The sequence below is a fragment of the Coregonus clupeaformis genome, chromosome 16 (genome assembly GCF_020615455.1).
Source record: "Coregonus clupeaformis isolate EN_2021a chromosome 16, ASM2061545v1, whole genome shotgun sequence".
NCBI classification, from domain to species: domain Eukaryota; kingdom Metazoa; phylum Chordata; class Actinopteri; order Salmoniformes; family Salmonidae; genus Coregonus; species Coregonus clupeaformis.
In genome coordinates this window covers 9291123-9347246 of record NC_059207.1, presented here as the reverse complement: position 1 = coordinate 9347246, position 56124 = coordinate 9291123, and the positions used below count along the sequence as shown (strand labels likewise).

Below are 56124 nucleotides of genomic sequence, written 5' to 3'. Positions count from 1 at the left end.
AGAATGGTGAATGGAGAATTGGAAGAAAGACTGTCGGTTCTTATTTATATTTTTTTTTACAGAGAACATCTTCCTACACATTTAAAGTTAGGATATATAAGGTATGCAGACCATTCATACCCAAAATACTACAACGTAAAAACTGTGAAGGATTTGGCCATGTTGCAAATGTGTGCAGAGGAAAGATGTATACTGAATATGAACAAGATCAGTCCTCAATTGTGGTGGAGATCATGATCCAGAGTTCTTGGAGTGCCCTGTAAGGGTGAAGGAAGTCGAAGGTGGCGAAAGCCAGGATGGTTTATTGGATCTCGTATGTCGAGGCAACCAAACGAGTTGAGAAAGCAAGTGACAATGTTGAAGATATGACTGCGGATGCACCACAGTGAATGTGTGTCAAGCAAGACAAAAGGATGCTCTGTGTGTTAAAAAGGTGGATTTTTTTTGCATTCATTGCAACTGTTATTAACTCTACAGCACAAGTATCAAATACATCTAAAGAAGTTGGACATCATCGTGGCTGCAGTTGAAAAGTATCTGGGACTTCTGGAGTTCACAGTGGAATATCTGTAAGGGATTTTGGCAATGGGAGATGTGCCGCCCATAGTCTTTGGATATGTTTCCCCCCCACCCCCACTATGTTCTCTTTTTTGGGATCTTCATGTTTTCATCCCGCACAGTAGGTGGCGGCAATACACCTTTTTGGGTGTAGTCTGCTAATAAACCAAGAAGAAGAAGAAGAAGAAGAAGAAGCAGCAGCGTGTAAATCGGTGGAAATTATGCTTGTTTCTATGTCCGTAGATGATATTAAAGAAAATGTTAAGGGAACCCTAATTGATTAAGGCCAAAAGGTTGATCAGTAGGAATGAGTGTCAAAGAAATGAAAGCTTCTCAGTGCTACTGAGGTTTGAGAAGGTTTTTCCTGAAAAATTACAGATGGGATTCCTTAGTTTCAATGTCAGAGAATGTGTACCATCCCCATTGCAGTGTTTTAATTGCCAAAGAATGGGACACTGCTCAATTTAAAGGAAAAGAAACGATGCGCCAAGTGTGGAAGGGAACATGATTACGGTGAATGTGGGAACAATGAGAAAGCTGAATGTTGTAATTGTGGGGGGAACACAGCGCAGCATTTGGTGGATGCCAGGTGCAGAGAGGCTAGAGAGTCCCAGAGATATAGATTCACTTAAATTAAATCACATTTTATTTGTCACATTCACCAAATACAAAGGTGTAGACCGTGAAATGCTTACTTACAAGCCCTCATGATGTCTCTTATGTAGATGTAACAGGGTTGGCTATGTTTCCACTTGACACTGCAGAAATGTGTATTCAATGTTTATGTATTCCTATTGGTTGGTTGAATTTACATATCAATAAGGTGTTATGCCATTGGTCATGCTTGCAGACAAGGGGGAGATCGCCAACATAAATTATTCCCAGTCTGATATTGATATAGGTCACGTTCTGAAATACTGTATTCTATTGTCATATTTACAATGTGTATGAGTTCACTGTGTCCTGATCTATACACAATACCCCATAATGTCAAAGTGGAATTATATTTTTAGAAAATGTTCGAAATTGGTAAAACATTTAAAGCTAAAATGTCTTGAGTCAATAAATATTCAACACCTTTGTTATGGAAAGCCTAAATAAGTTCAGGAGTAAATATGTGCTTAACAAGTCACATAATAAGTTGCATGGACTCAGTCTGTGTGCAATAATAGTCTTTAACTAGATTTTTGAATGACTACCTCATCTCTGTACCTCAAACATGCAATTATCTGGATAAGGTCACTCAATCGAGTAGTGAATTTCAAGCACAGATTCAACCACAAAGAACAGGGAGGTTTGTCATGCCTCGCAAAGAAGTCCATCGATTGGTAGATGTGTCAAAAATTATGTATATATATTTGTACGGTACCTGTTAGATATTGGGGGCATCCTGGGATGTGATTTGTATGTTATTGCTGTAAGAGCGAGTTAGCTAGCATGCTCTAATTGTAATGGTCAAATTAACACCCTGCTAATTCACAGTTATTTCCATGCTAACAGACAAATCACGAATCTACAGCCATCAACATACTATTGTCCTGTACATTTCATGTGCATCTTTGTGTCTATCGTAGGAATAAACTACAGATCAACTGGGATCGCTGGCTGGGCAGTCCTTTCTTTAAGAACACATCTGTTACACTGGTGCCGAGACCAGTCTTCTTGTCTTCGCTGGACAGCTGTTACACAGAGGCTGTAAAACAGATTGGTGAAACTACTAGCCGGACGGATGGACTACCATGGCTGCTCCCTTAGTAAGTGGACATACCGTCAGAACTGGTGGTTCTACTAGGGGGTTGGAAGGGTTTGGGGGATGGTGATGGTTTGTTAGAAGTTAGTAGGGATTTATTCGTTTATTTATTTATTGTTCTTATTAGTATAGAATTATGCAAACCGTTATTGAACACTCCAGCACAGTAGGTGGCGGCATGCAGCTTAAACGCTTATTTGTAGACCGCCATTATACCATAGAAGAAGAATGTTGCTCGTGACGTCATGGTGAACGTCACGACCTCACGGAAGTGCAGTGATGGCCACTCTAGACGAGTAGGACGATAATGTTTGTGTAGCGAAGGAATCAAATAACTAGACACCAACGTTCATAATTAACTTAACAACATCACTGATTGATTTTTAAAACGTTTGCTTACAACATATTCTCTCTGTAAGGCCTGGAAAAAGCTCGCTAGCTACACCGGGGACGCAGGACAAAATGTCCCTCTTCCAGTCGGCACTTGATTTCCTGGCAGGGCCCGGTGGCACTGGAGGCGCAAATCGAGACCAAAATGATTTTGTTGGGCAAATTGTGGAGCTTGGTGACATGAAACTGAGAATCAAAAGGGTTATAGCTGAAGGTGAGTTGTTATGTGTCAAGGTTGATAATCCGCATACGTCATATTTACATGACACTAGGCTAGCTAATGTTAGCTAACGTTAACTAGCTAGCAAGCTAGCCATACCTGTTGGCTAGATAACTGGTTTATTGTTAGCATCCTTTATCAGCAGAATACGATTTTAACAACACATCCTAGCTATTATAGCATTGGATTTTATTTTTTTTGCGGCCGACTGTTCAGACAGCTTTGTTGACATGATAGGCAGGTGTCGACAAATTACGTGATGTACTGTAGTAAGGGTAGGACTAGTAACACGTTAATATACAAACTGGTACTTTAGCTGTGCTGTCCATGTAGCTAATAATTAGTAGGTAGCTATTTGTTTAGAAATGTGTCATGGATAATATCTACATAGACTGTATACACACACACACACACACACAATCGAACTACCTAGTACCTACTTACATTTTAGATTTTAGTCATTTAGCAGACGCTATTATCCAGAGCGACTTACCGTTAGTGAGTGCATACATTTTTCATACTTACCCTTTTCTGTCCTCAGTACACATAAAAGAGAAAGTGCTTAGGTTTCAGTGGTAGTATCACCTCTTCTGAGAATCTTCACCTTAAAGTCTGATGTAGTGCAGTATTGTTCATGTGGAAGTTTAGAGAGACCGAGTCCTGTAGTGGTTCATGCCATCAAAATGGAGAACCAATTTCCCTTTTCTCACACACTTTCTCATCTCACTCTCAAGAGATCTTATATATTTCCTTATTAAGGAAAATATTTGTTCAATGTAATGTTGACAGTTTTAAAAGGAGTGTACGGACATCCCAAAAATGTAAATGCAGGCAGGGTACAAAAACGGTCATATGAAAGGAATAGAAATGCCCGCACAAAGGCCTGATGACGAAGACCTTCAGAACTTACAATGAACCAGACATTTACATTTTAGTCATTTAGCAGACGCTCTTATCCAGAGCGACTTACAGGAGCAATTAGGGTTAAGTGCCTTGCTCAAGGGCACATCGACAGATTTTTCACCTAGTCTACACAGGAGCATGCAACTGTGTTCTCATCCGAGGCACTTCATTTCATTGATAAAACAATAAAGATAGTTGACAATAAAGGATTGTTTTAAGACTGACTTTGAAATGATTGCAGGAACGCCACACCTCCCTGATTTGGTCCCGCTTTAATTTGGACCTTTGCATTGCCAGAGGCTACATTGCCCACTCCATAGCTGTCATCAATGTCCTTCGGACAAGTAGGACAGATTTTTTTACTTGTCCAAAAGCTCAAGCCAATTGTAACATCATTTTTACATCATTGTATGATGCAAGGAACCACAACAAAAATGCATTACTATCTTGTTTATTGTAGAGAATCAGACAAAAATGTAGTCTACACTTCTTTGCATATTCAAGCCTCTCAAAATACAGCACTGCCCCTTTAAGGCTCGCCTGGAGGATGGTTGGCCTCCCTTAGTAGCCTATAACATTTTGCAATAATACAACCAAATACTTATGTCTTTATAAAATAATTATGTTCAAAACAGACTCTGGGACGACAGATTCATACAACCAAAATTCATACAACCACTGCACATAAAAATAAAATCGGAAATGTGTTTAATTTCTTCATATTATAAGCTCAACAATGCGCACATGGCCATTGGGTCCGCATGAATGTTGCAAAATGCAATTAGCGGAAAATACTTATCAAAAGCGCACACATGCACAAGGGGTTTCATGTGACAGAGATGAAAATATCAGTTAGAAATTAAAGGACAAATCCACCCAAAACCACTTGATTCTTTAATTTGCAGTGTTAAATAACACATATGTGAGAACAACATTTTTTGTGAACAAATGTTTCATTTTGCTGTTATAATAAGGTTGGTAGCAACATGGAAAATCGTTTCGTAAATCTGTTGCAGCTCATGTCGACTACAAACTCCTCAATGCTCTTTATATGGGCTAGGATGCTAGCTAGCAAGCAAACATAGCTACACACAATAATACCTGAGACAATCTCAGCATGTAAAGTAGCTAGTTAGCTGTAAAATCGCCTAAAAAAACTGCGCTATCAATTTAGGAGTCTACAATCTCACCATGTTCAATCTGCAGATCGATGTGCCTCACAGAGTTGAGTCTGACATTCGCAATGACAGATACAGTGCATTCAGAAAGTATTCAGACCCCTTTACTTTTTCCACATTTTGTTACGTTACATTCTTGTTCTAAAATGGATTAAATTGTTTTTTTCCCTCCTCAATCGACACACAATACCCCACAATGACAAAGCAAAAACAGGTTTCTATAATTTTTAGAAAAATGATTAACAATAGAAAACTGAAAATATCACATTTACATACACTACCAGTCAAAAGTTTGGACACTCCTACTCATTCAAGGGTTTATCATTGTTACTATTTTTTACATTGTAGACATCAAAACTATGAAATAACACATATGGGATTATGTAGTAACCGAAAAAGTATTAAACAAATATATTTTATATTTGAGATTCTTCAAATAGCCACCCTTTGCCTTGATGACGTCTTTGCACACTGGTAAAAGACCAAGTCCATATTATGGCAAGAACAGCTCAAATAAGCAAAGAGAAACAACAGACATGAAGGTCAGTCAATACGGAAAATATCAAGGACTTTGAAAGTTTCTTCAAGTGCAGTCGAAAAAAACATCAAGCGCTATGATGAAACTGGCTCTCTCATGAGGACCGCCACAGGAATGGAAGACCCAGAGTTACCTCTGCTGCAGAGGATAAGTTCATTATAGTTACCAGCCTCAGAAATTGCAGCCCAAATAAATGCTTCACAGAGTTCAAGTCACAGACACATCTTAACATCAACTGTTCAGAGGGGACTGTGTGAATCAGGCCTTCATGGTCGAATTGCTGTAAAGAAACCAGTACTAAAGGACACCAATAAGAAGAACAGACTTGCTTGGGCCAAGAAACACGAGCAATGGACATTAGACCGGTGGAAATGTGTCCTTTGGTCTGGAGTCCAAATTGGATATTTTTGGTTCCAACCACCGTGGCTTTGTGAGATGCGTTGTTGGTGAACGGATGATCTCCGCATGTGTATTTCCCACCGTAAAACATGGGAGATGGAGGTGTTATGGTGTGGGGGTGCTTTGCTGGTGATACTGTCTGTGATTTATTTAGAATTCAAGGCACACTTAACCAGCATGGCTACCACAGCATTCTGCAGCGATACGCCATCCCATCTGGTTTGGGCTTAGTGGGACTATCATTTGTTTTTCAACAGGACAATGACCCAACACACCTCCAGGCTGTGTAAGGGCTATTTTACCAAGAAGGAGAGTGATGTAGTGCTGCATCAGATGACCTTGCCTCCACAATCCCCCGACCTCAACCCAATTGAGATGGTTTGGGATGAGTCGGACGGCAGAGTGAAGGAAAAGCAGCCAAAAAGTGCTCTGCATATGTGGGAACTCCTTCAAGACTGTTGAAAAAGCATTCCAGGTGAAGCTGGTTGAGAGAATGCCAAGAGTGTGCAAAGCTGTCATCAAGACAAAGGGTGGCTTTGAAGAATCTCTAATATAAAATATATTTTGATTTGTTGAACACTTTTTTGGTTACAACATTATTCCATAGTTTTGATGTCTTAACTATTATTCTACAATGTAGAAAATAGTACAAATAAAGAAAAACCCTTGAATGAGTAGGTGTGTCCAAACTTTTGACTGGTACTGTATGTGATAGACGTTTTTGCGATCTAAAAGTCGTATTCCTATGAACTTCCAGTGTAGTGAGAGCAGCTTTATAACAGTGCTACATCATACCGTCCGGATTTCTGCCTGCTTGGATGCAAATAACTCAGATACACATGAAAACATAAATTGACCCAGGGAACCGATAGTACATCACTCAGAGATGCTCGAAAACAATATAACATTCAAAATGGGTGAACCTTTCCTTTAAGAGGGGCGATCTAAAGATGCATCTAGCATGGGTTACTAATATGAAAACCAATACATCGTTAGAAAAATGCTGGTTTCAATGGCATATTAAATGTTTATAAAACAATTACCTCAACTTTTCTATGGTTGTATTTTGGGTAGGCAAGGCTACTTTGAAACAAGGTAAGACAAGCTTCATAATATGACATAAAACATCCAGGTTTTAAACAATTTAGGTTTATGGTTAAATAGTTTCAAAATGCTGACGGCCTCCGCTCAGATTCAAGGTGGGTGATGTGCGACAGGCACTGGCCTTCACTCACCGGTCTTGAGACCATTTGATTTGAATGAACCGTGCCTCGAGTATATCGACAGAATCAAGCCGTCAATGTTAATTATCCATCATTATATTTGTCAAACATTGGCGTTTGGCTTATTTTTGTAATTAAAAGTCTCATTAAAGTTTGGCTACATTTTCTGGCGCCTCTCATGTCAGCATCGGTTTGGACATGAGGCTGTAGCCTTATCACCTACAGATTTGAAAAATAGATTTGAATATTATTCCAATGTTGGCCTCTCTGATCCAATTCTGATCCAAGTAATTGTTTAATATTGACATTTTTGTGTCATATTTTTTTTACTTGTCCATTTCGGACAACTTAAATCTATATTCTTCTTGTCTGACAATAAAAAAAAATGTGTCCCGGACAAGAGGACAAGCATTAATGTCGAACCCTGTAACTTCTTTAGGAAAACAGCCTTTATGTTGGAAACAAACATCATTATGTTGTCATCCAGAGTCACATTTATTTATTTATTTTCCAAGCTATTGCACCCAATATTTTACATACAGCAGGTTTTTAAAGGACCAAAGAGTTTGGACTGATTTGTGTTTTCATTTTTACCATGGAAAAAATATTGCGATGCTGGTATCGTCCCGGCCCTAGTAAACATACTGGTATCGTCCAGTAAAGATGCTGGTATCGTCCCAGCCCAAGTAAAGATACTGGTATCGTCTCGGCCCTAGTAAATATGCTGGTATAGTCCCGGCCCTAGCAAAGATGCTGGTATCGTCCCGGCCCTAGTAAAGATACTGGTATCCTCCCGGCCCTACTAAAGATGCTGGTATCGTCCAGTAAAGATGCTGGTATCGTCCAGTAAAGATGCTGGTATCACCCAGCCTTAGTAAAGATGCTGGTATCGTCCCTGTCCTAGTAAACATACTGGTATCGTCCAGTAAAGATGCTGGTATTGTCCCAGCCCAAGTAAAGATACTGGTATCGTCTCGGCCCTAGTAAATATGCTGGTATAGTCCCGGCCGTAGTAAAGATGCTGTTATCGTCCAGCAAAGATTCTGGTATCGTCCCGGCCCTAATAAAAATATGCTGGTTCGTCCCGGCCCTAGTAAAAATACTGGTATCGTCCCGGCCCTAGTAAATATACTGGTATCATCCCGACTCTAGTAAAGATGCTGGTATCGTCCAGTAAAGATGCTGCTGGTATCGTCCAGTAAAGATACTGGTATCGTCCCGACCCTAGTAAAGATGCTGGTATCATCCAGTAAAGAGACTGGTATCATCCCTGCCCTAGTAAAGATACTGGTATCGTCCCTGACCTAGTAAAGATAATGGTATCGTCCCGGCCCTAGTAAATATGCTGGGATCATCCAGTAAAGAGACTGGTATCATCCCTGCCCTAGTAAAGAGACTGGTATCGTCCCTGCCCTAGTAAAGATGTTGGTATCGTCCCGGCCCTAGTAAAGATGCTGGTATCGTCCCTGCCCTAGTAAAGAGACTGGTATCGTCCCGGCCCTAGTAAAGATGTTGGTATCGTCCCTGCCCTAGTAAAGAGACTGGTATCGTCCCTGCCCTAGTAAAGAGACTGGTATCATCCAGTAAAGAGACTGGTATCGTCCCTGCCCTTGTAAAGATAATGGTATCGTCCCGGCCCTAGTAAAGATGCTGGTATCATCCAGTAAAGAGACTGGTATCGTCCCTGCCCTAGTAAAGATACTGGTATCGTCCCGGCCCTAGTAAAGATGTTGGTATCGTCCCTGCCCTAGTAAAGAGACTGGTATCGTCCCGGCCCTAGTAAAGATGTTGGTATCGTCCCTGCCCTAGTAAAGATACTGGTATCGTCCCTGCCCTAGTAAAGATGTTGGTATCGTCCCTGCCCTAGTAAAGATACTGGTATCGTCCCTGCCCTAGTAAAGATACTGGTATCGTCCCTGCCCTAGTAAAGATACTGGTATCGTCCCTGCCCTAGTAAAGATGTTGGTATCGTCCCGGCCCTAGCAAAGAGACTGGTATCGTCCCTGCCCTAGTAAAGAGACTGGTATCGTCCCTGCCCTAGTAAAGAGACTGGTATCGTCCCTGCCCTAGTAAAGAGACTGGTATCGTCCCTGCCCTAGTAAAGATACTGGTATCATCCCGGCCCTAGTAAAGATGGCTGGTATCGTCCCGGCCCTAGTAAAGATGTTGGTATCGTCCCTGCCCTAGTAAAGATACTGGTATCGTCCCTGCCCTAGTAAAGAGACTGGTATCGTCCCTGCCCTAGTAAAGATGGCTGGTATCATCCCGGCCCTAGTAAAGATGGCTGGTATCGTCCCGGCCCTAGTAAAGATGGCTGGTATCGTCCCTGCCCTAGTAAAGATACTGGTATCGTCCCGGCCCTAGTAAAGATGTTGGTATCGTCCCGGCCCTAGTAAAGATGGCTGGTATCGTCCTGGTTCTAGTAAAGATACTGGTATCGTCCCAACCCTAGTAAAGATGCTGGTATCGTCCCGGCCCTAGTAAAGATGGCTGGTATCGTCCCGGTCCTAGTAAAGATACTGGTATCGTCCCGACCCTAGTAAAGATGCTGGTATCGTCCCGGCCCTAGTAAAGATGGCTGGTATCGTCCCGGTCCTAGTAAAGATACTGGTATCGTCCCGGCCCTAGTAAAGATGCTGGTATCGTCCCGGCCCTAGTAAAGATGGCTGGTATCGTCCCGGTCCTAGTAAAGATACTGGTATCGTCCCGACCCTAGTAAAGATGGCTGGTATCGTCCTGGTACTAGTAAAGATGGCTGGTATCGTCCCGGTCCTAGTAAAGATACTGGTATCGTCCCGACCCTAGTAAAGATGGCTGGTATCGTCCCGGTCCTAGTTAAGATGGCTGGTATCGTCCCGGTCCTAGTAAAGATGGCTGGTATCGTCCCGGTCCTAGTAAAGATACTGGTATCGTCCCGGCCCTAGTAAAGATGGCTGGTATCGTCCCGGCCCTAGTAAAGATGCTGGTATCGTCCCGGCCCTAGTAAAGATGCTGGTATCGTCCCGGCCCTAGTAAAGATGGCTGGTATCGTCCCGGCCCTAGTAAAGATGGCTGGTATCGTCCCGGTCCTAGTAAAGATACTGGTATCGTCCCGACCCTAGTAAAGATGGCTGGTATCGTCCCGGTCCCAGTAAAGATGGCTGGTATCGACCCGGTCCTAGTAAAGATGGCTGGTATCGTCCCGGTCCTAGTAAAGATACTGGTATCGTCCCGGCCCTAGTAAAGATGGCTGGTATCGTCCCGGTCCTAGTAAAGATACTGGTATCGTCCCGGTCCTAGTAAAGATACTGGTATCATCCCGACCCTAGTAAAGATGGCTGATATCGTCCCGGTCCTAGTAAAGATGCTGGTATCGTCCCGACCCTAGTAATCATGCTGCCCATGTGTGAACTAATCTGTAACTAGACAGTCACAGTTTCTTAGGGATACCATGCCTGCCAGTAAGACTCCATAGTTGTTTAGTCAGTAACCCATTGATCTGGCTACCCTTTCTTTCACCTTCTTAGTGCTTTCACAACATGTTTTTATAGGCCTAAGTATCGTAGATTTTTTAGTTTTTTACCATGTGCAATTTTCTATGGTTTTCGGTCCCTTTGAGCTGATGAAACACAGGATCTGAAGAGCCTTTTTATTCAGGTAGCAAGGAAGGCGTGGTAGTTGATTTACTGGTCACTATGACTACCCCCTGACTACACCCGACTACACCATGACAACCCTGGCTGACTGCTCTGCTCCACACAACATTGAGCTCATTCATTGAACGCTCTTGCTGTCTCTCTCCTTTTCTCTCTCTCTCTCTCTCTCTCTCTCTCTCTCTCTCTCTTCTCTTCTCTTCTCTTCTCTCTCTCTCTCTCTCTCCTTCTCTTCTCTCTCTCTCCTCTTCTCTCTCTCTCTCTCTTTCTCTTCTCTTCTCTTCTCTTCTCTTCTCTTCTCTTCTCTTCTCTTCTCTTCTCTTCTCTTCTCTTCTCTTCTCTTCTCTTCTCTTCTCTTCTCTTCTCTTCTCTTCTCTTCTCTTCTCTTCTCTTCTCTTCTCTTCTCTTCTCTCTCTCTCCTTCTCTTCTCTCTCCCTCTCTCTCTCCTTACCCTTTCCTTTGACACCTGAGTTGGGGGTGTCTCCAGTCTACAGCCCTCCTCCAACCTTTGTCCCTTGCTCTGTCCTGGCTAACAGGTTTCCTGCAGCAGATAGGGCCTCCTCACTGGCTTGTGGAAGCAGCAGAGTGTTGGCGTTTGAGCAGGGCTTTATTTTTATTACTGAGATACCAGGGCCGTAACATACCTCAGGCATGGAATGTTTATGGCGTTGTGCCAGAAACAGGGCACCTTTACATTCCTGTCCAATAAAGAGTGAGGAGGCCCTGCCTGCAGTGTTTCATGTTTCACAGAGAACAGACTAGTCTCTAATTTCAGTGGCCACTGTTTGGCATTAAGGAATTGGAGCAAATCCCCATTGACTTGAAGGGCGTATGCAAAATGAATAGTGAATTCTAATACTCCCCAAATGCAGGCAAAATGTTTTGCTCCAATAAATATTTGAGCTGTGTGAGCAGACTCTGCCGAGAGCACACCTTTCATTTGAAGGTTAACTGAGAACAGAAATGCTACAAATGAGTCATTCTAAAAACTACAGCAAACTGATGCTGCAATAACGCTGTCCGTGAAAAGGAAAACGACTCTAGGCTGCTCTGTTGACATGTGACAGAACGTCTTGCAATGTGAAGGATTTAGCAACACAGTAGTGACTAAAAGCTCACTGGAATATGGGTGTAGTCTCCAGATTAGTGTTCCGGAGTCCACCTCTGTTTCATTGAGATAATTCTGAAGCATTTTGTCAGTTGTGACAATGCAGTGAAGTGCAATACGCGAAGGAAACCTTATGTTGACGTTTGACAACAATCGCTATCAGATAACGTCTTAAATGAAAGTGAAAACAGTCAAGGTATTAGCATTAACAACACCAGGGCCCATATTCATAAAGCATCTCAAAGTAGGAGTGCTGACCTAGAGTCAGATTTGTGTTTTAGACCATAATTAGTAACATTACATGGACAGCGCGAGCCTGATCCTAGATCACCACTCCTAGTCCAAGACACTGTATGAATACAGGCCCTGATTGTCACTACGCAGGGTGAATAGCACTGAAGCGAGCTCTTGTTGTGTTGGCTCTCTCATCCGGGCCATTGATCCCTCATTGTGTTTGCCTCTGCAGGTGGTTTTGCATTTGTGTATGAAGCCCAGGACACAAGCAGCAGTAAAGAATATGCTCTCAAGGTAAGCATTGATTTCCTTCACACGCGTTTCTGCCCACACCTTGCTAACGTAGGCTGGTTTAGACAATGGCAGCGTCCCAAATGCCACCCTATTCCTTACATTTGACCAGCGCACATAGGGTGCAATTCGGGACACATTCATTGTTCTCCGTGTTTTGTTAAATGGTGAAATATCTGCCGTGTGTGTGTGTGTGTGTGTGTGTGTGTGTGTGTGCAGAGGCTCCTGTCCCAGGAGGAAGAGAAGAACAAAGAAGTCATCCAGGAGGTCTGCTTCATGGTATCCTTTTGAGTGGTCTATGTTCATGGAAACGTCGGAACACTGAACGTTCCTCCTAGAGAACATCCTTTAGTCAAGAAACGCCTAATCTGTCTGTCTGACTTAATAATCATTTTTGATAAAACAGACCAATCTGAATAAAGTAGACAATATTCTTTAAAAGTTCCGGTGTTGGTGTCAAATGGCAATAGGCATTTGGCTCCTCATACATCCACATTCATGCCCCTAACCTCTGTCCCTAACCTTTTTAAAACAGCCCCATTCACTAACGCTTTATTTCCATTGGCATTTGGGGTCGAATGTGGCCCTAATTTTAAAGCGCCAATGGAAACGGGGCTTAAGTGACAACCCAGTTTGATATACCAACCGTCAGTTCCTTTTCTTTGACCTGAGTGCTCTACAGAAAAAGCTCTCTGGTCACCCCAACGTGGTGCAGTTCAGCTCCGCAGCGTCCATCGCCAAGGAGGAGTCGGACACGGGCCAGGCTGAGTTCCTCATTCTCACAGAGCTCTGTAAAGGTACTACAGACTCTTCTGTGTGGTGCCGACCCCTCTGTGTGGTGCCGACCCCTCTGTGTGGTGCCGACCCCTCTGTGTGGTGCCGACCCCTCTGTGGTGCCGATCCCTCTGTGTGGTGCCGACCCCTCTGTGGTGCCGACCCCTCTGTGTGGTGCCGACCCCTCTGTGTGGTGCCGACCCCTCTGTGTGGTGCCGACCCCTCTGTGTGGTGCCGACCCCCTCTGTGTGGTGCCGACCCCTCTGTGTGGTGCCGACCCCTCTGTGTGGTGCCGACCCCTCTGTGGTGCCGACCCCTCTGTGTGGTGCCGACCCCTCTGTGGTGCCGACCCCTCTGTGTGGTGCCGACCCTCTGTGTGGTGCCGACCCTCTCTGTGGTGCCGACCCCTCTGTGTGGTGCCGACCCCTCTGTGTGGTGCCGACCCCTCTGTGTGGTGCCGATCCCTCTGTGTGGTGCCGATCCCTCTGTGTGGTGCCGATCCCTCTGTGTGGTGCCGACGCCTCTGTGTGTTTGCCGACCCCTCTGTGTGTTGCCGACGCCTCTGTGTGGTGCCGATCACTCTGTGTGGTGCCGATCACTCTGTGTGGTGCCGACCCCTCTGTGTGGTGCCGACCCCTCTGTGTGTTTGCCGACCCCTCTGTGTGGTGCCGACCCCTCTGTGTGGTGCCGACTCCTCTGTGTGGTGCCGACCCCTCTGTGTGGTGCCGACCCCTCTGTGTGTTTGCCGACCCCTCTGTGTGGTGCCGACTCCTCTGTGTGGTGCCGACTCCTCTGTGTGGTGCCGTCCCCTCTGTGTGGTGCCGATCCCTCTGTGTGGTGCCGATCACTCTGTGTGGTGCCGATCACTCTGTGTGGTGCCGATCACTCTGTGTGGTGCCGACCCCTCTGTGTGGTGCCGACCCCTCTGTGTGGTGCCGACCCCTCTGTGTGGTGCCGATGCCTCTGTGTGGTGCCGATGCCTCACAGTGAAGTCACAAAGCTGTTAGAGTACTTCTAGTGGAATAAAAATCCTGCCTAAGCTACATCCACACTATGTTTTCTGTTTCGCTGTGCGCAGCGCTAAGAGTAGGGCTGAAAACCAAGCCTAACTCTTTCTCTTTGTTCTTGAGCGTAATGTGGATGTAGCAATATCTTCCAGAGGCCTATTTTGGAGTGTGTATTGAAAAGCCTGTATTACAGTTTATACTTCTCTGAATATGCCTGATGTTATCAAGCAAATGTATGCGCTATAGTCTTCTACTAATAAGCAATACCTTTAAGGCCGGTTTCCCATGCACAGATTGAGCCTAGTTCGGAACTAAAAAGCATTCTCAATAGAGATTTAAGATTCTCCATTGAAAGTGATTTTTTTGTCCAGGACTAGGCTTAATCTGTATCAGGGAAACTGCCCCATAATGGTTAGCCAGTGATTAGCAATTACTTTGACTGGTACTCTCCATGTTGCTGATCAGGCTCTTCCTGTCTGCCTCCCCCAGGTCAACTGGTGGACTTCATCAAGCGGGTGGAGCAGAAGGGACCCATGTCATGTGACACGGTGCTGAAGATCTTCTACCAGTCGTGTCGTGCAGTGCAGCACATGCACAAACAGAAGCCTCCCATCATCCACCGGGATCTTAAGGTGAGCAGTTCAAAGCCCAACTCTCCCTCTAATTTCCCCTAGGTACAGATCTAGGATCAGCGTCCCTTTCCCAATCCTGACCTTAACCATTAGTGGGGGGAAATGAAAAACTGACCCAAGATCAGCATCTTGCGGCAACATCACCCTACTTCCCCTCTCAACTCCTGCCATGGCCAGTACCTCTTCCCTCTTTACTATACCTGGTACTTCTCAGCACTACCTTCCTGTACACGTCCTGTGGTCTCGTCCCACTCCCTTGAATAGTGTCCCCCTCTCCCCATTCTCCTGGGTTTTGACTAGACGGAGTACAGCTTTTGTCAAACTTGACCTTTTCGCAGCAGGTTAGGAGAACGAACGCAGCAGGTTAGGAGAACGAACGCAGCAGGTTAGGAGAACGAACGCAGCAGGTTAGGAGAACGAACGCAGCAGGTTGGAGAACGTCCGCAGCAGGTTAGGAGAACGAACGCAGCAGGTTAGGAGAACGAACGCAGCAGGTTAGGAGAACGAACGCAGCAGGTTAGGAGAACGAACGCAGCAGGTTAGGAGAACGTACGCAGCAGGTTGGGAGAACGTACGCAGTAGGTTAGGAGAACGAACGCAGCAGGTTAGGAGAACGTACGCAGCAGGTTAGGAGAACGAACGCAGCAGGTTAGGAGAACGAACGCAGCAGGTTAGGAGAACGAACGCAGCAGGTTAGGAGAACGAACGCAGCAGGTTAGGAGAACGAACGCAGCAGGTTAGGAGAACAAACGCAGCAGGTTAGGAGAACGTACGCAGCAGGTTAGGAGAACAAACGCAGCAGGTTAGGAGAACGAACGCAGCAGGTTAGGAGAACGAACGCAGCAGGTTAGGAGAACGAACGCAGCAGGTTAGGAGAACGAACGCAGCAGGTTAGGAGAATTGGTTAATGTTAGGAAAAGGGTTAGGGTTAGCAAAAATGCAAAAAAATCAACTTTTGACGTCAATTTGACATAAGCTGTATGCTATCTAGACATGACCATTCTCCTGTGGCCCGCTGTATGCTATCTAGACATGACCATTCTCCTGTGGCCCGCTGTATGCTATCTAGACATGACCATTCTCCTGTGGTCCGCTGTATGCTATCTAGACATGACCATTCTCCTGTGGCCAGCTGTATGCTATCTAGACATGACCATTCTCCTGTGGTCCGCTGTATGCTATCTAGACATGACCATTCTCCTGTGGTCCGCTGTATGCTATCTAGACATGACCATTCTCCTGTGGCCCGCTGTATGCTATCTAGACATGACCATTCTCCTGTGGCCCGCTGTATGCTATCTAGACATGACCATTCTCCTGTGGCCAGCTGTATGCTATCTAGACATGACCATTCTCCTCCTCTTCCAGTAAGACTTCCCTCCCTCCCTGCTCTACCACTGCCACACTTAACTTTCAGACACTTGTTTGTCAGACTTTTTTAAAGTTTTTTTCGTTAATCAGTGATGAAACACCATTGTTATGTGTGTGCTGTGACTGCAGAGTGCTGATGTAGGCCTCCGTGTTCTCTGGAACCCCTCTACCCCTCCCGCGGCCCTCACACTCACTCTGTTTCCTGACTTTCTAGCGGACTCAGGCATTGTTTAAGTGTTTTGGAATGGGAACTGAGAACCAGGTCAAACCAGAGGCTATACATTTTGTGAATTGTTCGAGAAATGCTAGAGGAGCGGAGTTGACTCGATGCAATATTTTGATGTGCCCTGCTGTTTGACGGTACTCAAGTCTTTGATTTGAGGCTGAGAAGCATCGTGAAAATAAAGCACAGTGGAAATAAACACCCTGCTTCTAAAGCACTGTGGAAATAAACACCCTGCTTCTAAAGCACTGTGGAAATAAACACCCTGCTTCTAAAGCACTGTGGAAATAAACACCCTGCTTCTAAAGCACTGTGGAAATAAACACCCTGCTTCTAAAGCACTGTGGAAATAAACACCCTGCTTCTAAAGCACTGTGGAAATAAACACCCTGCTTCTAAAGCACTGTGGAAATAATCACCCTGCTTCTAAAGCACTGTGGAAATAAACACCCTGCTTCTAAAGCACTGTGGAAATAAACACCCTGCTTCTAAAGCACTGTGAAATAAACACCCTGCTTCTAAAGCACTGTGGAAATAAACACCCTGCTTCTAAAGCACTGTGAAATAAACACCCTGCTTCTAAAGCACTGTGGAAATAAACACCCTGCTTCTAAAGCACTGTGGAAATAAACACCCTGCTTCTAAAGCACTGTGGAAATAATCACCCTGCTTCTAAAGCACTGTGAAATAAACACCCTGCTTCTAAAGCACTGTGGAAATAAACACCCTGCTTCTAAAGCACTGTGGAAATAAACACCCTGCTTCTAAAGCACTGTGGAAATAAACACCCTGCTTCTAAAGCACTGTGGAAATAAACACCCTGCTTCTAAAGCACTGTGGAAATAAACACCCTGCTTCTAAAGCACTGTGGAAATAAACACCCTGCTTCTAAAGCACTGTGGAAATAAACACCCTGCTTCTAAAGCACTGTGGAAATAAACACCCTGCTTCTAAAGCACTGTGGAAATAAACACCCTGCTTCTAAAGCACTGTGGAAATAAACACCCTGCTTCTAAAGCACTGTGGAAATAAACACCCTGCTTCTAAAGCACTGTGGAAATAAACACCCTGCTTCTAAAGCACTGTGGAAATAAACACCCTGCTTCTAAAGCACTGTGGAAATAAACACCCTGCTTCTAAAGCACTGTGGAAATAATCACCCTGCTTCTAAAGCACTGTGGAAATAAACACCCCTGCTTCTAAAGCACTGTGGAAATAAACACCCTGCTTCTAAAGCACTGTGGAAATAAACACCCTGCTTCTAAAGCACTGTGGAAATAAACACCCTGCTTCTAAAGCACTGTGGAAATAAACACCCTGCTTCTAAAGCACTGTGGAAATAAACACCCTGCTTCTAAAGCACTGTGGAAATAAACACCCTGCTTCTAAAGCACTGTGGAAATAAAGGTATTGCTGCCTCTTGTCCTTGCTTTATTGATGTTTATCAGAATCACCTTTTTTCGCCAAATAGATTTACATCTTCCATGAATTTGAATTGGTGAAATGGTGCTGACATCGCCTTACAACAAACAAAATACCCAGACCGAATATAGAAAAACAAATGTACACATCATCTACAATCTCATAATGAGCCACTGTCCTTCTGTCCGTCTCCTCCAGATTGAGAACTTGTTGATCAGTCACCAGGGCACCGTCAAGCTGTGTGACTTTGGGAGTTCCACCACGATAGCACACTATCCTGACTACAGCTGGTCTGCCCAGAAGAGGTCCATGGTGGAGGACGAGGTGATTTTGGAAACCCCTGTCTGTGACCTTGTTGTAGTACTCATTTACATTTAAGTCATTTAGCAGACGCTCTTATCCAGAGCGACTTACGAATTGGTGCATTCAACTTAGGATAGCCAGTGGGACAACTACATATTGATCACAGTAAGTACACTTCTTCAAACAAGCAGCTGTGAGCAAAGTCAGTTAAATCAGGGACAACTACATCTCGATCACAATAAGTACATTTCTTTAAACAAGTCAGTGCTAGCAGGTGAAATAAGTCAGGTGTTAGTTTAGACAAAAGACAGTGGTAGTAAAGGGGGGGTAGAAGGATTACTATAATAATATTCCAGGTATTCCTTAAAGCGGTAGGGTTTCAAGTGTCTCCGGAAGGTGGTCAGTGACTCCACTGTCCTGGTGTCGTGGGGGAGCTTGTTCCACCATTGGGGTGTCAGAGCAGCGAATAGCTTTTACTGGGCTGAGCGGGAACTGTGCTTCCGTAGAGGTAGGGGGGCTAGCAGGCCAGAGGTGGATGAACGTAGTGCCCTCGTTTGGGTGTAGGGTCTGATCAGAGCCTGAAGGTAAGGAGGTGCCGTTCCCCTCACAGCTCCGTAGGCAAGCACCATGGTTTTGTAGTAGATGCGAGCTTCAACTGGAAGCCAGTGGAGTGTGCGGAGGAGCGGGGTGACGTGAGAGAACTTGGGAAGGTTGAACACCAGACGGGCTGCGGCATTCTGGATAAGTTGCAGGGGTTTAATGGCACAGGCAGGGAGCCCAGCCAACAGCAAGTTGCAGTAATCCAGATGGGAGATGACAAGTGCCTGGATTAGGACCTGTGCCGCTTTCTGTTTAAGGTAGGGTCGTACTCTGCAAATGTTTTAGAGCATGAACCTGCAGGATCGGGTCACCGCTTTGATGTTAGCAGAGAACGACAGGGTGTTGTCCAGGGTCACGCCAAGGCTCTTTGCACTCTGGGAGGAGGACACAATGGAGTTGTCAACCGTGATGGCAAGATCATGGAGCGGGCAGTCCTTCCCCGGGAGGAAGAGCAGCTCTGTCTTGCCGAGGTTCAGCTTGAGGTGGTGATCCGACATCCACACTGATATGTCTGCCAGACTTGCAGATATACGATTCGCCACCTGGTTATCAGAAGGGGGAAAGGAGAAAATTAATTGTGTGTCGTCTGCGTAGCAATGATAGGAGAGACCATGTGAGGATATGACAGAGCCAAGTGACTTGGTGTAAAGAGAGAATAGGAGAGGGCCTAGAACTGAGCCCTGGGGGACACCAGTGGTGAGAGCACGTGGTGCGGAGACAGATTCTCGCCACGCCACCTGGTAGGAGCGACCTGTCAGGTAGGACGCAATCCAAGAGTGAGCAGCGCCGGAGATGCCCAACTCGGAGAGGGTGGAGAGGAGGATCTGATGGTTTACAGTATCAAAGGCAGCAGATAGGTCTAGAAGGTTAAGAGCAGAGGAGAGAGAGTTAGCTTTGGCAGTGCGGAGAGCCTCCGTGACACAGAGAAGAGCAGTCTCAGTTGAATGACCAGTCTTGAAACCTGACTGGTTAGGATCAAGAAGGGAATTCTGAGAGAGATAGCAGGAGAGTTGGCTAGGGACGGCACGCTCAAGAGTTTTGGAGAGAAAAGAAAGAAGGGATACTGGTCTGTAGTTGTTGACATCGGAGGGATCGAGTGTAGGTTTTTTGAGAAGGGGTGCAACTCTCGCCCTCTTGAAGATGGAAGGGACATAGCCAGCAGTCAAGGATGAGTTGATGAGCGAGGTGAGGTAAGGGAGAAGGTCTCCGGAAATGGTCTGGGGAAGAGAGGAGGGGATAGGGTCAAGCGGGCAGGTTGTTGGGCGGCCGGCCGTCACAAGTCGCAAGATTTCATCTGGGGAGACTAAACCTAGTCCTGGACTAAACTTTAGGTGGATAATTTCCTTAAATGCTTTTTAGTCCAGGATTAGTCTTAATAAGTGTCTGGGAAACCGGCCCCAATTGATATAATTACACAAAATTATTATTTGTTCCTGCGCCAACGTTGGTTAATCGAATCAGAACACACTGGCTTGCCTCAAACCCTGTGACGCCAGTCTATTTTCCTCCAGTTTAATGATACTCTACAGGAAACTAGCATGAATACAGAAAGCTAATTATTGGCTAGAGGAATCACTCATGCTGAAGATTTTTTTCTGTATTTGAATGTGCTGGAGATAGCTAAACCTTATAAACAGAATGACTAGGACTTGGAACCTTTTAACAATTTGACTGGTAACTCATGGGTGCACAAAAAAATGGCTTCCAGATGACCCATTATGGCATCATCGACTTAATGGGGAGGCTTGTTCTACTCATTCTGTGAGCTACCGGTAAACTAAAGTGACCCTCTCCGGTCACCTTCCACTGTCCCCAGATCACCAGAAACACCACTCCTGCCTACAGGACACCTGAGATGATTGACCTGTATTCCAACTTCCCCATTAACGAGAAGCAAGACATCTGGGTAAGACTTGCCACAGCAACTTCACATAGCATCATTTATCTAGTCTGTCTGTCGTTTGTTTAGTTTGCTGCTGTATTGGTAGCTGTGTCACCTGCTAAGGTGAGCCCTATTGGGGCCCTGATCAAAAGTAGTGCACTATAAAGGGAATAGGGTGTTTATTTAAGACACATCTCTATTACCTGTTGATCATTTTCCTTTGTGTGTGTGTGTGTGTGTGTCTCGCTCTCTCTCTCCAGGCATTGGGTTGTATCCTCTACCTGTTGTGCTTCAAGCAGCACCCCTTCGAGGAGGGCGCCAAGCTGCAGATAGTCAATGGGAAGTACGCCATCCCCCAGAATGATGTCAAGTACACTGTCTACCACGAGCTCATCAGTAAGAACCTCTGTACATTCATCAGATCAGGCCTCTCATATTAGTGCTCGTCTTAGTAAATGCGGCCGGTGGTTTAAAAATGAATAAATAGTTAAAAAGAGAAAGAGAGACCATGTACACAGCAGTGCATCTTGGTTTATTTGCTGGTTTTGAACCCTGTACACAGCAGTGCATCTTGGTTTATTTGCTGGTTTTGAACCCTGTACACAGCTGTGCATCTAGGTCTAGTTGCTGGTTTTGAACCCTGTACACAGCAGTTCAGCTAGGTCTAGTTGCTGGTTTTGAACCCTGTACACAGCAGTTCAGCTAGGTCTAGTTGCTGGTTTTGGCAGGAACGACTAGTATAAAAAAAAATACTACGCACACTGAAAAAAGAGGCGAACGACTTTGAGGTTATGATGTGAGATCTGCCAGAGGAGGACTGGCCACTCCTCTGAGCCTGGTTCCTCTCTAGGTTTCTTCCTGGGTTCCTGCCTCTGGCCACCCCTCGGAGCCTGGTTCCTCTCTAGGTTTCTTCCTGGGTTACTGCCTCTGGCCACCCCTCGGAGCCTGGTTCCTCTCTAGGTTTCTTCCTGGGTTACTGCCTCTGGCCACCCCTCTGAGCCTGGTTCCTCTCTAGGTTTCTTCCTAGGTTCCTGCCTCTGGCCACCCCTCGGAGCCTGGTTCCTCTCTAGGTTTCTTCCTGGGTTACTGCTTCTGGCCACCCCTCGGAGCCTGGTTCCTCTCTAGGTTTCTTCCTGGGTTACTGCCTCTGGCCACCCCTCTGAGCCTGGTTCCTCTCTAGGTTTCTTCCTAGGTTCCTGCCTCTGGCCACCCCTCGGAGCCTGGTTCCTCTCTAGGTTTCTTCCTAGGTTCCTGCCTCTGGCCACCCCTCGGAGCCTGGTTCCTCTCTAGGTTTCTTCCTGGGTTACTGCCTCTGGCCACCCCTCGGAGCCTGGTTCCTCTCTAGGTTTCTTCCTGGGTTACTGCCTCTGGCCACCCCTCGGAGCCTGGTTCCTCTCTAGGTTTCTTCCTGGGTTACTGCCTCTGGCCACCCCTCGGAGCCTGGTTCCTCTCTAGGTTTCTTCCTGGGTTACTGCCTCTGGCCACCCCTCGGAGCCTGGTTCCTCTCTAGGTTTCTTCCTGGGTTACTGCCTCTGGCCACCCCTCGGAGCCTGGTTCCTCTCTAGGTTTCTTCCTGGGTTACTGCCTCTGGCCACCCCTCGGAGCCTGGTTCCTCTCTAGGTTTCTTCCTGGGTTACTGCCTCTGGCCACCCCTCGGAGCCTGGTTCCTCTCTAGGTTTCTTCCTGGGTTACAGCCTTCTAGGGAGTGTTTTCTAGCCACTGTGCTTCTGCCTCTGCATTGTTTGGTCTTAGAGTTTTAGGCTGGGTTTCCATTAAGCCCCAAGTGACAACTGCTAGTGTAAAAATTTCTTTATAAAATGTCTTTATAAAATGTCTTTATAAAATGTCTTTGATTGAGGTGTTTGCGTGTGGCCTCAGTGCTAAGAGGTTCTGTTTGTGCCATTCCTCGACCCTTCTCAGGATCCATGCTGAAGATCAACCCAGAGGAGAGGCTGTCCATCACAGAGCTGGTCAACCAACTGCAGGAGATTGCTGCGGCGCGCAACGTCAACCCCAAGTCTCCCATCACAGAGGTAACCGACTGACCTTCAACGCCCTGACCATTGACATCTGAACCCATTGACATCTGAACCCCTTCTGCTTGTCTGACCTTACTAGCATGGCAACCCAACTCCCTCACGTCTCCTTTCTAGAGCCTTTTGCGTGAGGGGCCTTGACATTGACAACTGCATTTGGATACTGGTTCTACCAAATACCATCACAGGATGTGAAATGACTTCAGCCAAACACAGCACGTTGCCTGGTTTTTGATCAGTACAGTTGCTCACATAATGACTTGTAGTTGTCCCACTTACTTCTCCGTTGGTGGCATTGTCCTAGCATTAGCCATATCAGAGTGTCTATTGAGAGTGGTGTGGGGTGTGAGAGAGGAGGATATGTCCTTGGTTGGACTAGCATTAGCCGTATCAGAGTGTCTATTGAGAGTGGTGTGGGGTGTGAGAGAGGAGGATATGTCCTTGGTTGTCCTAGCATTAGCCGTATCAGAGTGTCTATTGAGAGTGGTGTGGGGTGTGAGAGAGGAGGATATGTCCTTGGTTGTCCTAGCATTAGCCGTATCAGAGTGTCTATTGAGAGTGGTGTGGGGTGTGAGAGAGGAGGATATGTCCTTGGTTGTCCTAGCATTAGCCGTATCAGAGTGTCTATTGAGAGTGGTGTGGGGTGTGAGAGAGGAGGATATGTCCTTGGTTGGATACTCAGGGTAATGCCCCCTGCTTAAGGTCACACGATAGGTCAGGTCACCTTTCCCCCCTTGGGTGACCATGAGGTGACCATGAGGTGACCATGAGGTGACCATGAGGTGACCATGAGGTGACCATGAGGGGACCATGAGGGGACCATGAGGTGACCATGAGGTGACCATGAGGGGACCATGAGGTGACCATGAGGGGACCATGAGGTTTAGGGACTCCCTATCCCTCCCCCTTGCTCTTGGACCTAACCCCTCCAGTATATTGTTAAAGTTTCCACTATATTGCTTCCACCTTTAATATCTGCAAACGTTGATGAGTTAGGGCCGAGGGCAGTGGTAGGAATTGAATTGGGACTGTGTAGCCCAGTTACCCCCCCCACACTCCTTTACGGCAAACAAGTTGGGTCTTGGCGTACAAAGGGAATCAGGTCTCCAGTAGTGCCACCAACTCTCTGAAGAGCTATTCACCAACTCTCTGCTTCCCTCCCTCCTTCCTCCTCAACCCCCTCCACCATCAGCCACAAAGAAGTGTCTCAACCCAGCCACAGTCACACACAACAGCCGTTTCAGTCTTAACGGAAAGTGATGTCACATGATGGGGAAAGAAAGAGAGAAATGAGAGGGAGGGAGAGATGGAGGGAAAGAGAGAGAGAGAGAAAGAAAAGACTTCGAGAAGCAAAAGGAGAGAAGGATGGAAGGGAGAAAAGAGAGTAGTCAGCCGTATACTTGGTCTACTGTGGGACTTGGCATGTTGTTGGAAGGGTGTGAAATTGTACTTTTTGCCGTGATAGGGGGTGATGTAAGGGTAGGTTCAGAGTGACGTTTTTACTTGGAACGGTTGGTGTCGAAGGGATGGACTTCTATTGGCTATCTCTTTTGTTTTGAAGTGTGTGTGTGGGGGGGGTGTTATTCGTTTACTAGTGGTCAAACCATCACGGTCATAAGGCTCATCTTTTGCTGTTGGTGTGCAGCGACTACTTCAGGAGTAGTAGTAGTAGTAACAGTAGTAGTAGTAGTAGTAGTAGTAGTAGTAGTAGTAGTAGTAGTAGTAACAATAGTAGTAGTAGTAGTAGTAGTAGTAGTAGTAGTAGTAGTAGTAGTAGTAGTAGTAGCAGCAGTATAATAATAATAATAATAATAATAATAATAATAATAATAATAATAATAATAATATGCCATTTAGCAGACGCTTTTATCCAGAGCGACTTACAGTCATGTGTGCATACATTTTTACGTATGGGTGGTCCCGGGGATTGAACCCACTACCCTGGCGTTACAAGCGCAATGCTCTACCAATTGAGCTACAGAGGACCAGTAGTAGTGGTAGTAGTAGTAACAGTAGTAGCAGTAGTAGTAAAAGTACTAGTAGTGGTAGTAGTAACAGTTTTAGTAGTAGTAATAGTAGTAGTAGTAGTAAAAGTACTAGTAGTAGTAGTAGTAGTAGTAGTGGTAACAGTAGTAGTAGTAGTATTAGTAGTAACAGTAGTAGTAGTAGTAGTAAAAGTACTAGTAGTGGTAGTAGTAACAGTAGTAGTAGTGATTGTGGTAGTAGTAGTAGTAACAGTAGTATTAGTAGTAACAGTAGTAGTAGTAGTAGTAGTAGCCGTAACAGTAGTAGTAGTAGTAGTAGTGGTAGTGGTAGTGGTAGTGGTAGTAGTAGTGGTAGTGGTAGTAGTGGTAGTGGTAGTGGTAGTGGTAGTAGTAGTAGTAGTAGTGGTAGTAGTAGTAGTGGTAGTAATAATGTCGGTAAGGGGTAGACATAACTGCTCCCCTGTGTCTGAGGGCAGATTTAGGCTGGGATGATCTGGGTTAAGCGGGGGTTTCTCTGTGGGTTAAGGAGCTTACCCCCTCCGGAGAGGAAGCACGGCCAAGACTGGAAGGACTCGTAAATGTTTGGCCCTCACCGACACACCCAGAGATACCTACACTCTGGTCCAGGGGAAATATAATTATGTTCTGACTGATTCCACTGACTTTGGCTGCCTTCTCTTGGGACTTGTTTTTTGTCCTTCTCTTGTCAACTGTTTGTTTTTGGTGCTTGGTCGCCCCATGAGTCTGTTGAGGCCAGACTACTGTTTGAGGCCTACTTATGATGGCTATGAATCTCTGCAGCTGCTGGAGCAGAACGGAGGCTTTGGCAACAACGGCGCACAGCCCCCAGCCCAGATCCACAACATCCACAATGCAGGTGAGTTCAACAGCTCTGTGTGTGTGTCCTGTGTGTCTCCTGTGTGTGTGTGTGTGTGTCACTTGTCACTGTTTTGTTTCAACCAGGAATATCTTTATAATGATTGGAATTGGGGCCAACATTGTACTTCAATCAGACAAATCTCATTTGAACCATGAAAGGAGGGACGATGTAACATCTAGTAACTAAATTGATATCTAGTTTGGTGAAAAATAAAAGGTGATGGCATCTCCTAACAAGTCTAATCGCAAATGTACTCTTTTATTTGTTAAAAAAAGTGGTCACGATTTTTTGATCTCAGACTGTCGTGTCTTGTCAAAGCTTGTCTAGTTTTTCCTTTTTCTGATAGTCTGAAAGGTTGTCTCTCTCTCTCTCTACTCTCTCCCTGCCTCTCTCTCTCGCTGTCTCTCTCTCTCCCTGCCTCTCTCTCTCTCTCTCTCTCTACTCTCTCCCTGCCTCTCTCTCTCGCTGCCTCTCTCTCTCCCTGCCTCTCTCTCTCGCTGTCTCTCTCTCTCTCTCTCTCTCTCTCTCTCTCTCTCTCTCTCTCTCTCTCTCTCTCTCTCTCTCGCGCTGTCTCTCTCTCTCTCTCTCTCTCTCTCTCTCTCTCGCTGTCTCTCTCTCTCTCTCTCTCTCTCTCTCTCTCTCTCTCTCTCGCTGTCTCTCTCTCTCGTAGTTAGATAGTCTAGATGCAGTGAGTGTGAAAGGTTGTCTGTCTCTCTCTCTCTCGTGGTTAGTTACTCAATAAGATGCATTTCAGCCACAATTGAGCCGGTCTAATGGAACCTGCTCCGCCATGTTCTCTTCATAACGGGAAGCCAGCATCTCTAGCCATAGCTCACTCTATCCTCCTAGGGGCTCATCAATCAGTGGACTATGTCGCCACTACTCCTGCCTGGGGACACTAACTGGGAGGCTAACTGGCGAGGAGCTCACCATGTCACTCATGCCTGTAATCTGGTTATGCTGTCCCCTCTTGGCTCCTTCCCTCCTTCCCTCCGTCCCTCGTGACCTCAGGCTAGGAAGGAACAAGCATGGCCACATAGTGAGTTGGTTTGGACCTGAGTTGGTGAAGGCAGTCTGGGCCCATAGTCACCAAGCGTCTCAGAGTAGGAGTGTTGATTTTAGGATCAGTTTTGCCTTTTTATATTATAATGAATAAGATTCTATGGACCTGATCCTAGATCAGCAGTCCTAGTCTGAGATGCTTGAAACACTCTCTCACAGCCTGCAGTGTTTGGCAGGTAGCTTAGTGGTTAAGAGCGTTGTGCCAGTAACCGAAAGGTCGCTGGTTCTAATCCCCGAGCCGACTAGGTGAAAAATCTGTCGTTGTGCCCTTGAGCAAGGCACTTAACCCTAATTGCTCCTGTAAGTCGCTCTGGATAAGAGCGTCTGCTAAATGACTAAAATGTAAATGTCTCCTTAGACTCATGGTGCGGTCCGCTTGTCGCCTAATGTTTGCACTGGGTGTGTTTTTTTTTTTATAACCTACGGATACATCGATTTTAAATGCTGGAACACGGCTTACAACTCACTCACTTAGGAAGGGACTGACTAGTCATTATGGGTCACAAAATGTAATTAAAACTTAAATCTAGGTCAGAATGGATGATATTTCAAATATCATACTTGTGAAAAATATATCCACAGGGTTAATTAAGCACATGCAGGATATCAAAGTTATATGCTTAGTATTTTCCAGTTTGTACTGGCTCTAAACAAATGAAAATACTAAGCATATAACTTTGATATCCTTCATGTGCTTTTCCCTGTGGATATATTTTTACACTGACTCTTTTCAGAATTAGCACTGCAAACATCTACTAGGAACACTTTATATATAATCTTGTCTGAAAAATACTTTTGTTTGAATCTATCATACTTGGAAATGTAACTTTTAAGGAAGAGTGCTCATGGAGTGGAGACGCACACAAACACACCAACTACTACTCGTGATCTGGTGCTATGTGTTCGGCTGTTAAGACGATTGCTCTTTTGACAGTCAGCCATCTGGTGAACAGACTGGGGCCTCCCTGTGGTGAGATGCCTCCTGTACTCATTCACACCTGGCGTCAGTGCTTAATATGAGCCAGATCCTGCCGGAACAGTATCCGGCACCTCTGTTTTCTACTCTTTGGTTCCGGAACCCATTTTCCAGCATCAGGTAGCCTGACCTCTTGTGGCATGAAACATTATTTTCACGGTTTGCAATGTAAAAATCATAATAAAAGCAATCGGAGTAATTCCATTTTGACTCCTCTGTAATTCTCCTGCCCCCTAAAAAAAACATAATGTGAAAACGTGCCTGATATTCTAAGAATTGATTCATGTTGGCCCGGGTTTATGGTTTGCACAACATTGTGGCCTATATAGACCAACGGGGGCCATTGCTGTGGTGCGAGAGAGAGAAGCACACCTATATCTCTCACAGAACTAAAATGAGAATCACTTTCTATGATCTCTCTCCATCTCTGTGCTGTTATAGACATGAGCCTGCATCTCTCATCTCTCCAGCGTTGCACTTCATCATTTATCTCCTAATAGAATAATAGCTACGGGAAGTATGCAGCTGCACTCTGTTCAGAAATAAATGAAATAATTCCCAATGCTACACCAGGAGTAAGCCTATAATTTAGCCCCGAAGGATCCATAGCTAATGTTAAAATATTGCCTAGCTGTGGATTGCGTGTAGCCAGATCACCAGGCATAGCCTACAGTTGGGAACGTGTGGCAAAGCTGTCAGTGAACAGCATGCAGCCAAAACAGGTCTTTCATAATATTTCGCTGGAAAACACTGGTTGGAAAGAAAATGGATCCTGCTGAAAAGAAAATACTTATCTGTCTGTCTGTATGTTACCAAGTTATCAACTTCCAAATAGGCCTATTGAGCGAACAGCATTGTTTTACAGTCAAGAGAGAGATAAGCTTTTGGCCGGTGAGTGAGCAGCGCATCATTGGGTGAGTAAGGGAAACTGGAAAGCTTTTATAGGACTATAATTTCCTCATATTGTGCAATATGTGTGTCTCCCCGTACGCCTAGGCCTAGGCTATTGATGGATTCAAGACAAGGTTGTTTTTATTGATCTCAGATTCTCAGTTTGTCAGTGTCAAAGTAGCCTGTCATTTCGATCGTTTGTGAGGTATTAAAAAAGATTCTGCGAAAGTCTCCAGTCATCTAAAATGATGTAGAATTGCATGAAATTCGTTGATAAAAGCCCATATTTTTCCCAGACTCTAGGCTACAAAAAATGCGTACCAGTACCTCAGAGACGCCCAGGTCCACCCCCCCTCTCGGGCACATTTTTTGTTCCGGCACCTCCTATATTACAAATTAAGCACTGCCTGGTGTATATTCAATAGTACACACCGTAGCAAAATGTTTGTTAACAGAGACCGTTTTGCAAACAGAAATGAGTTTTTAATTGAACAAATATACTGTAGCTTCCGTTTGGTTCCTAGTGAAATACACCCATGTTGTAAGGCTACGTCATCCCTCTGAACTGGCTCATCACCTACGGTTGTAAGGTTACGTCATCCCTCTGAACTGGCTCATCACCTACGGTTGTAAGGTTACGTCATCCCTCTGAACTGGCTCATCACCTACGGTTGTAAGGTTACGTCATCCCTCTGAACTGGCTCATCACCTACGGTTGTAAGGTTACGTCATCCCTCTGAACTGGCTCATCACCTACGGTTGTAAGGTTACGTCATCCCTCTGAACTGGCTCATCACCTACGGTTGTAAGGTTACGTCATCCCTCTGAACTGGCTCATCACCCTACGGTTGTAAGGTTACGTCATCCCTCTGAACTGGCTCATCACCTACGGTTGTAAGGTTACGTCATCCCTCTGAACTGGCTCATCACCTACGGTTGTAAGGTTACGTCATCCCTCTGAACTGGCTCATCACCTACGGTTGTAAGGTTACGTCATCCCTCTGAACTGGCTCATCACCTACGGTTGTAAGGTTACGTCATCCCTCTGAACTGGCTCATCACCTACGGTTTGTAAGGTTACGTCATCCCTCTGAACTGGCTCATCACCTACGGTTGTAAGGTTACGTCATCCCTCTGAACTGGCTCATCACCTACGGTTGTAAGGTTACGTCATCCCTCTGAACTGGCTCATCACCTACGGTTGTAGGGCGTCATCCCTCTGAACTGGCTCATCACCTACGGTTGTAAGGTTACGTCATCCCTCTGAACTGGCTCATCACCTACGGTTGTTAGGGTTACGTCATCCCTCTGAACTGGCTCATCACCTACGGTTGTAAGGTTACGTCATCCCTCTGAACTGGCTCATCACCTACGGTTGTAAGGGTTACGTCATCCCTCTGAACTGGCTCATCACCTACGGTTGTAAGGTTACGTCATCCCTCTGAACTGGCTCATCACCTACGGTTGTAAGGTTACGTCATCCCTCTGAACTGGCTCATCACCTACGGTTGTAAGGTTACGTCATCCCTCTGAACTGGCTCATCACCTACGGTTGTAAGGTTACGTCATCCCTCTGAACTGGCTCATCACCTACGGTTGTAAGGTTACGTCATCCCTCTGAACTGGCTCATCACCTACGGTTGTAAGGTTACGTCATCCCTCTGAACTGGCTCATCACCTACGGTTGTAAGGTTACGTCATCCCTCTGAACTGGCTCATCACCTACGGTTGTAAGGTTACGTCATCCCTCTGAACTGGCTCATCACCTACGGTTGTAAGGTTACGTCATCCCTCTGAACTGGCTCATCACCTACGGTTGTAAGGTTACGTCATCCCTCTGAACTGGCTCATCACCTACGGTTGTAAGGTTACGTCATCCCTCTGAACTGGCTCATCACCTACGGTTGTAAGGTTACGTCATCCCTCTAAACTGGCTCATCACCTACGGTTGTAGGGGTACGTCATCCCTCTGAACTGGCTCATCACCTACGGTTGTAAGGTTACGTCATCCCTCTGAAAACAACGGAGAGAAAAGACAAAGGACCCAATTCAATAAAGTTTGTAGACTCAGGTCAAGCCCTATTGTCTAGTGAAGCCCTGTTGTCTAGTGAAGCCCTATTGTCTAGTCAAGCCCTGTTGTCAAGCCCTATTGAGCGGATGGTCGGGGGGCCGGAACATAATTACAAATAATTTGTAGACGGCAAATTGACCGCAAGAATCCCAAACAGATAGGTTTGATTAAAACATAATCATTTCAAACCTTATTTACATTTGTATATGATCTTGTGTCTCTCTATTATGCGTGGAAATGCTTTGGAACAGATTTCTTAAATTAAAATCACTTGGAGCTGATTTCCTGATATATTTTTTGTCCAACAAAAAATAAATACAAAAAAGTACTAAAGTAATTTTAATTTTTTTATTAAAACATTCTCAAGGAACTTGGGGGGGCCAAATGAAACCCCATCTGGTGGCCCGCGGGTCGAATTTGGCCTGTGGGCTGCCAGTTGGGGAACCCTGGTCTAGTCAAAACCTTTTGTCTAGTCATACCCTTGTAGTGGAATTTTACTGTGTCTCTTTCTGCTTTTTCAGTGTCTCACACTTATCATATTTGTTTGACCTGTTGCATACTTAGAAATGCCCCTGTTGTAGACAGACAGGGTGTCTAAGGTTTGTCTCACAAGGTCGGCTCAGCGGAGTAGAAATATTGGCTGAACGCCCAGACTAGGGTTGCCAGGTGTTCTCATCCTCTGCAGTCGGTCTCTGGGAGCAAACGCTTTGCTGAGAAAGGATGCACTTGGCTATCTTTGTGTAACCCGTAGTATAAATATGCTGAGGGAGAAATACCTCGTCAGAGCTTCTGACTAAACTCCACATTTAAGTGCTGTTTGTCTGTAATCTCTCTGCTGGCTTGAATAAACATACATTAATTTAAGCTCGACTTTGGGGTCCTTAGTGGTCATTTCCACGACACCCTATTGTCTATAACCATGTTATTTGTAAAACTCATCAAAAAAATTACTGTATGCCATAGATCAGGGGTGTCAAACAGATTTTGTCCCGGGTGCCGCATTCGGTCTTCAATGAGGTCCGGAAGGCCACATTGAAAATTGTTTGCATTTCCTCGTAAAATATGCAATAAATAGGCCTCTATCCATAAAAACATGTATGCTCCCTGACTCATTAGCCTTTCATTTTTATGATTATTAGCAAGCTGGACACAGTCAAGAAACTGTATGAATGTAGGTCCATTATCATTTCTACACAGTTTCGATCAGATTTTAGTCATTTAAAAGTATATTGAGCTCGTCCCCCCCAAATAATGTTTTTAATTTTTTTACTCAAACCACCTGCGGCACATTATACTGCGACACACCTGTCATAGATAGATCAAATCAAATCAAATCAAATTTTATTGGTCACATGCGCCGAATACAACAGGTGCAGACATTACAGTGAAATGCTTACTTACAGCCCTTAACCAACAGTGCATTTATTTTAAACAAAAAAGTAAGAATAAAACAACAACAAAAAAGTGTTGAGAAAAAAAGAGCAGAAGTAAAATAAAGTGACAGTAGGGAGGCTATATATACAGTAAAATAAAGTGACAGTAGGGAGGCTATATATACAGGGGGGTACCGTTGCATAGTCAATGTGCGGGGGCACCGGCTAGTTGAGGTAGTTGAGGTAATATGTACATGTGGGTAGAGTTAAAGTGACTATGCATAAATACTTAACAGAGTAGCAGCAGCGTAAAAGGATGGGGTGAGGGGGCAGTGCAAATAGTCCGGGTAGCCATGATTAGCTGTTCAGGAGTCTTATGGGCTTGGGGGTAGAAGCTGTTGAGAAGTCTTTTGGACCTAGACTTGGCACTCCGGTACCGCTTGCCGTGCGGTAGCAGAGAGAACAGTCTATGACTAGGGTGGCTGGAGTCTTTGACAATTTTGAGGGCCTTCCTCTGACACCGCCTGGTATAGAGGTCCTGGATGGCAGGGAGCTTTGCCCCAGTGATGTACTGGGCCGTACGCACTACCCTCTGTAGTGCCTTGCGGTCAGAGGCCAAGCAGTTGCCATACCAGGCGGTGATGCAACCAGTCAGGATGCTCTCGATGGTGCAGCTGTATAATTTTTGAGGATCTGAGGACCCATGCCAAATCTTTTTAGTCTCCTGAGGGGGAATAGGCTTTGTCGTGCCCTCTTCACGACTGTCTTGGTGTGTTTGGACCATGATAGTTCGTTGGTGATGTGGACACCAAGGAACTTGAAGCTCTCAACCTGTTCCACTACAGCCCCGTCGATGAGAATGGGGGCGTGCTCAGTCCTCTTTTTTTTCCTGTAGTCCACGATCAGCTCCTTTGTCTTGGTCACGTTGAGGGAGAGGTTGTTGTCCTGGCACCACACGGCCAGATCTCTGACCTCCTCCCCTATAGGCTGTCTCATCGTTGTCGGTGATCAGGCCTACCACTGTTGTGTCGTCGGCAAACTTAATGATGGTGTTGGAGTCGTGCCTGGCCATGCAGTCATGGGTGAACAGAGAGTACAGGAGGGGACTGAGCACGCACCCCTGAGGGGCCCCCGTGTTGAGGATCAGTGTGGCAGATGTGTTGTTACCTACCCTTACCACCTGGGGGCGGCCCGTCAGGAAGTCCAGGATCGTGTTGATCACAAATGTAAATTGATGATTAGCCTATAAAAGGAATGTTTATTTCCAGATGCATAATGTGTGAAACCATTTTTGTGTGCTGACCCCTGCATTTGTCTCCTTCCTGTGTGTCTCAGGGGTGTACGGTGTGGACCCGGACCAGGGCGGGGGCTTCCTCGACATCCTGAAGGGAGGAACAGAACGCTTTCTGACCAACATCAAAGACACCTCCTCTAAAGTCATCCAGTCTGTGGCCAGGTGAGAGAGAGTCTGATCAGAAACACCTGCAATACATTATACTGAGAAACATCACAATACAGTATACTGAAAACATGACAATACATTATACTACGAAACATCACAATACATTCTACTGAGAAACATCACAATACATTCTACTCAGAAACATTACAATACATTATACTGAGAAACACCTGCAATACATTATACTGAGAAACATCACAATACATTATACTGAAAACATGACAATACATTATACTACGAAACATCACAATACATTCTACTGAGAAACATCACAATACATTCTACTCAGAAACATTACAATACATTATACTGAGAAACATCACAATACATTTTTCTGAGAAACATCACAATACATTCTACTGAGAAACATCACAATACATTCTACTCAGAAACATCACAATACATTCTACTCAGAAACATCACAAAACATTACACTGAGAAACATCACAATACATTCTACTCAGAAACATCACAATACATTCTACTCAGAAACATCACAATACATTATACTCAGAAACATCACAATACATTATACTGAGAAACATCACAATACATTATACTGAGAAACATCACAATACATTGTACTGAGAAACATCACAATACATTATACTCAGAAACATCAATACATTATACTGAGAAACATCACAATACATTATACTGAGAAACATCACAATACATTATACTGAGAAACATCACAATACATTCTACTCAGAAACATCACATTACATTCCTGAGAAACATCACATTACATTATACCAACACAAAAAAACATCACACAAAACAATGCTTGTTTAATGACTTTGAGATAAAAATACCCCCCGTACACCAGGGTTTCCGTTGGCCGGTAATAGCACCGGCCATTTGTCCGGGAGAAGAAGAAGAAGTCCCATTGTGAAATAATGCTTTTTATCCTCTTCATGGATGGAATTACCAGTCTATGGAAATACATTTGACTGGTCATGCTTATCGGTCTATAGGTTAGTTTGCATGATTTAGTGGAATTAAATTGGCGCGTGTACATATTCGTTATGTATCTTATTTATCATACAGATACAGAGCCTTTTGAGCGGAAAATCTGTCAGACAGCACAAGAGCTGCTGTTACAGTACATGTACAGGGCAACGGAAGTCGGGCTTCATCAGCGCGTCACACACCACTTAGCAACGAGCTGGAAGGCTTCATCAGCGCGTCACACACCACTTAGCAACGAGCTGGAAGGCTTCATCAGCGCGTCACACACCACTTAGCAACGAGCTGGAAGGCTTCATCAGCGCGTCACACACCACTTAGCAACGAGCTGGAAGGCTTCATCAGCGCGTCACACACCACTTAGCAACGAGCTGGAAGGCTTCATCAGCGCGTCACACACCACTTAGCAACGAGCTGGAAGGCTTCATCAGCGCGTCACACACCACTTAGCAACGAGCTGGAAGGCTTCATCAGCGCGTCACACACCACTTAGCAACGAGCTGGAAGGCTTCATCAGCGCGTCACACACCACTTAGCAACGAGCTGGAAGGCTTCATCAGCGCGTCACACACCACTTAGCAACGAGCTGGAAGGCTTCATCAGCGCGTCACACACCACTTAGCAATGAGCTGGAAGGCTTCATCAGCGCGTCACACACCACTTAGCAATGAGCTGGAAGGCTTCATCAGCGCGTCACACACCACTTAGCAATGAGCTGGAAGGCTTCATTAGCGCGTCACACACCACTTAGCAATGAGCTGGAGGCGGTATGCATTTGGAAAACATATAGCTGCTTAATTGTTTGAAACCTGAACGTTTTACTACATGAGGCATGTCTTACCTTGCTTCAAAGAAGTAGCCTAGCCAAAATCAGACCATATCCGTGGAGGCAATTATTTTATATCAACTTTTTATAGATTTTCCAGTAGCCAAAGGCACAATCCTAGTCATATTAGCAACCCATGCTAGTTGTTGCATATTAAGATCTCCCCTCTTTCTACATTTATAACTGATATTTTCATCTCTGTCACATGAAACCGCTCGCATGTGCAGTGCCCTTTTGACAACAGTGTTTTCACGCTAATTGCATTATGGACCGAACATTTGCACGTAGCCTCCTGCCTTGTGTGCATTGCTGCGCTTATAATGTGAAGAAATAATAGTTTATCAACATTTTTAAGCGAAACGTTCTGATCTGTTGCATCGACCCATTGCTTTTTTTACGTAAAAAAAAAAAAAAGTAGGCTAGGCCTACTGGTTGTACGAATTTAGGATCTATCGTCCCACAACTGTCCCAGAGTCAGTTTGGAACAAGTTGACCAATAGAATGGGCCTAGGGAAACTTTTCTACTATGGGGTATAGTAGATTGACATAGGCTAGGGATTTAGCTGTCCGTTACTCGCCTTGTTGGTTGAGGAAAAGTACATGTGGACAGTTCTTCTAACATCTTCAAAGTGCACATCATAATTAGGTAAGAAGGACTTTGTCACATTGTCGACTTGCATGTTCTGTTATTATGAATTACTATCATTCTGGGCACCGTGGATGGATGCCCTAATCAGGTTACGCACCCAATGCATACGGGTCCGGTAAATTTCTCAAATGTCCGGTAACTTAAAATGCTGCCGGTCAAATGTCCGGCGCCACATTTTCATAACGGAAACCCCGACACACACACACACACACACACACTCTCTCTCTCTCCATTCCCTCTAGGATCTGATAACTCAGCCCACCCTTATCCACTCATCCTGTTTTGATTCATTGGTTTATTGGTTTGCCCATTTAGTTGTGTTTTGTGTTTTATGAGTGTTTTATGTTCTCTGCCTCCCTACCACAACTCATGGTCCTATAAACTCCATCCTGTAGCCCCAGGTAAATATCGGTCACTACACGCCCGCTTTGCGCCCGCCTCATGTCCTCTGTCTGTGTGTGTGTGTGTGTGTGTGTGTGCGTGTGCGTGCGCATGTGCGTGCGTGCGGCCGTAGTCTGCTAAATCTTCACGCTGCTGTGTCCATAATCCAAAGGTTAGCAGCACAAAGTGAATGGGGTTTGAGTTGAAACAAGGTTTAAATTCTAATCCTCCACCGCCTACTAAAAACCAACATCTCGCCAACGTTCATGTTCCTAACTCACGTCCATTTGTGCTGATCCAACTAGTTTTCATTAGTTTAGGCAGTAGATTTTTTTGTAAAAAAGTACAGTATTTAAATCTCTCTTTTTAAGTATCTGTTTCATTGCCAATGTGCGGTGATAGTGAGATTAAATGTGACATTGCAGTGAAATGCTTCTACACACGACTGAATATAGTCCGTGGGTGTCCCGAAAGTCTCTCCTCACTCTTGAAGTGTACACTTGTTCACTACCCCTCATGGATTTGAAAGTAAATGACTGATATCTAAAAAGCTCCCTACGCCAATCAAACGCTTTTACATTTGTGGGAAGTGGTGAACGAGTGCACACTTCAGGAGGAAGGAGATATTATTGGCATACAACCAGAATGGAGGAAGGAGATATTATTGGGATACAACCAGAATGGAGGAAGGAGATATTATTGGGATATAACCAGAATGGAGGAAGGAGATATTATTGGGATACAACCAGAATGGAGGAAGGAGATATTATTGGGATACAACCAGAATGGAGGAAGGAGATATTATTGGGATACAACCAGAATGGAGGAAGGAGACATTATTGGGATACAACCAGAATGGAGGAAGGAGACATTATTGGGATACAACCAGAATGGAGAAAGGAGACATTATTGGGATACAACCAGAATGCCCTTTTTGAAATGTAGCAACTAGATTGTCAAATTCTCCTCTTTGTTTGCAACAAAGGATCTGAAATGTACCCATTGTTTGTTTCTCCTCACAGTTATACCAAGGGAGACCTGGACATTTCCTACATCACCTCTAGAATAGCAGGTATGTACCCTCATTCTAGCCTTGTCTATGATCAGTTTGTGCTATCTTGTTTGGTGTGACAAGGAGTTGACATGATAGCTCAAACAGATCTGGGACCAGGCTACTCATTGTACACTATTATGGATTTTTTTTCTTTGATCACCTTCTAAACTGTGTTGCTTTGCGTATTTTTTTTGAATCAAGCAAAAAAATAATGCTCAAATGGGTCTATGTCTCTGAGCAGAATTGAAGCTGATCCATATGTACAGTGTTTTCAAAAGGCTAAGTGAAGTAATGTGATGGTCACACTGTTCTCTTGTGTGACGTGCGTGTGACGTGCGTGTGACGTGCGTGTGACGTGCGTGTGTGTGTGTGATGTGCGTGTGACGTGCGTGTGACGTGCGTGTGTATGTGTGATGTGCGTGTGTACACTCAGTCATGTCCTTCCCGGCGGAGGGAGTGGAGTCTGCCATTAAGAACAACATCGAGGATGTGCGTCTCTTCCTGGATGGCCGTCATGCAGGACACTACGCTGTCTACAACCTGACCAAGCGCTCCTACAGACCCTCCCGCTTCCACAACAGGGTATGGCTGCCCACCACCAGACAGAATATGACTCATATTTACTATTGATGTACTATTAGGTAAAGAAAGGAGGGTTTTGGGGAACAATTCTACTGGTACACTGATTGGTTTGTGCGTCCCTGATTGAGCGAATTTTGCAATCAGTGTAAAAGTTGTAAGTTTAGTATTGGGTAGTCATTAGACGGACACCGTTTGAAAATGGACTTTAAAAGCTCTTCCTGACCTGCCGTAGGTGTCGGAGTGTGGCTGGCAGGCCCGGCGGGCCCCCAGCCTCAGGAGCCTCTACAGTCTCTGCAAGAACATGCACCTGTGGCTGAAACAGGACCAGAGGAACATCGCCATAGTCCACTGCCTGGTTAGCACAGCCTCCCACATACACCCTACACTCACTCACACTGCACTGGGACACACAAAGAACTCACCATGACTTTTTAATCACATTTTTCCTCCCAAAATTGGTAGTCTGTCTGAAATGCAGACCAACCCCAAAACATGTACTCTTAGTCCCCCCCATGTTGACCCATTATCCCCCTTGTTTTGTCTGCTGTAGGACGGGCGGGCGGCGTCGGCCGTGGCGGTGTGCTCCTTCCTGTGTTTCTGCCGCCTCTTCACCACGGCCGAGGCGGCCGTATACATGTTCAGTATGAAGCGCTGTCCCCCGGGGATCTCCCCCTCCCACAAGAGGTAGGTGCTCCTGGTCCAGTGATCCAGCCTTAAGTAAAGTTTCCCCTAGGTACAGGTCCAGGATCAGCTTCCCCTCCCCCAATCCTAACCTTATCCGGCAGGCAGGCAGCCTAGCGGTTAAGAGCTTTGGGCCAGTAACCGAAAGGTCGCTGGTTCGAATTCCCGAGCTGGCAAGGAGGAAAAATCTGCCGTTCTTCCCTTGAGCAAGGCAGTTAAGCCCCAAAAACAACTGCTCCCCGGGTGCCGATGATGTGGACGTCGATTAAGGCTGCCCCCCCCCGCACCTCTCTGATTTAGAGCGGTTGGGTTAAATGTGGAAGACATTCAGTTGTACAACTGACTAGGTATCCCCCTTTAGGGATGGGGTCTCCGGTAGTTGACAGGGTTGGGGTCTCCTGTAGTGACTGTAGTTGACAGGGTTGGGGTCTCCTGTAGTGACTGTAGTTGACAGGGTTGGGGTCTCCTGTAGTGACTGTAGTTGACAGGGTTGGGGTCTCCTGTAGTGACTGTAGTTGACAGGGTTGGGGTCTCCTGTAGTGACTGTAGTTGACAGGGTTGGGGTCTCCTGTAGTGACTGTAGTTGACAGGGTTGGGGTCTCCTGTAGTGACTGTAGTTGACAGGGTTGGGGTCTCCTGTAGTGACTGTAGTTGACAGGGTTGGGGTCTCCTGTAGTGACTGTAGTTGACAGGGTTGGGGTCTCCTGTAGTGACTGTAGTTGACAGGGTTGGGGTCTCCTGTAGTGACTGTAGTTGACAGGGTTGGGGTCTCCTGTAGTTGACAGGGTTGGGGTCTCCTGTAGTGACTGTAGTTGACAGGGTTGGGGTCTCCGGTAGTTGACAGGGTTGGGGTCAGTTCCATTTCAATTCAGGAAGTAAATGAAAATTCAAATTCCAACATTCAAAAGCTTAATGATTCTACATGAGACAAATGTGGAATTTCAGTTGACTTCCTGAATTGACTGAATTTAAATGGAATTGACCCCAAAACCTTGTGGTCGGTACAGTTTTTTTCAGAATCTCTTCTATATCCACATTCATGGCCTCGGTCTTCACCCTATGAGAGGACAGGCCACTGTCTTAACCCTGTGAGAGGACAGGCCACTGTCTTAACCCTGTGAGAGGACAGGCCACTGTCTTAACCCTGTGAGAGGACAGGCCACTGTCTTAACCCTGTGAGAGGACAGGCCACTGTCTTAACCCTGTGAGAGGACAGGCCACTGTCTTAACCCTGTGAGAGGACAGGCCACTGTCTTAACCCTGTGAGAGGACAGGCCACTGTCTTAACCCTGTGAGAGGACAGGCCACTGTCTTAACCCTGTGAGAGGACAGGCCACTGTCTTAACCCTGTGAGAGGACAGGCCACTGTCTTAACCCTGTGAGAGGACAGGCCACTGTCTTCACCCTGTGAGAGGACAGGCCACTGTCTTCACCCTGTGAGAGGACAGGCCACTGTCTTCACCCTGTGAGAGGACAGGCCACTGTCTTCACCCTGTGAGAGGACAGGCCACTGTCTTCACCCTGTGAGAGGACAGGCCACTGTCTTCACCCTGTGAGAGGACAGGCCACTGTCTTCACCCTGTGAGAGGACAGGCCACTGTCTTCACCCTGTGAGAGGACAGGCCACTGTCTTCACCCTGTGAGAGGACAGGCCACTGTCTTCACCCCTGTGAGAGGACAGGCCACTGTCTTCACCCTGTGAGAGGACAGGCCACTGTCTTCACCCTGTGAGAGGACAGGCCACTGTCTTCACCCTGTGAGAGGACAGGCCACTGTCTTCACCCTGTGAGAGGACAGGCCACTGTCTTAACCCTGTGAGAGGACAGGCCACTGTCTTAACCCTGTGAGAGGACAGGCCACTGTCTTAACCCTATGAGAGGACAGGCCACTGTCTTAACCCTATGAGAGGACAGGCCACTGTCTTAACCCTGTGATAGACTAGCAGCTGTCCTATCCAGGGGATGTACTTGAACATCAAGCTGCCTTAATCTTTCCATATGATTCCCAGTCGAAACAGTTCACGCATATATTATGAGAACATTTTGTGGCGTTTATGTTCGTTTTGGTCTTTGGCTGTTCGTGCACACGAAGTCAACGCCCTTTCGTTGGTGATTGGTCAACAGTATGACTCCTAGTAGGAGTGGGCACATGAAGTGTTTTCATGCAAAGGTTTTTACTTGAGAAATACTGCACAAAACACCTTAGCTAGATGTAAAATTGTGCGACTAACATGCTGACACACGTTATTCAATCATTTCATCCAAACTGCTCGCGCGTGTCAACGAGCGTCTGCGTAGCCAGGCGCTAAAATAGAACTTGGTTGCAAGTCCCGCCCCTCCCATCTCCTCATTGGTTTTTAGGAGCATATACCCACATGGGGGTGATTGAAAGATGAACAGGTCCACACTCCAGTCCAGTTAGTGGTGGTAATTCACCTTTAAAGTTGGTTCCCATCCGCCATAAAAAAAATCCACAGAAGAAGAAGAAGAATGAACAAGGAGAAAAACTAAACTAGGTCTCCCCTTTTTATCTGTGGATTAATTATCAGAGTAGAGATCACTCGATTTAGTATGACTCAAGATGGGTCACTATTCTACAAAGATCCAGCAAAAAAAAGGACCATGTATTTCAGGTAAAATAACAACCCAATGTTTATTTTACATTTTTACATTTTAGTCATTTAGCAGACGCTCTTATCCAGAGCGACTTACAGTTAGTGAGTGCATACATTTTTTTTTTTTTTCATACTCCAGGATACATTAGCTAGCAACAACAATCTAGCTAAATGTCTATGAATGCTTCATGTGTGTTTCGACCTGTCCCCAAATGAATACAGTTGGTTCACAGTTGGTTTTGGTATTTTAACCTGCCTGTCATGAACGCGTCCAGTGGGGATAAACAAAACGCACGCATGGAGCCGGTCTGGTCAGCATGTAAGACTTCCTCTGCAACAACGTCAAATTTAATGACCGATTTCTTGATTTATCTTTAGATTAATTTGGACTATTTTGAGGAAGTGCTTCTGGCTATGTTGCTGTGGTGGCTCAAGAGAGACGAACAACAGTAATACTGCCACTTCTTTCTTTCTAAGCGAAGGTCTTTAGGGGGTGTGAGAGACAGACTTTCACTTCGCCTACCCGAGTTCTGCTAGGAGCAAACTGAACCTATGTATGCGGATGCTTTACTCTACAGAAACAGGGCCGTTCTGGCTCGGACAAGGCTACTTTTTTTTATTTGCTAGGAACTTGAATCGGGCCGAGATTCTGTGGCGCCCAGTTCAGGGTTCAAATGTGTTGAGATGTTCAGTGCAGACGAGTGCAAGCTTTTGATTGGTCGTCCGGCTGGTGAAGGATTGTTTGGTTGGCTCCTGCTGACACACGCTCCTGCTGACTGTTGATTGGCCCTCGCTGCAGGTACATGGAGTACATGTGTGACATGATGGCTGACGAGCCAATCACCCCGCACAGCAGACCCATCCTCATCCGCTCCATCAGCATGACGCCCGTGCCCCTCTTCAACAAGCAGAGGAGTGGCTGCCGGCCCTTCTGCGAGGTGTACGTGGGAGATGAGCGCGTGGCCACCACCTCCGGGGAGTACGACAAGATGAAGTAGGTCACATGATGCAGGATTTGATTTGTGTTGCGTCCCAAATAACACCCTATTCCCTATTTAGTGCACTACTTTAGACCAGAGAATGACACCCTATTCCCTATTTAGTGCACTACTTTAGACCAGAGAATGACACCCTATTCCCTATTTAGTGCACTACTTTAGACCAGAGAATGACACCCTATTCCCCTATTTAGTGCACTACTTTAGACCAGAGAATGACACCCTATTCCCTATTTAGTGCACTACTTTAGACCAGAGAATGACACCCTATTCCCTATTTAGTGCACTACTTTAGACCAGAGAATGACACCCTATTCCCTATTTAGTGCACTACTTTAGACCAGAGAATGACACCCTATTCCCTATTTAGTGCACTACTTTAGACCAGAGAATGACACCCTATTCCCTATTTAGTGCACTACTTTAGACCAGAGAATGGCACCCTATTCCCTATTTAGTGCACTACTTTAGACCAGAGAATGGCACCCTATTCCCTATTTAGTGCACTACTTTAGACCAGAGAATGGCACCCTATTCCCTATTTAGTGCACTACTTTAGACCAGAGAATGGCACCCTATTCCCTATTTAGTGCACTACTTTAGACCAGAGAATGGCACCCTATTCCCTATTTAGTGCACTACTTTAGACCAGAGAATGGCACCCTATTCCCTATTTAGTGCACTACTTTAGACCAGAGAATGGCACCCTATTCCCTATTTAGTGCACTACTTTAGACCAGAGAATGACACCCTATTCCCTATTTAGTGCACTACTTTAGACCAGAGAATGACACCCTATTCCCTATTTAGTGCACTACTTTAGACCAGAGAATGGCACCCTATTCCCTATTTAGTGCACTACTTTAGACCAGAGAATGGCACCCTATTCCCTATTTAGTGCACTACTTTAGACCAGAGAATGACACCCTATTCCCTATTTAGTGCACTACTTTAGACCAGAGAATGGCACCCTATTCCCTATTTAGTGCACTACTTTAGACCAGAGAATGGCACCCTATTCCCTATTTAGTGCACTACTTTAGACCAGAGAATGACACCCTATTCCCTATTTAGTGCACTACTTTAGACCAGAGAATGGCACCCTATTCCCTATTTAGTGCACTACTTTAGACCAGAGAATGACACCCTATTCCCTATTTAGTGCACTACTTTAGACCAGAGAATGGCACCCTATTCCCTATTTAGTGCACTACTTTTGACCAGGGTCCATAATTTGTTATAGACATTTCTCTCTCTCTCTCTCTCTGCAGGGACTTTAAGCTGGAGGACGGACGGGCTGAGATCCCCTTGAACGTGATGGTGCAGGGGGATGTGCTAGTGGTCATCTACCATGCCCGCTCAACCCTGGGGGGCCGCCTGCAGGCCAAGGTAGGGACCACAGCAGTCAGGGAACGGACCCACAGTTAGTTTTGCATTCAGTGAAGTTTGTCTGCAATTCTGTTAAATTCAGTGACGGTCTTAAGGACATGCGTCCATACGTTATAGTTAAATGATATGCCCTAATCACAGACTTTTTATAATGTATTGAAACAAGAGCTTACCCCATGAGGCCTGTTGTGCATGAGTTGTTCCAGAGATCAAGGTTGCATTCCAGGCCGACTACATTGCAGATGTTGCATTGTATCGAACAATGGTGTGCCACATCATTGACTGCACCATCAAGCATCAGATTGCTTTATCATACAATGCGGTTAGCTGATATGTTAAACACCTATCCAGGCGTCTGCTGTGTAGTCAGCCTGGAACCCGACCAAAGAGTGTTTTTCTGGTACTATGAACTCACGTGGGTGTCCTGCTGTGTGTCTGTTGACTAGATGGCCTCCATGAAGATGTTCCAGATCCAGTTTCACACAGGGTTCGTGCCCCAAAACGCCACTGCGGTCAAGTTTGCAAAGTAGGTACCGCCATCCATAGACTCTAAGCCACTACCCTCAGTCCAGGCAGGTGCACGTGTTTGACGATATCCCAGGACACTTCTAAATCAATTGATGGCAGCGGTTGGGATGCCATGACGCCTTTGTGGAGTATCGGCCAGCAGTTGACTTGACCTGTAATTGACTTGACCTGTAATTGACTTGCCTGTAATTGACTTGACCTCTAATTGACTTGACCTCTAATTGACTTGACCTCTAATTGACTTGACCTCTAATTGACTTGACCTCTAATTGACTTCTTATCTACAAACACTGCCTGCGTTCTCTGCACTTCTCCAGAAGTGTGCACTCATTCACTCACCCTCATGCATTTAAAAGCATTGCATTGGTGCAAGCATGACTGAAGGGAGTTTCTACCATGTTGCTCACACCTGTCCATTCTTTTTAAATCCATGAGGGGGAGTGTACGAGTGCACACTCCTGTAGAAGGGTGGAGTTGAACGCAGCCAGTGACATTCATTTGTAAGCTAGCTACCTCCAACCCGAGCAAGCTGCAGCATTTGTTACATTGACTACATACCGTCCGCTGTCTGTCTTTCTCCAACAGGTATGACCTGGATGCCACCGACATCCAGGAGAAATACCCGGACCTCTTCCAGGTCAACCTGGCTATCGAGGTGGAGCCCTGCGACAGGCCCAGCAACAAGACTCTGCCCTGGGACAACATTGCCACCAAGGGCCTCAACCCCAAGATCCTTTTCTCCAGCCGGGACGAGCAGCAGGAGATCCTCACCAAGTTCGGTGGGTTTCACAGCTGTCAGTCCAAAAAAATAATCTGTGTGGCCCTCCGTTGAATTTCGAAAATCCCGATGTGGCCCTCATGCCTCGAGGTACTAAACTCATGTTCTGTCCCACTCCTTCCCTCCCTCTCCCATAGGCAAACCAGAGCTTCCCCGGCAACCGGGCTCTTTCTCCGGATCTCTCTACGACACAGCGTCGCCTCAGTTGGAACAGACTCCCGATAGCTCCACCATGGAAGTAGAATCTCACCAGAGCACCGATACCAATGCCAACAACTTCTTCCAGACTCTGGAATGGGATGGTATGTCTCCTGTCGTCAAGCACGCCTTTCTAGTGCATAAACTATTGCTAAAAATAGTTATTTTGATTCCCTTTGCAAGGACCAACTACATGTTAGCTGGTTGATTGTATTGAAAATACTTGAAAGCTGCCATTGCCCTAAGCCAGGGGCACTCATATCCGGGTCTGGTGTACTGGTTTTCTGTTCTACCTGATCATTATTTGTGCCCACCTGGTGTCCCAGGACTAAATCAGTCCTTGATAAGAGGAGAAGAATGACAATCAGCAGTGTGAGGTTCCAGGTCTAGATTAGAATACTCCTGCCCTAAGCCTTTTTTGACGAGTCTCTGTCATATAGATGGGAGTGGACATGGAGCGGATGCCTCGGACAGCCTGGGAGGCACCATGGACGACCAGGACGAGCTCAGTGACGCCTCTGTGGACGAGGAGTCCTACTCCGGCCCGGCCGCCGAGCCCCTCTCCAGGGAGCCTAGCGAGTCCCTGTTCAACGCTGAGTTCCAGGCGGCCGCCACACCCAAGGAGTCCCCGGGGCCCAGCGACACGGCTGACCTGCTGGGCCTCACCTCCGACCTCGGCTCCGCCGCCCCCCCACAACCCTCCGGGGCCACGGCAGCAGGCGGCATGAAGGCCTCGTCTAGCAACAGTGACCTTCTCAACGACCTGTTTGCCCCCGCGCCCAGCGGCAAGGCTCGGCAGGGCAGTTCCAACAACCTGATTGGAGACGGAAGTGCCCAGGAGGACCTATTTTTCAGTAACCCCACTGCACCGCCTGACTCGGCCACCCCCAAACGTAAGCGTCTTAATGATGTGTCCGGTTTCTGCCTTGGTGTCAGTAGAAGTGGTAGCATGTTAGGATTTGTATCGTATCCACGCAGCCGAAACCTTAGTTGATCCCCTCTGCATTTCTGGCTATTTTTGTCCCACAGCAATGAATGACCTGTTTGACCCGTTCGGGATGGGATCTTCGTCCAGTCAGTCCGGACCCGACCTGTTTGGGGACCTGCTGAGCTCCGACACCAACACTAACCCCCCGCCAACCTCCAACTCCAGCCTCTTCAACCTCAGTAAGACACCAGTAATATGTATAAGAATAGAACTACAACTCCAGCCTCTTCAACCTCAGTAAGACACCAGTAATATGTATAAGAATAGAACTACAACTCCCATGTCCACTTCCATTCATTCAACGTTGTCTCTCGACAGATAAGATGACCAACAATCCCCCTAAGATGACGTCGTCCGCCAGCCAACCGGACCTGCTTGGAGGGTGGGACAGCTGGGCATCGAGTGGTAGCATGGCCGCCGCCTCCTCCTCCAATAAGCCAGCCTTCCCAGGTAGGTAGTAGATACTGGGGCTGGATTTAACACCGTAACAACTGTAGCAGATGACCACTGAGTTTATGGGTTTTTCCTCTTGGAATTCCAGCTCCCGGAGTGTCTTCCTTCTCCAAAGCAAAGTCTCAGAGCTTCGACCCGTTTGCAGACTTGGGAAAACTGGGCCCTACGCTGCCAGGTAAAAACAGACCCCAGTGACTCCTGGTACCATGCTGCAGTTAGACAGTGGGCTTTACTATCCATGGTCTGGGAATCAGATATCATCTCATGTATCTTTTATCTCTTCTACATCTTTTATTTCTAGGTTCCTCAAGTGGCAGTTTCTCAGGCCCAGGCTTCAACCCTAAGAGTGGGGCCTCCACCAAGAGTGCTGGGCAGCCGTGGCAGCAGTCTGGCCGGCCCGCCGCTGGCCAAAGCAAGCCTTGGATGGCCCCCAGCGCTGCTGCCCCCCAGCCAGCCAAGCCTGCCCCCCAGCCAGCCAAACCCAACTACAACCTTAACTTCAGTGTGATCGGGGGCCGAGAGGAGAGGGGCGTCAGGGGCCCAGGATTTGGTGAGACAACCAATCACATCACTGTCTGAGCATGTCCAATTGGTGACAGCCTCTGTGTAGAAAAGCTTACTCCCCCCGGTCTCCCTCTTTCTTTCCCCATCTAATTGAGGATCTTTGCTCTGTGACTGTATCTTCCAGGCCCAAAACCCAAAGTCAAAGAGGACGATTTTGAAGACCTGCTCTCCACTCAAGGTTTTGCCTCCAAGCTATCCGACAAGAAGGGACCCAGGACCATCGCAGAGATGAGGAAACAGGAGCTCTCAAAGAACATGGACCCCCTCAAACTGCAGGTACCACCAGCATGCCTTCTCCCAAATATACAGAAGGGCCTCCTTCTTGGACACAGATTGCCTTGGCCAAGACTGAGATTCTCCATTTATAAAGCTTTTTAGTCCAGGGGTGTATTCACTAGGAACTAAACGGAAGCAAACAAGACGTGGAGGGACGTATACAGTTGAAGTCGGAAGTTTACATACACTTAGGTTGGAGTCATTAAAACTTGTTTTTCAACCACTCCACACATTTCTTATGTACAAACTATAGTTTTGGCAAGTTGGTTAGGACATCTACTTTGTGCATGACACACGTAATTTTTCCAACAATTGTTTACAGACAGATTATTTCACTTATAATTCACTGTATCACAATTCCAGTGGGTCAGAAGTTTACATACACTAAGTTGACCGTGCCTTTAAACAGCTTGGAAAATTCCAGAAAATTATGTCATGGCTTTAGAAGCTTCTGATAGGCTAATTGACATATTTTGAGTCAATTGGAGGTGTACCTGTGGATGTATTTCAAGGCCTACCTTCAAACTCAGTGCCTCTTTGCTTGATATCATGGGAAAATCAAAAGAAATCAGCCAAGACCTCAGAAAAATAATTGTAGACCTCCACAAGTCTGGTTCATCCTTGGGAGCAGTTTCCAAATGCCTGAAGGTACCACATTCATCTGTACAAACAATAGTACGCAAGTATAAACACAATGGGACCACGCAGCCGTCATACCGCTCAGGAAGGAGACGCGTTCTGTCTCCTAGAGATGAACGTACTTTGGTGCGAAAAGTGCAAATCAATCCCAGAACAACAGCAAAGGAACTTGTGAAGATGCTGGAGGAAACAAGTACAAAAGTATCTATATCCACAGTAAAACGAGTCCTATATCGACATAACCTGAAAGGCCGCTCAGCAAGGAAGAAGCCACTGCTCCAAAACCGCCATAAAAAAGCCAGACTACGGTTTGCAACTGCACATGGGGACAAAGATCTTACTTTTTGGAGAAATGTCCTCTGGTCTGATTAAACAAAAATAGAACTGTTTGACCATAATGACCATCGTTATGTTTGGAGGAAAAAGGGGGTGGCTTGCAAGCCGAAGAACACCATCCCAACCGTGAAGCACGGGGGTGGCAGCATCGTGCTGTGGGGGTGCTTTGCTGCAGGAGGGACTGGTGCACTTCACAAAATAGATGGCATCATGAGGAAGGAAAATTATGTGGATATATTCAAGCAACATCTCAAGACATCAGTCAGGAAGTTAAAGCTTGGTCGCAAATGGGTCTTCCAAATGGACAATGACTCCAAGCATACTTCCAAAGTTGTGGCAAAATGGCTTAAGGACAACAAAGTCAAGATATTGGAGTGGCCATCACAAAGCCCTGACCTCAATCCTATATAAAATGTGTGGGCAGAACTGAAAAAGCATGTGCGAGCAAGGAGGCCTACAAACCTGACTCAGTTACACCAGCTATGTCAGGAGAAATGGGCCAAAATTCACCCAACTTATTGTGGGAAGCTTGTGGAAGGCTACCCGAAACGTTTGACCCAAGTTAAACAATTTTAAAGGCAATGCTACCAAATACTAATTGAGTGTATGTAAACTTCTGACCCACTGGGAATGTGATAAAAGAAATAAGAGCTGAAATAAATCATTCTCTCTACTATTATTCTGACATTTTACATTCTTAAAATAAAGTGGTGATCCTAACTGACCTAAGACAGGGAATTTTTACTAAGATTAAATGTCAGGAATTGTGAAAAATTGAGTTTAAATGTATTTGGCTAAGGTGTATGTAAACTTCCGACTTCAACTGTACCTACATTTGTCTAATAATAAATGATTGATTTCATTGCAAAAGTTTTCTGTTGCAAAGTGCTTAGCTACGTTTTTTTACAGAGTGCACTAATGAATACACCCCGCTCAGTCGTCGTCCTGGAAACCGTCCCTTGGTGTATGTATGTCTACACTGGGGGATAGTTAATTCTATGCATGTACATTTCTAGGCGAGTTTTAAATCTCTGAACCTGTTCTGAGGGATTCTGGTTTGTGTTCCTTGTACCAACCAAGATCCTGGATTGGATTGAGGGGAAGGAGCGGAACATCCGCGCCCTCCTCTCCACGCTTCATACAGTCCTGTGGGAGGGCGAGACGCGCTGGAAGCCCGTAAACATAGCAGACCTAGTCACCCCAGACCAGGTTAAGAGGTACTACAGGAAAGCTGCGCTGGTGGTGCACCCCGATAAGGTAACATCAATGTGACCTTCCCAAAACTACCCCGGTGATTCTACACACGTTATTTAATAGGTTTATCAGTTAGTCATAACTGTGTCTACTCTCCCTGTGGTGAATGCATGCTCTTTGTGTTCTTCTGAAGACTGATCGCTGTAGATGAATGGCTGTGTTAAAGTTTAGTATTGTGGGCTTGAAAGCAATATCAAAGTTCTCGATCTGTGAACGCTAACCGCAGTTGAACCTCCTTCCTTGCAGGCCGCTGGAAAGCCTTATGAAGATTACGCTACACTGATCTTTATGGAGCTCAATGACGCCTGGTCAGAGTTTGAGAACCACGGCAGCAAAGCCCTCTTCTAAGACTTACTGATTCGGGCCCATATTGGGTCCTTGAGGGCTGCCCCCATCTTAGAGAGGTCTGCCAACCCTCCTGCCGTTGAGAAAAAGGCACCCTCCTTTATTTCTCATCTGCAGTTCAACATCATTGCCCGTCAAAAGACACTGCCACCGCACGCAAAGGGTGGCATGGGATGGGAGACCAGGGGTTCAAAAGCTTGGAAGATCGAGGGGTGGCGATGACAACAGAGACAATCACTGAGAAGACCAGATGGTCACCAACCAGGCTCCAGCCATTCTGAAATGTGGGGACTGTATGTCCACTCGACCCCATAGACTTTGTTGCTGTGGACACTGCTCTATTCCTTTACACTCCGTGGATAGACCTTTCTGCATAATCCTCTCTTTCCGAGAGACCAAGAGTTCATGCTGTTGTTGCTTCTTGACAGAACCATTCCCCCACTAACAGACTCCTCCCTCCTCCACAAGCCCTCTACCGTAAGCGCCTTGCTCTGCGGATGGCAAAAAAAAAAACGCTTGCTCATCACTGCACCCCCCGGCAACATAGGAGACAAATAGAGAATATAGGGATTTCATCTGGTTGCTTTTTGCCATGTGGAATTGTGCAATATGTCTGGTCTTTTTTGTGTTCTCTGTCAATGATAGTCCTCACTTCAGTGTAAATATTTTCTCAATGATGTGGTTCTTTGGGTAGATACTGAGATGCCGATTTCAACAGAGGTCTGTGTGTTTGTGTTGTATAAGGACCTAACCACCTTGCTCTCTGTACCAGTAGATCATCATGACTTTCTTTTCCAATGATCTTGTGTTTATAATTCTACTTATTACACAAAAGGTTTACAGGGAGTTTTCATTGCAACCCTCCATTTTGTGTTCCATATCTGTTGTTTTTGTCTTTACTTTAAAATGGCCTCCTGATAGCCTCCTGAAGCTTTTTGTGTAATGTTTTCAGATATATATATATATTTGGTTTTCATTTTTACCTCATGGACCAACTTAAAACAACTATTTTCTTATTGTTGTGGGGTATCATAAGTATCCATGACATTTAATTGCAGAACTTAATAAATAAAAAATAATATATGAATTGAATGTCTTGAATGTGACGGAGGGAAGGGGCGTTATAGGTGGTCTCATGAGACAGTTGTTTTGCCGAGCTGAAATCATTCCGAAGCGTCTTAACATGAATGTGCTTTTATATGAAGAAAAAAAAAATGTATGCACTCACTAACTGTAAGTCGCTCTGGATAAGAGCGTCTGCTAAATGACTAAAATGTCAATGTAAATATGGTCTTTGTTGGTTTGGATATATGTAGCTTCTGTTTTAGTCTTGCTTCCCTCTGTGTAACTTTGCTTTTATTTTTGACAGCGGGGTCCTCTTTTTTTTTTTTTTTTTTTTTTTTAAACATTTTAGTCATTTAGCTCTCATCCAGAACAATTTACATGAGCAATTAGGGTTAAGTGCGTTGCTCAAGGGCACATCGACAGTTTTTTCACTTATTAGGCTCTGGGATTCAAAACAGCAACCTTCTAGTTACTGCCCCAACGCTCTTAACTGCTGGGCTACCTGCCACCCAGCCCATGACCGGGATCATTGCTTCTGTTCATTCCCCACCTATTGAAACCTTATTTTGCCATTCCAGTAACACTATGGCTGTGTTTTACACGGCCAATTCAATTCAGATCTTTTGTCCAATTATTTGCAAAAGAGCTGATCTGATTGGTCAAAAGACCAATTAGTGGAAAAATATCAGAATTGGGCTGCCTGTGGAAATGCAGCCTATAAGGGGATACTTTATTGCAAGGCTGCCATTTTGACAGTATCATGTTAGTACACTGTAAGGAGAGAAACAGTCTACTCAACCAAATTAAAATATGAATGTAGAGTTCAGTACAGAAATAAAGGTTTTGATCAGAGGCATGAAAATACTAAAGTGGATGGTATTGATACTGTCTGTAGTGTCTCAATGTGTCATGATGAGGAGACGGATGATAAAGGGTTAATGTTATGCGAAGAGCTGGCCATTGAAATTGACTGAGTTTTCAAAGATCAAGGTATTTTACAAAGTGACAATATTATGATGGGGTTTCTGAACATTGCGGTGAAAGAAATGTGATTTTGATAGATTACCATGGTGTATTCTTGAGACAAGTTGTGAAAATAATTATTACAAAATCAATGGCCATTTTACTAATGGTTATAAAGCCTTAAATGGTTTTGCTTATATCATGTTTGTCCTTTAATTCAGGCTAAGAGGGATATTGATCATATATTAAGATAGATGAGGCACAGCAAAGTGCTGTGAGCCTTTTATAGAAAAAGAAATCATCTGATAATCCCCATTTGTTGCTAACCATTGAGCTTCTCTACTATTATTAAAGTCACATATTGGTTTTACAGAATTATTTAAATGTCAATTTGATATTGAATATACTGTAAAAATCTCCATATTACTGTTATTTTTTTCTCCCGTTTTTCTGATTACAAGCATCAGCTGCTGAATGCAACTGACCAGTGTGATAGATTAACCATCAAAAGTCCCAATTTGTTAACATATCCAGGTAATAAAGAAACAATAACCCCCATGTTAGGCCGTACATTTAATTCCACATTGACTCTGGACTACCTTCATTATAAAACGGAGGTTCCTTCCTGCTGACAAAGCTCTCTGTTTCCAATAGCTGTTTCTGGAATAACATTTATGACCATTAAAACACAATCATGAAAAGGTATCGTCTTGCATTATTCTCTGTGATTTCCCAGGGACCTCCGCCCAGGCATCCCGGCGACCACCATCATGTTAGCAAAAAAAAAATCAGGTCTTGTCCTATCATCTGGTGAATGATAATGGCCAGTTAAGTGATCATTTCGTTCATATTAAAGCGATAGTTAGAGATTTTGGCAATGAAGCCCTTTATCTACTTCCCCAGAGTCGGATGAACAGGAACAGCTACTGTTAGCATGCTAACTGTTCCAGTAGGCTAGTTAGCATTGCCTCGTGAAACTACCTCTAACTTCCTTCATACTGGCCACAGAAACATAAAAATGGTAACCACTATGGTATTATGTTGCAGCTAGTGATAAAAAAATCATATAATTTTTTCTAGAAAATAAAAATGTGCAGATCCCCAGTAGTACACCAGTTTGAAAACCCATTGCCTACAGTACACACACACTTGTCATTTACCTATGGGCCCATTGTAGAAACAATGAAATCTAATTGAATGCCTAGTCTCCATCATTATTATTACATTTATATTTTAGTCATTTAGCAGACGCTCTTATCCAGAGCGACTTACAGTTAGTGAGTGCATACATTTTTTATTTTTCATATACCAGACTCATAGTCTCATCCCCCATCTTCAGCCAAGTCTGCAAAGACACCAAACACACCCCTGGTGAGGTCATAGAAAGTGTGCACGAACACACACACAAAAAACAGTAATTCCAATTGATGATTAGCCTTTCTAGTGACTGTAGTAAATGGTGTGTTAATGGCCTGTAAGTTGGTTATCATGGCCTGTGCCTCCTCCACTCTTCTCCCCTGGGAAGAAAAAGGCTTCTTCTCTTCACTCGGTCCTACTCCCTGCATGGGCTAGGCCGACACACATCATGTTAGTTAGTTGTATCTTTGATAATACTAGGCCTACACCTACAGCACCCGATGTCATAGGAAGGACAAAAATATCATCAAGGACATCAACCACCCGAGCCACTGCCTGTTCACCCCGCTATCACCCAGAAGGCGAGGTCAGTACAGGTGCATCAAAGCTGGGACCGAGAGAATGAAAAACAGCTTCTATCTCAAGGCCATCAGACTGTTAAATAACCATCACTAGCACATTAGAGGCTGCTGCTGCCTATTGAAATCACTGGCCACTTTAAGAAATGGAACACTAGTCACTTTAATAATGTTTACATATCTTGCACTACTCATCTCATAGGTATATACTGTATTCTATAATATTCTACTGTATCTTAGTCCATGCCGCTCTGTCATTGCTTGTCCATATATGTATACATTCTTAAATTCCATTCCTTACTAGATGTGTGTATTGGGTATATGTTGTGAAATGGTTAGATATTACTGCACTGTCGGAGCTAGAAGCACAAGCATTTCGCTACACCCGTAATAACATCTGCTAAACACGTGTATGTGACAAATAACATTTGATTTGATGTGGTCTCAGATAATCATTAATAATCAGAGAACTGTCTAAGATGCGCAGTGGGTAAACATCATTGCCCACAGCTGCTACAACCCTAACATAGCCTACTTCCTAAAACTATTGTCTAGTATTAACCTAGCTAACTAGTACACTTCCACCATCAACATTTAGTTAGCTGTAAATAGAAGGCTCTGGCCAATCAATACCTAGCTATCTAGCTAGTAGTTTTGCTTCCTTACAAATTTGCTAGGCTACCATAGCCAACAGCTGAAAAAAACCTCTCGAGTCATTTAAATTTTTTTTTGTATATATATATATATAATTTCGGTGGTTATATTCCGATCATATAAGGAAAATAAGAGGAAAATTAAGAGGTTTTACAGACACACCCTTTGTTTGGTTTTCTAGACGAAGACGTCAAAATAAAAGACCGCGCGGCACACTTTTACAATATTTTACACGAGCTACTTGGGAAAGCTATTAGCTAGTTCTTTCCTTTTACACTACTTTTGTTTTCCATATCACGGTCTCAATCTGTATATGCTATTTCACAATAGACTGTGGCTTTCTCTTTTCAAGTTAGCTATGAAATGCACATCCAGTGGGATGAATCTGCGGAACTGACGCCTTGCGGGACATGTTTCCAGACGATCTGCTGGAAAGGTGGAACACTTCCTTTGTTGCTTCCGCTGCTTTTTTTTGCGTGTTTCTTATTAGCATCACGGCAGCAGCATTAGCGTCCCTGGTTTCCTGGTTTTGCCTTCAAAATAAAAGTCTGCTGTAAAACTCCACGCATACGATAAGAAATCAATCATTTTTGTAGCTTTGCGAAGTGCATCATTTAAAAATGATGTTACAAAATTATAACTACACCTGTGAAAAATCTAAACTAAAGAGAATAACGACTTTATATAAGATAAATAATGTTATAAGGTGGAGCACATTGAGAAATGTTTGGAGCTTAAAGGAAAACACAACCCAAAATGATTTCTGTGATGATTTCTGTATTTAATAATATTCTACAGACCTAGCACTAGAGTCTATATGTGGTCTATTGCATTGGGAGCAATGGAGTGGGTGGAGTAGAAAGTGTTGCTGGGCATATAGACCTCAGTCTATATGAAAGAACACCCATGAGTCCCCTTTGAAAGAACACCATATATTGATTCTACAGACCCTACTGAGTAATCCCCACCCCACTTTCACATTGACATAAATAATAGTTTTTCCTGTACTGTGCTGTATTTGAACCATATAGTGTTCAGGCACCCCATTTTAAGCTGTTGGACCACAGTAAAAGTCCAGCAACACTCCGTATTATTCAGAGCCCCATGAAATGACACTCTAGATCCAAACTGTTACAGACCTATATCCATCCTGCCCTGCCTTTCGAAAGTATTTGAAAGCCAAGTTAACAAACAGATCACCGACCATTTCGAATCCCACCGTACCTTCTCCGCTATGCAATCCGGTTTCCGAGCTGGTCATGGGTGCACTTCAGCCACGCTCAAGGTCCTAAACGATATTATAACCGCGATCGATAATAGACAGTACTGTGCAGCCGTCTTCATCGACCTGGCCAAGGCTTTCGACTCTGTCAACCACCGCATTCTTATTGGCAGACTAAATAGCCTTGGTTTCTCAAATGACTGCCTCGCCTGGTTCACCAACTACTTCTCAGATAGAGTTCAATGTGTCAAATCGGAGGGCCTGTTGTCTGGACCTATGGCAGTCTCTATGGGGGTGCCACAGGGTTCAATTATTGGCCCGACTCTTTTCTCCGTGTATATTAATGATGTCGCTCTTGCTGCTGGTGACTCTCAGATCCACCTCTACGCAGACGACATCATTTTGTATATATCTGGCCCTTCATTGGACACTGTGTTAACAAAAATCCAAACGAGCTTCAATGCCATACAACACTCCTTCAGTAGCCTCCAACTGCTCTTAAACACTAGTAAAACTAAATGCATGCTCTTCAATCGAACGCTGCTGGCACCCGCCCACCCGACTAGAATCACTACTCTCGACGGGTCTGACCTAGAGTATGTGGACAACTACAAATACCTAGGTGTCTG

General features: G+C 45.2%; 1 protein-coding gene across 2 annotated transcripts; it reads left to right on the top strand.

The window, feature by feature from the left end:
- The first annotated feature begins 2570 nt into the window (after positions 1–2570).
- gak (cyclin G associated kinase) lies at positions 2571–52607 on the top strand. 2 transcript variants are annotated; one of them, XM_041900188.2, is made up of 29 exons: positions 2571–2912; positions 12366–12427; positions 12644–12703; positions 13107–13221; positions 14695–14837; positions 18052–18177; positions 20573–20662; positions 20899–21034; positions 22559–22671; positions 25461–25536; positions 33248–33368; positions 36214–36219; positions 37222–37271; positions 37687–37835; positions 38068–38190; positions 38386–38519; positions 41930–42124; positions 43400–43517; positions 43964–44043; positions 44631–44824; positions 44961–45125; positions 45462–45914; positions 46051–46188; positions 46328–46459; positions 46551–46637; positions 46764–47012; positions 47151–47302; positions 49358–49534; positions 49778–52607. In XM_041900188.2, exons 1-29 carry the CDS (start codon positions 2771–2773, stop codon positions 49877–49879), a joined length of 3888 nt encoding a protein of 1295 aa, XP_041756122.1. In that variant the 5' UTR covers positions 2571–2770; the 3' UTR covers positions 49880–52607. The 2 variants fall into 2 exon arrangements, with proteins under 2 accessions (XP_041756122.1, XP_041756123.1); XM_041900189.2 differs by lacking the exon at positions 36214–36219.
- The last annotated feature ends 3517 nt before the right edge of the window (positions 52608–56124 follow it).

What these genes read in the sequence shown, in the direction of transcription:
- gak (XM_041900188.2), top strand. Translation starts at nt 2,771, where the DNA reads ATGTCCCTCTTCCAGTCGGCACTTGATTTCCTGGCAGGGCCCGGTGGC. An exon ending in GGGGAGTACGACAAGATGAA is followed by an intron (nt 42,125 to 43,399) that starts GTAGGTCACATG and finishes CTCTCTCTGCAG; the next exon opens with GGACTTTAAGCTGGAGGACG. An exon ending in CTCCAGCCTCTTCAACCTCA is followed by an intron (nt 46,189 to 46,327) that starts GTAAGACACCAG and finishes GTCTCTCGACAG; the next exon opens with ATAAGATGACCAACAATCCC.